Raw genomic sequence first — 72,089 nt, 5'->3', positions numbered from 1 at the left:
CCTGAGTGTCTGTTATTATGTACTTCTATTCATTTCTGATTTGGTTAATCTTGATACTCTCCCTCTGTCTTTTAGTTAGTTTGGCTAAGGCTTTGTCTATCTTGTTTTATCAATGAAGCAGCTCTTTGTATTGTTCTCTTTGTTTTTAATTTATTTAGTTTAGCACAGAGTTTGATTTCCTGTCATCTACTTCTCTTTGTTGTGTTTGTTTCTTCTTGTTCTAAAACCTGCAGGTGTTCTGTTAAGTTGCTAGTATGGGATCTTCACATTCTCTTTATGAAGGCACTTGGTGCTATGAACTTTCCTCATGGCACTGCCTTCATTAGGACTCATAACTTTAGGTATATTGTACCTTCATTTTCACTGAATTCTAGAAAGTCTTTAATTTCTTTCTTTCTTTCTTTTGTTCCTGGCACAGCGGTCGTCGAGTAGGGAGTTGTTCAGCTCCCAAAGAGTTTGTAGGCTTTCTGTTGTTCCTGTTGTTGTTCAGTTCCAGCTTTAACCTATTACAGTCTAATAAGATTCAAGGGATTGTTTCAATCTTTTTATATCTGTTCACGTTTTCTTTGTGACCAAGTACATTGTCAGTTTTGGAGAAGGTTCTGTTAGGTGTTGACAATAAGGTTTATTCTTTTGTGTTTGCGTAAAATGTTCTGTATATATCTGTTGGGTTCATTTGATTCATGACATCTATTAATTTCATTATTTCTCTATTTAGTTTCTGTCTCCAGGATCTGTCCAATGATGTGAGTGGGGTATGGAAATCTACCGCTATTTATGTGTTGAATTCAATATGTGATTTGCTCTTTAATAATGTTTCTCTTAAGAATGTGGGTACCCTTGCATTTGGGGGAATAGATGTTCACAATTGAGATGTCATCTTGGTGAATTTTTCTTTTGATGAGTGTCAAGTGTCCTTCGCTATATCTTTGGATTAGATTCATTTAAAACTCTATTTTACTCGATCCTAGAATAGCTACTCCAGCTTGCTATGACCTGCTTATAGAATCATAAGGAATCCTCAAGTGTCAGTCTTTGCATTCTGTCTCTTTCCTCTGTCTCTTAACATTGTCTTCTGATCTATGCTATGCATGTGTGAGTCGATGGAAATTTTCTCCTTGAAAGGACATCAGAAACAGTTCTTTAGAATTTTTCCTCATTAACACATCTTTATCTTAATTTTTCTGTAATGATGCTTCTTTTTGTTTTGAAATATTTTATAGTGCATATTATGCATATAAATATTCATTATATTAATATTTGAGGGGAAGGTTTCCTTTTGTGCGTCATTAGATAAATAAAGCAGGTAAGCTGGCTAATAAGCTTCCAGAGATTCTCTTTTCTCCTCCTCCCACCTTGTTGAAGGTGTGCTGGTGTTAGTGATGTATTGTACACCTTCTGCCTTCACAAGTATTCTGTGGAATCTGAACTCAGGTCAGCAAGCTCCCTGGAATGCACATTATACTATGAGTCATTTCTCAAGTCCAGAATATTATTTTAAACCTGAATTTGAATAAGGCACTGTGCCAATATATACACAGATTTCTCAATCATTCTTATCTTCCTATCTTCTTATAGGAATAATTGTACCCAAACATTAAAACAAATATGAGTCCTTACCTTCTCTACAAACACAATAATGGCTTCCATCCACCAATGTCAAGGATGTTAACTTGTTTTTGCAAGGCTCATTGAGTAGATCACAGGGGTTGTAGTATCGATGGCAAAACCTTCCAGTATAGAAGACTGGGCTAAGATATATGAATTGCCCAGAGGCAAGAGACTCATGATACAGAGGTTTATTCATGCACAAACTAGAGACACATTCACATATTTCTTAACTGCAAATTTTTTTCTGTAAATCCATAGGGACATTTACAACTGAAACAAAATTTAAAAAAAGAATTGTGCATTATCGTATTTATTCCTTGTATTTTCTTTACAATTCTTATTAAATACTTTTTACATATACATTTATATTATTAAACATACCCACAGCAAGAAGAACCAAGAAACAATCAGGAATTAGATCATTCATAGGTTTTGACTATTTGTATTTGGCATCCTTGAAGAAAAAAATCTTTTCTATCTTGGTGCATCTAGAATTCTGAATGTAAATCAATATCTATCATATATCAATCATTATCAACTTAAAACATGTACCTAGACCAAAAAACATTTTAACCCCTAAACAACGAAGCTTAATTGTAAAACTAATCTATATGGTCTTCAACCCCATCAATAAAATTAATTACCTGAGTATACAGGGAGTGCTCGTTAGCTCTTTGTATTTTAAATGTAATTATTACATTAAAATAATATCAGGATGTTTACATTATAGCAGGATTGATGAATTTCACACAATTGAACCTATTTTATAGCTAATTTCATGAACTGTTTCATTTGTATTTCTACAAGACAGTCTGTATTGACTAAATTCAGAGTATGGAGTATTTTGTTACAGTGTAATCAGGCTACTGAAATGAATCAGAGTTTAGGTATTGCACTGCATGACCAACAAGATTTCCCAATTATTTCTTAAAAGAAAATTTGCTTTATAGATAGTGCTATTTACAATAAAGAAGTTATTGTTAGTGTAACATCTTTAGGAATATATGGTTCTTATAATCACCATGACATTTAGAAAACTGTTCTTGATTTCAAGCATGTTTCTGACTTTAGTTTTTGTGTGCTTATTAGGTATAATATTTGAACTATATTTTTGATCTGTTAATATTTCATGATAAAAACATAAAGAGAACATGAGCTAGAAACACCAAACCACTTGGATTCTGCCTATAAAGCATCTATTCAAGCTCAATATAACACTCCATATCCAGTGTGCATTTTGCTCTTTAAAGATAATTTCAGTAAGTCCCACTTTAAACCAGATTTATTCTCTTCCTAGGGAAAAGGAACTTCCAAGACAGAGGACATGGAAACAGATCTTCCACACATGTGACTATTAGCCATGTGGAGAAAAGGAATACATCATGATGGAATCGCAGAAAAAGAGAAGAGCTGCATAGATATTTTTCAGTTTCCTAAGTGGAAATCTAAAGCCATCTATAAGCTCAGAGGGAAGTTAATGCTGGAATCAATTTCTGTGCAAAGAAGATTTCTATATCTTGGAGACTGTTCTAGTCTGCCAAGTAATAAGTCCTGAGAAAAAAATCATGTACTTGTCTTCCTCTATTTGGTCAGATGGAACTTGTTGATTGATGGAGAAACATATCTCCCATGAGAGCTGCAGCATGTCCCCAAGTAATTACAATGAAAGTAAATTATGATTCATTGTGATCTGACAGGACTTTTCCACTCAATTCTCAAAGCAGACTTTGGGGTTAAAAGAAAAAATATAAAGTACATAGTATAATTTCTCTCATTTACAATTCTGGCAGTGAACACATGAAAATAAATTAGGTATAGCTAAAGTTAAATTGAGATGTTGATATATTCTACCATAGTGAGGAAGAAAAGTCTATTTATGTAAAATCAAGTGAGGTATAAGTAGGAAAATATCAAACTTAGTATTTAAGTTATCAAGGCAAAGAATAAAAAATAAACTACATATTGTTGCTTTAAGTGGATTAAAATGATATACACCAGGAAATTACTTTGATTTAAAAATCATTTTGTGGAAGTTTTTCAATAATAACCATCGTGTATGTTAAAATAGATTAAGATGTTAATTATTAGAAGATATTTTTATTAAAAATATACATATATATCAGAAAAAATTAAAAGTATTTTATGATAACATTGAACACATTGAGAAAGCAGACAATAGCACATTTTTATCATAGGCGTGGTGGTAAGGGAGTTGACAAAATATTAGATAAAGGGTTAAAATTTTTTAATTAAGGGGAATTAGTTCCAGAGGTCAATGTTATACACAGTGACTATAACGAATAACAAAGTAAGGAGGCTTCAGAATTGCTAATAAGGTATTTTTAGGTATTCTACTGAAAAGCAAAAAAATTAACTGCGTGAGGTAATGTATGTTTTAGTTAACTTTATCTATACAGTTCATGACCTCAGTTTATAATCACAAACATATGAAACATTTATTTGTTAATTGGAATAATTAGTTAATTCATTATTTCTTATAATTACTATTTTGTAAGAAATGGAAATTCAAATTAAGTCAGATAGGAAAAAATATACAACTGAGTAATTATGTACTATTGTTTTTATTTTGATATTTTAAATTTGAGAACATAGTTCTGTCTTTGTTACTATAACCTTTTAGTTACTGTATACCATACAGAAATATATAGCTCTTTCAAGAATTATTCTACAGAGACTCAAATTCATGGTGTTCCCTGAGTCCTGAGTAAAATTCAGAATTGAAATTTTTGAAGAGCATTGCCACTGGTAAAAATTATAAGTGCTTTTGAAGTCGGACTGAATTCCTTTTGCATTATGAGATGGTTATACGCTTACACAGAAGAAAAGATGGATGATTATGTCTTAATAGTGATGCTTGTGTGTCAAGTTGAGAAGAAGTGGAGTTGCTGTGTAATTGACAGAATCTTGTAACACCAAACAGACAGGTCTGTTGGAATTCTGCAAGGGATTGTATATATACAATGAAGTGGGAGCTTAAATTGGACAGAACTCTTCCATGTACTATGCTTTTTTGTTACATAAAAATGAGAAATCTGGATAAGTACCATCACTTACTTCTTTCCATTTGCTCACTGTGAAGGCAATGCCACCAGCCACCTCACTGTGAAGGCAATGCCACCAGCCACCTCACTGTGAAGGCAATGCCACCAGCCACCTCACTGTGAAGGCAATGCCACCAGCCACCTCACTGTGAAGGCAATGCCACCAGCCACCTCACTGTGAAGGCAATGCCACCAGCCACCTCACTGTGAAGGCAATGCCACCAGCCACCTCACTGTGAAGGCAATGCCACCAGCCACCTCACTGTGAAGGCAATGCCACCAGCCACCCCACTGTGAAGGCAACGCCACCAGCCACCTCACTGTGAAGGCTATGCCACCAGCCACCTCACTGTGAAGGCAATGCCACCAGCCACCTCACTGTGAAGGCAATGCCACCAGCCATCTCACTGTGAAGGCAATGCCACCAGCCACCTCACTGTGAAGGCAATGCACCCCACTGTGAAGGCAACGCCACCAGCCACCTCACTGTGAAGGCTATGCCACCAGCCACCTCACTGTGAAGGCTATGCCACCAGCCACCTCACTGTGAAGGCAATGCCACCAGCCATCTCACTTTGAGGCAATGCCACCAGCCACCTCACTGTGAAGGCAATGCCACAGCCACCCCACTGTGAAGGCAATGCCACCAGCCACTCACTGTGAAGGCAATGCCACCAGCCATCTCACTGTGAAGGCAATGCCACCAGCCACCTCACTGTGAAGCAATGCCACCAGCCATCTCACTGTGAAGGCAATGCCACCAGCCACCTCACTGAAGGCAATGCCACCAGCCACCCCACTGTGAAGGCAATGCCACCAGCCACCTCACTGTGAAGGGCTAATGCCACCAGCCACCATCACTGTGAAGAAGGCACATGCCAATCCTAAGCCATCTCACTGTGAAGGCTATGCCACCAGCCACCCCACTGTGAAGGCAAGCCTCCAGCCACCCCACTGTGAAGGCAATGCCACCAGCCACCCCACTGTGAAGGCAAGCCTCCAGCCACCCCACTGTGAAGGCAATGCCACCAGCCATCTCACTGTGAAGGCAATGCCACCAGCCACCCCACTGTGAAGGCAATGCCACCAGTCACCTCAAGCTCCTGAACGCTTGACCTTCATGATGACTCTGCTCCGGGGGAGGGGGCGGGGGTACCATATACTTTTTAATTGAGAGCCAAAATAAATTCTCTTTCTATAAGTTATTTTTTGTGATAGTCATAAAAGAAGTATCAATCATAAATAATTGTCAATTAAGTTTAAAGTTAAAAAATAACTACATATATATTGATTTATAAAATATATAAAATATTCTCTCTTTTTATGATTCTACTCCATATTTTATTGGGAGTGCCTATATGTTACAAAAATCTCAAAGGTCACTGTGTGAATGCAATAAATAAAAAGTACCCAATAGGTGGTTAGAATAAAAACTTAGTCTAAAAGAAAACAATTTTTAATTTTATGTATTTGTTTTTAGTGTAAAACAATTATTCTGTGCATGTTCTTAAAAACTCATATTCCCTTTTAATATTAATAGAAAGTAAGTTTTACAGTTTGTATACAAATCTATACCTTTTCATATATGTACAGCTAAATGTATATAATGTGTCAAATACTCACACAACATATTAATCATTCCTGTCTAATTGCGTAAAAGTTTTTTGTCACAAATTTAATTAATGTACAATTTGAAGTGAATTATTTATATACTTGCACAATGCAATTATCTGTAAAATATTTTTATTTCCTCCCATGATGGGATGAGATGAGAACTATACCCAACTTTACAAATACATGGCAAGGGATCATCACAGGCATTTAAATCTAACTATCCCTAGGTCTAGGCCTGGAAGCTTCTAGCCTCTGTATAATCTTTTCTTCTGCAAGCGCAGACTTTGAAGGCTTCAGCTCCATCTCCCATCTGCTAAGCAAGGCCTAGAATATTTCAGTCTGTAAGAGTTACTGCTGAATAAGCTTACAATTTCTAGTTCTTCCTGAACCCTAGCTGACTGGTTAAACTGAACTTTTCTAGCCCAAAACTCTTCTCCACCATGATTAATTTCCAATATTATACATAATTTTATCTTCCTTGATATGTAATCATACAACTGATCCGCAACTTTTTTATAAGAAGGATAATCTCAAACAGATTTTTGATTTTTTAACAAATAATCTTTAACAAATAATGTTTGTTTGTTTGTTTGTTTGTTTGTTTGTTTCATGGTACAAAATATATTTTATATCATAGACAAAAGCTGGCATGGAAGCCACAAAAATCAGAAATACATCAGATCAAAATTTCATAAAGTAAAAATCTTTTTTTTTGTGTGTGTGTTCTCCTTCTTTTCATCTTTTATTTTTAATTTGCTCATTTTACATCCAGATCGTAGCCCCCTCCCTTGTGGTTTCCTGGTCCCACATTCCCTCCCTCATTCTCCCTCCCCCATCCTAGTCCTCAGAAATGGGGAGCCCTCCTTCCCTAACATCTGACCTCAGCCTATCAAGTCTCATCTGGACTGCCTGTATCTTCCTCCTCTGTGGCCTGGTAAGGCCGCCCCACCATAAGTGGGCAAGAGAGTCCATGTCAGAGGTAGTCCATACTCCCCATATTATAGGGCCCATAAGGAGACTGTGCTGCCTATCAACTACATCTGAGCAGAGGGTGTAGGTACTCACCATGCATGGTCCTTGGTTGGTGCATCAGTCTCTCTAGCGCCCCTCTCCCCCACCCTGATTTGTTGGCTCCACTGGTGTCCTTGTGGAACTTCTGGTGCTATCTCAGAAAAATGGGAATAGGGCTTCCTCAAGACCCAGCTATTCCACTCCTTGGAATATACCCAGAAGATGTTCCAGCACACAACAAGAAAATTTGCTCAACCATGTTCATAGCAGCCTTATTCATAATAGCCAGAACATGGAAACAGCCTAAGTGTCCCTCAGTAGAAGAGTGGATAAAGAAACTGTGGTACATATACACTATGGAATACTACTCAGCTATTAAAAACAAGGAATTCCCGAAATTTGTGGATAAATGGATTGAGCTAGAAATGATCATAATGAGTGAGTTAACCCAGAAGCAGAAAGACTCAAATGGTATATACTCACTTATATCTGCATACTAGCCCAAGGGGCATGTCCCACGAAGTAAAAATCTTATAGAATTAGTTGCACCTTGAAGAAATGCCAAATTCCATATACTACATCTTGGAGTGATCTTCAAATTCTGCTATGAAATTTCATAAACTAGGCCTATATATATATATTTCTCTCAACATTCTTAATTTCAAAGCTTTCATAGAACACGTTATTAAGTTCTAAGCTCTTAGCAAATTTCCAGCCCCTAGTTCTAAAATCCTTCAAAATTCTCTCTAAAATCCAACACAATGAAGTCTATCACAGCAACAGTCCATTCTCTGGTTACAATAATTTTATGAGTTAACTTTCTATTACTTTTAGTAAACATGATGCCTGTTCTGGCTAGCTTTTATGTCAACTTGGAACAAGCTTCAGTCATCTATGTGGCAGGAGCCTTAACTGAAGAAATGTCTTCATAATATTGAACAGTAGGAAAGCTTGTAGAACAGTCTTAAAATTTCTGACTGATGTGAGAAAGCCCAGTCCATTGTGAGTGGAGACAGTCCGGATCATGAGGTCTTGGGTTCATTAAGAAAGTAGGCTGAGCAAGCTAGGTGGAGCAAAGTAGTAAGATGCATTCCTCTGTTGTTTCTGTATCATCCTCTGTGTACAGGTTCCCGTCCTATCTGAGTTCCTGTCCTGACTTCCTTCAGTGATGAACTGTAGTGGATGTCAACATGTTTTTGTTTCGATCCAGAGTGTGGGATTGTGAGAGACTTGTGAGAGAATAGGTGATGTTTACCCACTAGAAGATGACCCACCTTGTGTGTGGGGATTTTTGGTCTTGGTATTGTTTGGCTGTTCATTGCTTTACTTTGAGATACTCCTAGAGAGAACCACTCCAGAGAACGTTTCAAGGTTCTGGGTTCTGGCTGCTGCTCTGGGTTTTAGCTACTGTGGGTGCAGTCCTCTGGCTGAATTGCTGGCTTGCAGTTTAACTGGTCTGCTGAAATCTTGCCTATTATGCCAGGGAAATTGCTCCCAGGAACTGAGTCCAAAAAGGTCTACTTCTCCTGTTCCCATTAACCTCTTTTCCCTCCTGTCTAGGGTAAGTGGGTTGGAAGGGAGGTGTAAGCACTAAAGAACCTCAAAGGAAATAGGTTTTAAAAACGTTGAGGCCTATAGGTGTCTTCCAATGTGCTTTGGGCATAATGGGTAACTACTTCTAATGTTGTGGAGGAAGATACAGGTTTTGAAGATATAGAGATGGTGTTTTAGGGTATCAGCAATAAAAAGCAGCTGCTGTTGCAAGTTCTGTCTTGCTTTATACCCAGAGGGAATTTTCTGAGTTTTCTTTGTTTTTTTACTCTACTACATTTTTTAAAGATTGGAAGAGAGACCAATAAGCTATGAAAACTGGAAGGACCATTAAATTCTATTGTTCTGGAAAGAATTGCAGAGTTGGCTGTACAACTAGAGAATTTTCATGTAGAGGATGAAGCACTTGGATATCAAAAGTAGCATTGGTAAAGGGAAGACACCTGGTAACTGAGAGCCAGTTTCACATAATTTCCATCACCCTCCTGCTCCACGTGCCAGGTGTCCAGAGCATCAGCATGTGGAAGGGGCCAGAGAAAAATGGGAAGACAGAAAGACTGGAAACATTATGATGGGGTTGAAGACCAGATAGTTTAGTTTTACAAGTAAGCTTAGTTTGTTTAGGGATTAAGATATTTTTAGGTCTAGATAGATGTTTTAAGTTGATAATTATGAGATAGGAGATATTGATTTATATTCAGTATTTTAGACACACCAAGATAGGAAAGATGTTTTCTTCAAGGCTTCCAAATTCAAATAGCCAAAACACTATGAATATAACACTTATATAATTCCTGATTGTTTCATGGTTCTTCTTGCTGTGAGTAGTTTATTTTATATATGTGTAATAATATAAATGAATATGTAAAACATTTTTAAAAATTGAAAAAATGATTCTAGAGCAATGGAAAAGCAGACAGACCAAAAGGGCTTTAGAGACAAGTGCTCCAAGAGAGGAATGTTAAGTAACTGAGCTACTCAGCACAAACTTATTCTACAAGATTGGATGGGATTGATGTCAGCTGTATTAGAAGCTTCTGTACAGTTACAGTGGCTATCATGGTGGAAAACTGAACCCGTGAGAATAGAACAAGAAAATATAACAAGGGGAATAAATGCTGTTAAAGATCAACTGCTTGGTGAAGGGCATAATGCTGACTAAAGAGAACAAACCTGATCTGAAGATTTAGTAATTGAACAATTTCATGTTGCAGTCTTAAGAGCTTGGGACATAATTGAAGATCCTAGTAAAACAATCACTTCATTTACTAAAATATTTTAAGGCTCTGGAGAAGCCATCACAGAATTCTTATAAAGATTGGGTTCAGCTCTAGATAGAGCGATACCAGTGCCTGAGACCAAACAGGCATCGAAACTGATTATGGCATATAGCAATGCAAATACTGAATGTGAGAGAGGCAATTAGAGCATTAAAAGCACAAGGAGCCCCATTAGATGAATTGGTAAGAGAGACAGTTAATATTAACTCTCTGGAGCATCAAAACAGTATCATAGGACACGCTATAGCTAGAGGTTCCAGATATCACAACACCCAATCCTTTAATTGTGATAAACTTGGCCATTTACAAAGAAACTGTAAAGTTAAAGGTTCCAGACCTCAAAATAGCAGGTGCACTTACTTTGGAGTAGATGATACAAGAAGCTTCTGGCCTTGATGGTAATATGCCAAGACTTCCAGAATATTGTAATCACTGTGGGAAGGGAAAACATAGGTCTAGGAACTGTCAATCCCAGAGACCCATCTTTTTTGGTCAGCCAGGAGGTAACAAATTTGCAGGAAAATGAAGACTAGGTATCAATGATTTAATGCATACTACTGAAGGAAGTGCAGCTTTGGATCTGATCTCATAAAGCTTAGACTTTACCTACAGGTTGACGCTTACAAAATAACTACTGGTGTTTATAGTACTTTACCTTCAGGGTCAGTAGGAATAATCTTGGGAAGAAGTAGATTAACTTATCAAGGCTTTATTGTGCATCCCTGTATTATAGATGGGGATTGTAAGGAAGAAATTAAAATCATGGCATATGTAAAAAAAAAAAAAAAAAAAAAGGAGATGCAAATTAATGGAGGGGATAGAATTGTTCAGCTGTTACTGTTTTCTGCATGCATCTGGCAAACAACAATGGTTAATGTTCAGAGACCTAAATTAATGGTACAAATGATTGATGTTGAGATAGATGGTTTGGTGGATACAGGCCCAGATGGCATGATCTTTACTCAAAAGTCTTGGAATCCATATTGGCCACTTCAGAAGGTTAATACACAATTTATAGGAATTGGTGAATTATCTCAAATAAGACAAAGTATACTGTGGATTAAGAGTATGGGACCATGCAAAGTGAAGATAAAATCATGGAATGGATTTTCTCAGCACATAAACAAAGTAAAAATTGAAGACATATATATAAAAAAAATTCTGAATTAATTATAAAAGGTAGAATAAGAGTGTGTCAAGTTTCAGGAACAGACCCAATGAAAATTATAGTGCCTCTTACTAATGCTGAGTTTATGTCATTATGGATAATCAATGAAGATTGGTAAAGAGCTTGTAGTAACTACTTTGGAGAAATTAATAACAAATACCCAAAGAGAAAATATATATATATTTTATAAAAAGAACTAATTGGATCCTTCCTCCTATTGTAACAAGAACACCAATTTCAAAGGCACCAATGTTCTATACTGTTATAAACAGGATGAAAATGGCAGGTTTTAAGTCAGATAAATTAACTAAGGTGATCAAAAGCCCATATACCTCAGTACAAAAATCTGAATTGTATGTAATCTGTATGGTGCTGTTAGGTTTTCCTGAATCTCTTAATACAATTGCTGACTCTCAATATGCAGAAAAAAATGTTTTTCATATTAGAACTGCTGAATTTACTCATGATAACTCAGAATTGACTTTGTTATTTATGAAATTTTAACATGCCATCAGAAATAAAAACTATCCCTTGTATATTACTCATATTTGGTCTCATACAGGTTTACCAGTTCTATTGGCACAAGAATATGAGGGCATTTACCAATTGCTAATAGGAAATGTGTTAGAAATCTTAAATTTTCATAAACATCATTTCAACAGTAAAGATTTAAAGAAAAAAATATCTATTACTTGTCAACAAACCAAAGACATAATTAAAATGGTCCTACTTGTTCTTTGTATAATCAAACTCCATTGTCTGTTGGAAGTTTCCCTAGGGGTGCCAAAAGGAATGAAATCTTGCAGATGGATGTGTTTCATTTTGCAGAACTTGGAAAACAAAGGAACCTACATTATATCATTGATACATACTCAGATTTTTAATGAGAATCTGATTTAAGTTCTGAAAAGACTAATTGTGTAATTACACACTTATTGAAAATAATGTCAATTATGAGGATACCTGCACAAATAAAGACTGACAATGCTCCGGCATATGTATCCAATAAGATGGAGAACTTTTTTGCATATTATAATACAAGGCACATTACTTGTATACCACACAATCCTACAGGACAAGCAGTTGTAGAAAGAGCTAATCATACCTTAAAAGAGATGCTTATTAAGCAAAAGGGAAGTGTAAAGACCCTCAGGGACAGATAAAAAAATGATTTGTTGACTTTAAATTTTCTTTATATTGGTGAAAAATGAAAAACAGCAGCTGAGAGGCACTGGGTTATAGAAAAAGTGAGGAACTAGGACAACCAATATAGTATAAGGATCTGTTGACAATGGACTGGAAACCTGCAAGAGTTTTGAGATGTGGACGAGATTATGCTTATGTATCTACAGAGAGTGAAAAAATATGGTTACTGACAAAACTTAAAGAGATAAGATCTGACCAGGGAAGACCTCCTACTACCTGAAACATGAATGTGTTCATATAGCAAGGGAATCTTAAGCACTACCTGGTCCTTATGACATGCCATTCTTTCATACAGCATGCATATTACAGTTCAAATAAATGTACAAAGTTGATGCTTTGTACCTGCTCAAAAATAGGACAGATGTTTATCTTTAGATAATTTGTACACCTTGCATATATGTGTGTGTGTGTGTATGTGTGTGTAGAAATGTACCTATACTAATAATTTTTAAAGTTTACTTATTTTCAGAACAAAAAACCACATAATAATGAAGACAAACCAAGTAAACCAGGGGATTCAACCTTGGAACCAGCCTCAGCTACTGTTTCCTCAAGATTTTACATGTATATCAGCTTTAAAAGAGCTAGCCCAAAGGATTGATCCCCAAAAGACTGGACAGAAACAGATACAACTGGTTTTTCCAGTGCTTGTCCAATATTGTATTTTTCTAAGAGTACACAAAAGACATTTTTATCTCCAGACAGCAAAGAGTAATTTTGAGAACATGATGCCCCCATTCCCAATAGGTGGTGTGGGTGTTTTTGGTGAGTTACCAATGTTTGTTATTGTCTAGGGGGATAGGTTATAAATTAGTAAAGGTTACATTTAGACATTTCTTTCTTCCTCCCTTCTGTTCTTCTTTCTCTCTTATCTTTCTATCCTATCTAGTGTTAGGGAAAAGGAGGGAGAAGGGAAGGGTAAAAGGGAGGTTATGTAACTATAGGATAGAACATAGATCATTGTATCTATTAGCCTCAAATATTTTACATTGGTATTTCAGATCAATAGAAATTTAAGATTATTTAGTTCAATGTTTGCTTTATGTATTTTACATATTGTACATTGATAGATTTTGTTCAACATTTGCTTAATGTATTGTACATATGAAATTCATTAAAAATTTCTTGTAAACTGATAGTCTTATGAGTGCTATTCCAAACTGTTCAGGATGGTTGGAGATACAACTTAGTAGTTAGGCACTTATAAATCTTGTTTGTAGTCTTGTTAGATAGTAGTTAATTACGGAATAAGCTTTATTTAGTTTCTTGTATTTGTTTTAAATGTTAAGCAGAGAGGGCATATCTAAAAACAAGCAATGCTTGTCTCTTTAGGTATCCCAAGATAGATAGATAAGTAGATTGCTCAATAAATAAATAAATAGAATAGACAGACAAATATTATTATGCACTATGGTAAGTAGATAGATGGTCTTCAAACACTTCAGAGATCTACAGAACATGACATTTAATAAAAAGGGTTTTTCTGACTGAGAGACACACCTGCTTCTGGCAGCACCTCCAATCTACTTAAGTGAAGATGATGGGCATCAAAAAAACAAGTCTGTGACGAAGGGAAGTATCTTACACAGTAAGTTAACGACTACCTGATGCAGAGAACAACAAGGCCTGCTGCTTGCTGTCTTGCTTTTCATGCATCCCTCAGCTTGCTTTTTTATAATACAAGCTCGTGACTACCTCCCTAGTAGTGGTACTGCCCATGTGATCTTGCCCTGCCACATCAACTCGGATATTCCACAATAACCAAGAAAATTCCCCAACAGTGATGCACAGGGGCAAATAAAATAGAGAAAATAACTCAGTTCTTTTTTTTTTCTTTTCAATTATTCTTCATTTGTATATAGTTGCCACAAAAATAAATAACACATGTAGTACCTGTCTTGGTTACTCTTCTATTGCTGTGAAGATACACCATAACCAAGAGAATTCTTTTTTTTTTTTATTAATTTATTCTTGTTACATCTCAATGTTTATCCCATCCCTTGTATCCTCCCATTCCTCCCCCCCCCCATTTTCCCATTATTCCCCTCCCCTATGACTGTTCCTGAGGGGGATTACGTCCCCCTATATATTCTCATAGGGTATCAAGTCTCTTCTTGGCTACTTGCTGTCCTTCCTCTGAGTGCCACCAGGTCTCCCCCTCCAGGGGACATGGTCAAATGTGAGGCACCAGAGTACATGAGAAAGTCGTATCACACTCTCCACTCAACTGTGGAGAATATTCTGACCATTGGCTAGATCTGGGAAGGGGTTTAAAGTTTACCTCCTGTATTGACCTAGAATTCTTTTAAAATAAAATATATAATTGGAGGGTTGATGACAGTTTCAAAGCTTTAGTTCATTATCACCATGTAAGGGGACCATGGCAACTGTGAACATGGCAGTATGAAACATGACACTGGAGAAGTAGCTAAGAGCTATAGCCTGATCCATATTTTCAGAGAAAGACACTGGACTGGTGTGGGATTTTGAATCTTCAAAGCCCATCTAAGTGACAGACTGGCTTCCAAAAGGCTACACACATTAATATTTCTAATATTTCTAAATGGTCCCACTCCATAGTGATGAAGCATTCAAATATGTGAGCCTGTGCAGGCCATCTTTATTCAAACAACCACAGGACACAAAACAAGTGAATAACACAACTCTCATAGTCGTATTAGCTTGGCATAGTCTTTGGTCATGTGAGAGGAAAGCCTCCATGGAGGAACTTCCTAGATCAGTTTGACCTGTGGGAATATCTGTGTGGGATTATATTTATTGTTTATTGATAGAAAAGGGTTCGATCTTCTGAGGCTGGCAGAGGACCCAATGCTATATAAGTAAGCTACCTAATAATAAGCCTGAGAACCATCTAGACACTGATCCAGTAAACTAGGTTCCTCTGTCATTTCTGTTCCAACATTTCTGTTTGCTCTGATGTCCCTCTACGATCGGTTATGAACTGAAATTATAAGCCAGATAAACTGTCCCCACTGCAAGTTGATTTAAGAGCATTTTTTACACTATGACAAAAAAGTAAACTAGAACAATAACTAAGCAAAAATATTATAAGTCAGGATGTTTAATGGTTATTAACATTTCTTAGCAAAACATCAGTGGACTGAATCTAATAGTTCATTAAAAAGATTGTTATCTCAGTGCTATAATTAAGTGGGAGTATGATGGCCCTTCAAGCTATTATAGAATTTGATTAGTACAGCTATCAATTTTGTATTGTATATTTTTAAATTATGAAAGAAATTATTTTGAATAATTTTACAGTAACTAAATGAAAGATATGTAACTTGATTTAAATATTATGCAATTGATACATGTTTTGTAACACTACCTGTTTCTTATTATATGTAGTCTATATACCAATTAATAAAAGTTAGTCAATAAAAGTAATATTCATAAATAATACATCTCTAATGCCTATGTTTTAGTTTTTTTTGAAGATATATGTTCATGTGTAGACATGTGTTTGTCTGCAAAACAGAGAATTGAGAATTTATAAGGTAACCCCAGCTACATACTACTTATGTTCCCCAGGTTTTACTGAAAAGGATTATTTGTAACAGTCAGTGTGAGTCTGTTTTAAAAAATAATTTCTCTCATATTCAGACAAATATACAATTGAATCACTTTGTAGCTTACCATTTAGGTAATTATATGTATACCTGAAAAATACTCACATAAATTGCATTAAAATTATACTTGGAAACAGATATATAATCTTTCAAATACAATTTAAAATACACAAAATTGTACATACTATTATTTTCTTTCAAGTTCCATTTGAGTAGGAGGCAATAGTTTACAGAAAAAGTGAGATAAGGAGTTTTGCTTAATGCATGTAAAATACTGTGCCTTAAATTTCTGTACATTTTATAAAAATGATTTAAAAATTTGCACTATATCTGGTGTTAAATTATAAAAGAAAATTATGGATATTTCTAAAAATGCAAACAACTTTATACATTTAGAAATGGATTAGAAGCAACCAGGAAATTTTTTTGTGTGTTGCAACATACTAAATGCTGAGTTCATTGCAAACACCTCTGAAGTAATAGGTATCAGAAATATGTATTTAAATTCCTCCAGGCTGTTGTATAAGCATGTAACACAAGTAATCATAAATTTTGCATTATTTTGGTAAACCAACATCAAATTATCAGAAAGTAAGTCACACATGAAAAAAAAATCACATCTTTTAACATATAAATTTTCATTAGTTTTTTGAGAATTTCTCACAGCATGTTCATATTTATCCCTATGTTTTCCACAGGCATAGCCTTTCCTTATCTACCCTACTTATATCCTACCTTATTCTCACTCCTCCTTTTATAAAAACCCATCTAGCCCTTCCATTATAATACTCATATATTCTTGGATGTAGAAACTGGAGCAAGGTCAATCAATTTACCAGGAGCCCCACTCTGATATAAAACACACTCTTCCTTTCCTAACAGGTTTTAGTTAGGAAAAAGTCTTTGGCTATGGGTAGGATTTCATGCTCAACTTCCCTCTGTGTTGGGATTTTGTCTAGCTTTATCTTTCACAGGTTGTAGGCATGCAATCACAACCGCTATGGTTCATGTGAGCGGCTGTCAGTGTATCCAGAAGGCATTTCCTTGCAATCATCTACTGCCTATTGTTTTTCTTATACTTTATCCACCCCTCTTCTGTTATAACCCTGAGCCTTGGTAAGAATGATATTGTTGTATATATTTTCTTTGAGTTGAGCTCTACTGTTCTTATTTCTTGTACCTTCAACAGGTATACCTTTCTGTGCTAATCACTTATTACTAATGGAAGCTTCTATGATGAGTGTTGAGAGATGAATTAATCTAAACACTGAACCAACTGGGAATGAACTATTTTCTTGAAGATGATGACAAAATTATCAAGCTTAGCCAGATAGTAGCTTAGCTATTGTTGTGATGAGCATACAATATTCAGCATCCTCTCACTGCTCCTGATGTATATCATGGGGAAAAAAATGGAGAAAGCTTTTCCTAGTTTTTCTGACAAGGGGCTCAGAAAATTATAGATTCTTTTGGGACAAGACACAGTATATATTTAATATCTTACCTCAAAGACTACATTCCATCTCTCATTGTCTGCTGTAATGAATTTTGAAGGTTCCTGGATTGTCTGGGAAGTTGGATGAGTCTCATATTTTCTCCCCAATGGTGATGATGTGTTAACCAAATTGGATCATATGCTTAATGCCTAGGCATTGTTGGAAGTAAACTATAACAATACTTTATTAAATGTGGTTCACTGGAATATGCTCAACATTCTAGAAAAGATGCACTGCCCCATTCAAAACAAACAAACAAACAAAACAAAACAAAACCCAGAGGATCTTATATCTCACATTACTAAAACGCAAGGAAGAAAAAAAGGTATCTAAGTGCTTAATAACAGAAAAATGACCACTTGCCAGTTAGGAATAAGCACCAGAAGCCAAGGTTTGATACAGGTGCCAATAGATGTGTGTTGTTTATAACAAGGAGGAGCAGCAGGCCTTAGCTACTCTAAAATACTTTCCCTGGAAGAGACATACACTGTCTACATCTCCTCCTAAGGCTCCAGTGATAAACCATGGTATGAATCAACTCAAGTCTTTCTGGGAGTTTTTTTGTACTTAACTCACTTAGCAATGGGTGGAAGGTTACAGTGAGGAAAACAAGCTTGCTTTAAGGCACTCTGGAAGTGCTGCACATTGCAGGGATAATAGTTTATCTATGGTTGTGTAGTTGGTACCCCTTTCCCTCATGATTTCCTACGTATGTGCTCTAGCCTCTATTACAAGATCACAAGAAATTAGGGTGTGATTACTTAAAAGTGGTTGGAAGAGATGGCTAGATAGTCAAGAGAGAGACCCATGACCCTTTCCATGTTCGCCTTCTGTGAGTGAAGGTAAAGAGACAAGAGGCACAGCTGTTGAAATATATTTTAGAAGCCCTGGGAAAAACTCATGAACATGCTACCAGTTTATCTTGGAGGATAGTTTTCTACAACATGGGTATTTGTGGAACTTATGATTAGGAAAAGACTTTGTGAAGTTACCGGTACTCCAAGAGGAGGTTATATGTTTGTGGAGTTAATGAGAGGCTGGAGTTTATAATGACTAGTAATATAATAGGTGAGAAAATATACTTTATCCTTTCTTACCTTTCTACTCCAGCTACAGACTAAGATGACAGGGATCGTCCTATTCATCTGTCACATACAACTTTTCCCGTGCCAGGTATTCCACAGAGTCATAACGTAGTGTCCTTCAGAACAAATAAGAAACCAGTAAATCCAAAGTCCTAAGTGCTTCCTGATGCTTGCTGTTCAGCTTAGAGCTGAAGTTCTTATTTCTCCAGATTTGGGGAATTTTGGTAGTTTGTAGCTCTGAGAACTGCCCTCCACTCGAAGGCACTCCTTTACTTAAGATTATTGGCTAAATATTTTTGAGATAGTTTGATTTATGGTATGTGGAGACACATGAAGGGTGTGGTGGCTTAAATAAGGATGACTCCCATTGACCCATATTTGAATGTTTAGGGCATAACATTAGAAGGATTTGGCCAAGTTGGAATAGGTGTAGCCTTCTTGTCATGGGGGTGGGCTTTGTGGTTCGAAATGCCCAAGCCAGGGTCAGTAGCAATCTCTCTTCCTGCTACTTGCATGCTTTCCAACAAGACAAAAATGGACTAAACCTCTGAAATCTAAGTGAGCCCTTATCAAATATTTTCCATTATAAGAGCTGCCATTGTCAGGAACAGAATAAATACTGTGGGTGGGCTAGGGGAAAATGTTTCAAGTGAGGGGAGGATGGAGGGAGAGAGACAGGGAGAGACAATTGGAATTGGGGGACAATTTGGGAGCAAGGTACAAACCTCTTGCAATGGAAACTCCCAGGAATATATTATGGTGACCCTAGTTAAGACCTAGTAATGGAGAATACAGAGCCTGAATTGGCCATCTCCTATAACCAGGCAAGACTTTCAGTGTAGGGTTTGGGACACCAACTCAGCCAAAAAAGCTTCGACCTACAATTTGTCATACCTGAGTGATGTTCTGACTGCAGTAGAGATGTCACAGAAATTGTAGAGGTTGCTAACCGGTGACTGATCCAACTAGAGACCCATGCCACAAAGGGAAACCCATTCGTGATACTACCTGAAGCCCAGAAACCAGAGAGGCTTAGGACCTTAGGCCCAGAGACCTAAGATAGAGCGAAACAAAACAGAAAATGTTAACCTAATTGTCATCAGAGAGGCTTAATCCAGCAAATGATGGAAACAGCCAAACATGCGGAAGAGGTTAAGGAATCCTGCTAAAGGGGAGGAAGGGAGCCAGATTGTTCAAGAAAACCATGAAAAGAATCTGCAGAATCAGTAAACCTGGACTCATAGGGGCTCGCTGGGACTAAACTGAAAATCATGGAGCCTGCATGTTTCTAATGTAGGCACTCTGTATATATTTTAAAGTTGTGTGGCATGGTGTTTTTGTTGAACTAGTAGCAAAGGGAGGAGGGGCTGTTTCTGACACATTTTCCTTCTGTTGAAACCTTGTCCTCCTACTGGGTTACCTCATCCTGCCTTAATATGAGGGCAAGATACCTCATTTTGCAACTTAATATGACATGTTTGGTTGATTTCTCTGGGATGCCTGTCTTTTCCTGAAGAAAATGAAAGAGGAGTGTATGCAGAGGGAGAGGGTGTGTGTGTGTGTGTGTGTGTGTGTGTGTGTGTGTGTGTGTGTGTGTGTGTGTGTGTGTGTAGAAATGGGGGAGTAGAGGGAAAGCAGGAAAACTATGGTTGGGATGTAATATATGAGAGAATAAAATAATTTAACAAAAAGAGTTGCCATGGTCATTGCTTCACAGGAACGGGATATTGAGTAAGACAAAGGGTAAAATATCAGACTCTGTGTGAGACTAGTTGGCTCCTCACTGGCTCTATGGAATGGAACAAAGATTGGTAAATCTACATGTACTTATATTACTATTCACCTTATCCTTCTGTCCAATTCTGCACCTTTTATTCTTCCACAAGTTGTTACAAAGCAAGCCTCAACAGATGCAAAAAAATTCAAATAATCACCTGCATCTTAATAGACCACCGTGGTCTAAAGCTGAACTTCAACAATAATACAATGAACAGAAAGCCTACAAACGCAAGGAAATTGAGCAATGTTCAACTCAATGACAGCTGGGTCAGGGATGAAAGAAAGAACTAAATGACAACTTTCTAGAATTCAATGAAAATGAAGGTATAACATAGCCAAACCTTTGGGATACAAGGAAAGCAATGCTAAAAGGAAAGTCCATAGCACTAAGTGCCTTCATAAAGAAATTGGAGACAAAAATCAAGTGATAAATAGAAATGAAATACATTTATCGGGAGTCTTCTATAATATCCTTGCAGTACACCAAACTCCATGTCAGACTTAGTATTCGAGGGACTTCAACCTATAATACATTCACCATGAGTAAGTGACAGATGATATTATTCTGCTCCAAGTAATATACACATTCAATGGCTCAAAATATGTGTTGTACTGAGATTTATAACTTGAAATGGTGAAAGATGAAAAATAAGCAATTACATTAGTAAAGCACAGGTTATCACATTTAAAATAATGAAAATAAGTTGCATATGTTTATGAGTTAGAAATATAATCATTTAAGCTATCTTACAATATATAAAGCTAAGTAGTCTTCTTCCAACTAAGTGGGCATTGCTGTATGTGTACAGAAAAATACACCTTGTAATGTCATGCAAAAATGGTATGAAGCATGTTGGGAAACATTGCATCAGATGTTCTGGATTCAATTTTTGTATATTATTGGAATAAATGAAGAGGTTCCTATAAAGTCCTTATAAATAAGAACTTCAAATTAAAATACTTTTCTCACACTGTCTAATATTTATAAAATATATAAAAAATATATTGGCTCGATTATGAGAATTATTATCTTTGGAGTATTTAAAAGTGGGTTAATGGAATATTGGGGTTTTACATTTTTAATGTCTACAACAATAACTGTATTTTATGTAATAATTTTATCATAGATCTATTTTCAAAAATCCTTGGCTAGTATTGAACCAAGTTCTCTTCTGTAGCAATGGTTAGTATCCCAATTTTCTTCACTATTCGCTGCCTGATAACATCTCTTATCAGTAAATATCTGTCTAGCATTGTGTTTGACCATAAAGAATGTAAATTGCCAAATCCTCAGATTTCTTCACTATCCATCAGGAGACTGCTTTGTCCTTTTAGCATGATTCACTGGAAACGTGATGAGCACACATTTCATTTCTCAAGGCATCTCTACACAGCATCTTTAGGATTGGGAAAAAGCACTAGAAGTCATCATCCAGCAAATGACTTTCTGCCTTAGCTTGGCATCATTAGCCAACAGCTGATGTGCAGTTACTCACCTTCTTTTCTGCTGCTCGTCTTTGCATGGCAGCAGTGACACTGCTGCACACCAGGGAGCCTCTTCTCTGCCAATTGTCTCTGTAGCAGTCTTAGCACAGATCTCAGCACTTCCTATGGATGCTTTCATGTTATTTCCCTCTCAAGCCAGCTGACCAGCAATAGTACAGGGCAGTTTTGCTTCTCAGTGTCATACTTCCAAACAGTAATTCTTCTCCGTTCTTCACCATCATACTTGAAAGATTTTTTCAGAAAGTTGTTCTCTAGTTTTATTTTTATTTCACTCAAATCATCTTACCCATTTTACATATTATTCATTGTATTTACTTAGTATTTTTGCTGCTCAGTATAAAATTACACAATATACTAATTTACATAATTGCAATGATTTGTAGTCTTAAAATTATAAAACACCATATAATCAGTTCTATTAAAATTATTTCTAATCGTATAAACAATAAGAAATGATTATTAAAGAAAACACCTCTTTTCAACATTGTTAAAACTCTTGTTTTTATGTAAGGAATGAGGCTTCTCTCAAAAGATTTTGGAGAACGGCATTTTCCTCACATTTTTGCTTTGAGAAGTAAGCTGCATCAAGTAAATGCCAAGCCAAGGTCTCAGTCACAGTATAAAGCTGCTGTGATAGGAACTATAGGCCACATCTTGACAAACAAGATATTGAAGGCTGGAAAATTGACCAAATCAAGTTGCCAAAAGATCATTTTGCTTCCTGAGCTTTATTGTAAGTAAGTAAAAACCAAATGACTTTTTTTAGTGCTTCTGTTGGCATGCCAGACATGTCTACAGCTACAAGCAGCACAAAGCAGTCATGATGCTCCAGAAAACAAAAGAGACTCCAAGTTTCAGCAGTGCAATTTAGAGCTTAGCTTTTTTTTTTTTTTCTCTCCTTAAAGAAAATGAGATTCTGTACAACAAAATTTACACATATATCATGCCTCGTGTTAAAACGAAGCTATTTAAGAGTTGGTTTAAATGGCTCCTAGGTAGTTGAATCTGGAGACTAGAGACAGTAATACTGAGGTGCAAGCTTTTTATCTAGTTCTCTCTTGCCACCTTTAGTTGCCCAGTCCTTAATACAGATCGGTCACCATTAGATCCCTTCCCCCGGAAATTTCATGCTATTTTCTTACCTTCAAATTATATCTTACTGCATCCTATTTCCTTAGTAATTCGTCCCATATATGACTGATAAGCTATTTTTAATAATGAGTAAAATATAATGTTTATCTTCTAATTATTTCTCATTTTAATAAGATCCATTGATGTCCCCATGCTGCCAAATTTGCTATTAAGACCACACAATATGCTAATATCATTGAGGATAATGGCAGTTCCTGCACCAAGCATTATGTTAATTTTAATTGAAATAGACAAATGCTCTAGTTTTTACGACATTTCCAATTTACCCTTTCTCCAATTTATTGCCCCTATAAAGCTTTCATAAAGATAGGGAACAAACAGAAAACTTTTACAGGTTTCTTTTATGTTAGATTGTTTTCCTACTTTATGCATAAATCAATACATTTTAGAGCCTGATTTAATATTTCATAACATTTATGTGTGTCCTCTTAAACTCTCAAAAACAAAATAACTTCATTTTTCCATAACAGTCTTTCAGATTTCAGATTATAAGTTCATAATACACATGTGAAAAGCAATGTGGTTGCTCTTACACACTGCAATAATATTCTCCTGCTCATGTCACTAACTACATCTTATGTTGACTCCCCATGACAGAGCTGAATGTGATTTAATGTCAGAGATATATTTTAATCTCCTACTAGATTTCAACTTTGGATGTATGTTTAGTACTATATTATATTATGAAATTCCTGTAAAATAAAAAAAAATAAATAAACTGTACATTTTAGGGTAGAACCAAAGTTTTGGCATTTTATTGTATAAGTGATTCTAAATGATAGCCAAGCATACTTGTTTTCTTCTAAATATCTTGTTAAGGAAAGCTGAACTCAGTACAACTGAGGTGGCTTAAGCTGTGTTGCTTTTGGGTCAGAGCTATGATGTTAACTGAGACTTTCTGGGAAATACCCTTTCTCATTAGTGAGGCAAGCTTCATCTCACCTATAAAACTTGGATAGCTCATTTCAATTGCCGCTGTGGATTTTTGGCACACTCAGTGTATAGGACATGGTAAAACCAATAGTAACTCAGAGACTCTTGTCCTACTCTAAGAGCTCAACTTATCACTTTTTGAGTGTTCATATTATTTTGTTATTAATTAAACAGCTTTTAAAAATATTTTGTTGTAATTAAAGTAGAAATTTATATTCATGAATTTTATGTTCATTGGTATAATGTATGTGAATAAATTTCTGAAAAATATAAAACTATGATGGGATTTGTATATGCCACATAAATACTTATTTATTTATGTGTTTAAAGAAAGATCATTTGAATAGTTCAACGAATATAACAAAATTATTTCAGCAAAACAATAGATTAAACTCTAAAAATCAGTGTAGTTGTTTTTTTATTTGTTTTGTTCTTGTATTTTGGCACATTAAATGTGGGACTGGCTTCCATGCAACTTACATAAATAAAATTCGTAGAACAAAATGAAAAGTAATTGTAAATACTTTCACATAAGTATATTTCAGATTATATTTGCGTTATTTCAAAATAGCCCAGAAAATGATAATGACAATTTTAATCTATCTGATGTAAAAATTTCAATAACAAGTAAGGGTCGCCGAAGAAATAATCTAATAATGCAAATATCTAAAAATTTCAAAAGAAAAGCTAAGTAACTCACTATTCATTGTGGATCATAGATCTAAATCTAAAATGTCAAACTCAGAAATTAGCAGGATATAAGCCAAAAATATTCAGGAGAATACTTAAACAAAAGAACAGTCATTCAGTTTAAAAATGGACAAGACATGGAACTGATATGTATACAAATGTGACACATAAGTGACAATGTTTGGAATGATATACTGGTTCAACTATTCTTGGGAAATTTAAGACAAAATAAGATAGTGATAGCATAAGGAGAAAAACTAAATTCCAAATCATCCAAGCTGTCAATGGTATTGAGCATCAAGGTAAGTAAAACACTCATTACCTGTAGGGTGTGATGATACATGTATAAAAAACATGTGTTTCTTAATATATATATATTCTATATATATATATATATATATATATATATATATATATATATATTCTATATATGTATATATATAATCTATTTTGTGTTGGTGGTCCATGAATTGCAAACATATGTCCATAAGAAATTGTGAAAAAAGATAGATGTTCCTAGTATCCAAGCTAGACTATTGTGTGTGTTTACATGTGTGTTATGTGTGTGTGTGTGTGTTTTCTGTCCTCATAATCATGGGTTAACCATCATACCACTGGATGATGGTTAACTTATTAAAGGCCATATCCTCAAAAAAAAAAGTGACTTTCCCTCCCACAAGGCAATTAAATGTCCACAGTTCCTCAGATAATACAAGGTTGTGGTTCTCACCCCATTCCAAGCTAGACTATTGTCAAATAATCCCAGCTGCTACTTTGTCATGGAAGAAACAGTCTTATCAGGTCCAGAAAACATATACTTTTTGTTCCAGGACTCCGTGAACTGGGCTCTTAGAATTCATACATGATAGATCCTAAGCATTTTGATGCCCTACTTAAGAGTGAGTGTTCCACAAGCACTTAATCTATGCTCTGTGACTATTTGTGAGTTTCTACAGGAGAAGTTGGAGAACTACAGTATTTATAGGTATACAGATTTGAATATTGAATGTATATCATAAGATACCAGTTTTGGATTCATCCTTGGGCCCTGTGTTGTCTTGTGAATTTTACAGTACCAGGCCTGCATTTCTCCCTTTGTAATGGATCTTAAATCCAATCAGAAAGTGGTTGGTAGCTACCATAATATTTGTTATGCTATTGTGCCCATCATCATTGATTTTCAGTCGTGTCATTGTTGTAATGCACAGGATAAATTATAGATCATGTATTTTTTATACAGTAGCCTACATAGGTGCTTCCAAGGGTTATTAAAATTATTTTAACAAATATCCAAAGAAGGTAGGCCATATTGATAAATGATGGATGATAATATTAAAATATAAAATTGCTTGTTTCACTCCTGCTATAATACATTATGGAATATGCAATGAAAGACTCTATAGGCTGTAAAATAATAAATGTTGTTAGGTTTCTCTTGATGACATGGTTTCATAAAAAGACTTCAGTGATAGAATTTCAATCCTGAATGTAAATCCATCTCCATTATATATTGTCAATATCAACTTATAGCATCTTGAGAAGGAATAAACTTGATTACCTGAGTATGCCAGGAGTATAGGATAGTAGCGTTCCAAAGGAGAAGATAACAGAGACAGTTTGCTACCTTAATAGTAACGCAAAACTTTTTATAATGTTGGAGCATCTTCTTCAGCCTTCTGGTCCAATATATCTGACAGACGCACCAAGATAGAAAAGATGTTTTCTTAAGGCTGTCAAATACAAATAGCCAAAACACTAAGAACGTAACATTTATGTAATTCCTGGTTGTGTCATGATCCTTTTTGCTATAGGTAGTTTATTGTATATATGTGTAATAATATAAATGTATATGTAAAAAATAAAAATGTTTAACAAAAAGAAATTTGATTCTTTTTAGGGTGCTTTAACTGTTCCACATACTCTTATATAATCAGTAAATTCACATAATAGAACTGTATACAGTAAAATTTCATGTTAATTTGAATATTTGTTGATAATATGCCATCATTGCTTATCAATTATGCAAAGGATAGAAATAATGAAAATTATTCATTATGGGGGCATGCCTGAGACATCTTGAAATATATATGTCTTCACTTACAATTCTAAAACTTCTCGAAAAACTTTATCCTAAAGTATATTTAAACAAAATGATAGAAGTGTGGTTTAAACCCAAATACATACATGTTCATTGAAAATATTAAAACATGAGATGAACGTAAACAAGTAAAAATGATATTATTTTATTTTTAAAATTTATACAATATGATATGATTATTTTCTCCTTCAACAAATCCTTCCAGATTTCCCTCACCTCCCTACCCAACCAACTTTATTTCCTTTCTCCTTAAAAAATAACTCACAAAAACCAAAAATAAAACAACAATCAAAAGACAAGAAGACAAATAATAACAAAATAAAATGAAAAAGGAGGAGACATATCTACAGAACAATATAAAAACAATGGAATCCATTTTATGTCGGTAAACTACTCCTGTGTATGAGGCTTGCATTGGAATATGGTTCATATACTACTGACACTAGAATGAGGAAAGCTGATTTTCCCTTTGTCAGCAAGTATCTGCTACAAATCGCTCGTTGGTTAGGAGTGGCCCCCTCCATCCATTTCCCTTCGCATTGCTGGAACCTCATTTGGCTTTACCTTGTGAAGATCTTACACAGTGCTGCCACCGTCACTGTGAGTTCATATGTGCATCAGCCCTGTTGTGGTGAGAGGACATTGTTTCCTTCCAGTCATCTATTGCCTCTGCTCTTACAATCTTTATGCATCCTCTTCCACATAGACTTTTGAGCTTTGAGGGGAATGGACTTTAATGAAGACATCTCATTTAGGCCTGAGTATTCCAAATTCTCTTATTCTCTGCATGCTGATAATTGGTGTACCCATGTCACCTCACATCTACACCAAGAAAAAGTGTTTCTGAATGAGGGTTCTGTTATATGGACATGTTACTTAGATTTGTTTTATTTCTATCTTCGTTTATCAAAATAATAGTAGTTTGTTTCCTCTTTGCTCATGTCCTAAATAGTCTCATTTTCTTGGCTACGTTAGCAGAGTTAGGGGTGGGTTTTATCTCTAGGAGTGGGCCTTAAATCCAATCTAAAGTGTCTGTTTACTTCCGTAGCGTGTCATTACTTCTCCAGTATATCTTGGAGGGAAGCTGCTGTTGCAGATCATCATATTGTTTGTAGCAGTGTGACAGTGAGGACTACATTTCTACTCTGGCAGCATGCAGAGTATCTTTTAGCACCATGAAGAGTAGTGACAGGAGCGAAGAGCTCAGGTAACAGCTGTACTTCTCAGTGCTGTATGTCATAAGTGTTGTCTTCATCAATAGTGCCTTACTATTAGGTTGTATTTAGTAACTAATAGCCTTAACCATGGCATGTTATGATGGGGTCCCTTTGGCCAGCAACTCAACAAAATGTAGCCCAATGCCTGGAATTATTCATACATTGATGTATTTATAGTACAAAATGGAATAATCCATACAGAAGATGGAAATAATGAAAGTATATGAGGTTTTCGAAACAAGTGGAAAGAAATACATATTCTGAGGAAAGTATTTCAAATTTGAGTTCAGTAACTGAGAAGAGATACCCACAAAAAATAAATAATTTCCATTTAAGAATTATTTCTCTAAATGAAGAAAATGGCATGATAGTCATAATTTAAATTAAATTAGTAGTGTAAATTATTTCCTTAAGATTTGGAGAATTAACATGGAAGGCCTAGAATTGTTGTCAACAAAGAACAATGTTTTTATTGTATTTTAAAATGATACAGAAGCAAAGTTCTATTTAAAAAGTGACTATAAACAAAATACAAAATCTGTCGTTCAAAGATCCAGTAGTAAATGTTACTGGCTTACTTACATGATCAATGTCAGCACAGACTGAAGAAACTTAGCACAACTAAGGTTTTTACTAAATTTGTCTCAACATCACCCAGCACAGAAAAATCAGAACTGTTAGGAGTTATTTCATCACTAAGTTGTTTAAAAGTGGCAGGTAATAATTGGAAATTATGGCTGGTCTTAAAAGCTCTCGACAAAGACATTCTAAGTTCTACATTTATTTAGCGAGTAGCATTTCCTTACAAAAAATACTTCCCTATCTATATTTATGCATGTCATATATTAAATACAAATAAATAAGTATATTATCTGTGTATAATTGCATAAGTGTCTAATAAATATTTCTGTGAAACCTTTACATGGTGTGTTTGTGTGTGTGTGTGTGTGTGTGAAGAGAGAGAGGGGGGGTCTGTATATATTCAATACTTTTCATTTTAAAAACTGAACATATTGATATCTTGTGAATATTTTACTCAGACTTTACTATAACAGGTAAAAGAATCTCATGTGACATGTAGAATAAAATTGCTAATGAACTAAGGAGGGGAAAATACTTAGATTGTGGACTTTTAGGTGGGGGCACCATTTACACACACACACACACACACACACACACACACAGGTACATACACACAATTAAAGCAATTGGTTGTTTTATGAGATAATCTTTCTTTTTTAACATTGAGCTATTAAACATAATATAGAAAAAGGAAATCTAGACAGTAAGGGCATACTATCATCATTTTACATTTTCTCCTGTGCCTTTTTCTTATAAATGATTATATATATATTTCTCTATCTAGTAAATACTTTAATTCCAAAATTTCCATTTTGTGTTTGCCACAGTAATAGTTATTGCCCTCATAAGCACCATCAAATCTAGAGTCAACAAAGATGGATGCTTTTCAATTCATTTCTAATGAACCATTTCTGAACGTGTCTGTGCTATTTTTGTTGTTGTTTGTATGACAGATTTTTTTCATTTTGCTTAAAGTTAACAATTTTAGGACCTTTTATAAACACATACCATCCTTTTAAGAAAACACTAAAAATGATTCAAACAAGTTTTTTTTTATGTATGAAACACTAGCAACACCTAAATTTATTTTACTGCAATTTATTTTTAATTTAAAATCAGCCAATAATACTTTTGACTTATGGTTAGTCTATCATACATAAAAGGAAGTGATTTAATATGCCTTTTCTACACTTCTAAATAAAAAATAATACTTTGATATGTTTCCATACATTTCTGAACTTATAATTTAAGGTATTTCATGTATGTTTGTACTAAAGATAAAATTCTGGCTACTATGATGTAAGGAATATTTAATTTCTCCACTGAAAAAGTATCACAAAATATTGTTTTGCCCTTCCAAAATGATCTTACAGTGTTACTATCCAATATCAAAAAAATATGACCATGTTCAAAATAGAAAAATACAATACTTGCTGAAACACATTTACAGAGGAACAATTTGGCAGGCCAGAAGATGACTGTCATTTTAATCACCTACTTTTGTGTGAATAAGTAGGAAAGAGCAGTCCAGACAGTCCAGACAGAAAAGTAGTGAAGAAATTGAACCATTACCCTCCTGGATCAATCAATAAACACTGTATTCATGTATTGCAATATTACTCTGCCTTCTTTCAATTTGCATAATTAATAAGCAAATCAGAATGCTTGCATGTTTAATAAGATATATGTTAAATATCTTGACTTAGTCATGACAGATTGCTTACATGTATAAATTATCACACTATGCTTCATAAAATAATAATTAAAATAACACCCATTTTAAGACAAAATGTTTTTATTCAAAATGCCAAGTATTTTTTAAATATCTTTTATTCCCCAGTGTAGTTTTTTCACTCAGATAAAGTCAGTTGACTACATGTTACTTAAAGAACAGCCCTAGAAAGGATCCTGAAGGCACACCATGATAGAACTGCTTTACAGTTTTCTCTATACAGTAAGCAATGTCCTCTCTGATAGAGCCCAGTTCCATTCCAGTAGGCAGGCAATGGGCTCCCATGAAAGGAAGCCATAGGAGCTGTCTTCCTGGAGTTCATTCACCTCAGTCAGCATTGCAGCCCTCTCCTAAATGTTCCTAAGTCATGAGGAATACAACAAACAAACAAACAAACCCCACCTCCCTTAAAAAACAAACAAATAATCATTTCTAGCTCAATCCATTTATCCACAAATTTCGGGAATTCCTTGTTTTTAATAGCTGAGTAGTATTCCATAGTGTATATGTACCACAGTTTCTTTATCCACTCTTCTACTGAGGGACACTTAGGCTGTTTCCATGTTCTGGCTATTATGAATAAGGCTGCTATGAACATGGTTGAGCAAATTTTCTTGTTGTGTGCTGGAGCATCTTCTGGGTATATTCCAAGGAGTGGAATAGCTGGGTCTTGAGGAAGCCCTATTCCCATTTTTCTGAGATAGCACCAGATAGATTTCCAAAGTGGCTGTACTAGTTTGCATTCCCACCAGCAATGAAGGAGTGTTCCTCTCTCCCCACATCCTCGCCAGCATGTGGTGTCGCTTGAATTTTTGATCTTAGCCATTCTGAGTTAACCCAGAAGCAGAAAGAATCAAATGGTATATACTCACTTATATCTGCATACTAGCCCAAGGGGCATGTCCCACGAAAGCCTTCACTTACCAGGAAACTGGGACAGAGGGGAAGGCATCCTATTGAGACTCTAAATGAGAGACGCATGGGAGAACAGCAAAATAAAAGGATCCAGAGGGTCCTAGAAATCTACAAGTAGAACAATATGATAGGCAGATTTGGGCCCAGGGGTCCCGCTCAAACTAAGGCACCAGCCAAGGACAATACAGGAGGTAAACTTTAAACCCCTTCCCAGATCTAGCCAATGGTCAGAATATTCTCCACAGTTGAGTGGAGAGTGTGATACGACTTTCTCACGTACTCTGGTGCCTCACATTTGACCATGTCCCCTGGAGGGGGAGACCTGGTGGCACTCAGAGGAAGGACAGCAAGTAGCCAAGAAGAGACTTGATACCCTATGAGAATATATAGGGGGACGTAATCCCCCTCAGGAACAGTCATAGGGGAGGGGAATAATGGGAAAATGGGGGGGGGAGGAGGAATGGGAGGATACAAGGGATGGGATAAACATTGAGATGTAACAAGAATAAATTAAAAAAAAAAAAAAACAAACAAATAAACAAAAACCAGCAACAAACAGAAAAACAAAATCCTGCCAGTAGAAATTTGAAACAGCAAGATAACCAACTAACTAACCAACCGACCAACAACCTAATTAATTAATATTGAATACCATGCAAGAATGCCCCATCTTTCAAAAGCAAAGCAAAAAACAAACAAAACCCACAAAATAACGTAGTTTATATATATATAAAATACATATATATTATATACATATAATATTTATATTTGTATAAATAAAAAATCTTTCACAGGCAACCATGCTAAGTTCCTACACATTTACAGTTTGTTTTGTTGCTGCATTGGTTGGACATTCTGTGTGAGGTCTTGGCTTTGAAACAGTAAGTAGAAACCAAAAAGGAAGACCAGTTCACTTGGGAATTTTACTAAAGAAGAGAGAAAAAGGGCAGGAGGCTCAGGCTCAGCAATTGGCCCTGTGGCCTCTGCCTCATCACCTTAATGGGAAGTGGAGGATGACCACAGAAATGAAGCACAGGGAACCAAACCCAGGCTGATTTTGAGAAGCTTCAGATAAGAACAGCAAGTCCAAGTATTTCTTCCAGACCAGTCTGAGTCCCCACAGAGGACATTTAGTAGAAGACATGACAGGGACCTAAATACAGTGCTAGTCTTATCCCATCCCCCACATGATTTCTCCTACAGGCTTGTCTTGGGGACTTGAAGTCTCTGTGTCCACTAAAGGTTCCATGGCAGGGTTCTGACCAACAACCCCACCCCCACCTTGGGATCTGCTGGAGCCCAGCAACACTAGTCATCTTGAGATCATCTGTGTGGTCAGTAGGAACCCTGGAGTAGAGTCTTTTTCCTCCTGTGGGGATCTGCTCCAGGGACCTGGAGCCTGGAATGAATTGTCATGACTAGCCCTGCATCAAGCAGCATCTTGCTCAAAGCTGGGGACAGAAGCTCTCCCTCCCTCTATCGGCTAAGAGAATAGTTGCTATTGGCTGGGATCTGTTAAAGGTTCTGCATTTGAAACTCTTCAGTTGCTTAAGGTCAGATATCAACATGAGTATGCATGATTATTTTCTATGTTTCTTGGAAGGATAGCCTATCTGACAGTCTCAGAGCCAGACACCATCTAATGAGATCCTGATGTTGTAAAGAAACCCTTTTCTTGAAGAACACTGGGATCTTGATGATCTCTTCGTCATTATAAAAGGCACTTTCTCTGCAGCTCATCTGTGGAGCATAATCCCTCAGGATGGACTATTGCTCACCTGCCATAATAACATGGTAGAGGATCCTCCGTGGATGCCTGTACACTCATGTTCCTGAGTGAAAGTTAGGGACATTGAGTTTGCAATGGTTCAATTTGATTTTTAAAAGGAAAAATAAGATCATAATAGTGTTGATCAAATTAAGTGTATTTGTAATGTCTGTTCAAAGGGAAATCTGAATACAGTGATAGATAAATGCAGCTAATAAAAGCAAAGACTGAAATCAACCTGATAAGGTCAGTGAAGGCCAAAAGCTATGCCTGAAGCAGTGTGGAGTGACATCACAGAGGGGGCAAGAATGCAGCAACAGTCTTTAGAAGAATGTCATGGTGCCTGATTAAATGTTTCTCTTTCTTCTTCCTTTCAATCTGGCTTAGGCAAATCCAGAAGGTACATTTAATTATTCCAAACAGACATTTTAAATTAACTTTCACTTATCACTAACATAAAAATGATCCACATCATCATAGGAGACATAGCATATAAGACAAGACCATATACCTTCTTTTTTCTACAGTGATTATTGCAATTACATGTGAATCAGTGAAGGCTAAGGCTTATGTATAAAGCTATAATTAGTCCTGAATTATTTTGAGATGAAGAAACTATGTTTGAGAAACTTTTAAAGGACACATAAGAGGCTCTAACCTTTCCACCAAGGAAAAATAATTATTTAATCATCTATATCATCTTTATTAATACAAAAGTGTTCGGCAGCTCTTTCATTTCTGAGCCTGAGACTTATCATTCCATGCCTTCATAGGTGCTGAATTTCTCTTGTGAAGGATGTTGTTGTTTTACTGAGTTTGTTTTTTTTATAATAAATGTGTCACACCTCTCTTGCAGCATCTATTTTTTTTCTTGTGCATGGTTACCCATTTAACTGCAATCTAGCAAGAAGAGTTTATATCTGGTCATGAATAGTTAGGGTACAAATCCCATCTGTACCTGGATTTCTGCATCACTTTCAATATTTAACAAATGTTCTGCTATTTCAAAAAAAATATATTTTGTCTTTTTAGCCTTGTTTATCCCTCTTTGGACCTATTACACCAAGCTTAACCTTGCCTACATCTCAACCGTATGTTATTCTATAATATTTTTTATATTAGTGATTGAACATGATGTTTTAAGAGCCTTGCCTTCATTCTCTGAAACTTTGCTTCCACATGATCTAATTTATACCTGAACCATCTAAAATTTCATTTAAAAAATGAACCTTTGAGTTCTGCATTTTCATATCAGTTTGGTCATTTGAAATTTCTCTATCCTGTGGTTTAATTTCTCATTAATAGCCTGTGCAGTGTTCTTTTTCATTCAATATCTTAACGGGATATGTTAGACATTTTCATCCACATCAATAACTTTAAAGTTCTCTAGTATGGATTTATAAATATCAGAATGGTTCCTTATTTATTCATGTGTTTGTATTTGTATAATGATATTTGTGTATTTCTTATCATAGATTTTTTTTTTCACTATTGTGACTGTATTGGGAAATGCTTTTCATGATCGTGACCCTGGCATGTCAGTTTATTCTATATTAATTTCATTCTACTGGCTGTACAGTACTTTAGCTGAAGATTCTTAAACTGTAGTTGGTTATAGGTGATTCTACATACTGTGAGGGGCCCAAAGGAGAGGCTCTGTCTTTGTTATTTGAGAGGTTTTCTGTTCACCTCTCTTTCTGTAGCACATTTCTAATAGCGCCAACAATTTTAATGTTGAGAACATGTTCTCAGTGCTTGTTCCTTTAGACTCTTTAATACTCTGCTTTGTGAAAGAGTATGACATGCTAAACAAAAATCTAATAAAATTCAGCCTCTCTTCATTATAAATGACCTGAAGAAACTAGTTATGGTAGGATTATGGGCCTAAGGAAACTAGGTACAGTAAGATTATGGGCCAAAGAATAAATAAACAAAAATTGCATATCACAAACCAATAGCCAGCATGTAACTGAATAGGAAAACGAATTGAAAAATATTCTGTAAAATGAAGAGTGAGAGAGGGTAACCTAAGTCATTAGTATTATTTATTATGGGGCTATCTTCCTTAGGGTTTCTATTGCTGTGATAAAACACCATGACCAAAAACAGCTTGGGGATGAAAGGTTTATTTCTACTTACAATTCTCAGGTCACACTCCAGTGCAGAATAAGTCAATTCAGGAACCTGGAGGCATGAACAGAAACAGAAGCCATGAATAAATGCTGTGTATGCGCTTGATGTCTCATGGCTTGCTCAGCTGATTTCTTATATACCCTAGCACCACCTGCTCATAGTTGGCACCACCTACAATAGGCTGACCTTCTACTGCAACAGAAATTCAGTAAATATACTACATGCTTTTGGGTTTTTTGTTTGCTTGTTTTTGTTTTTTTAAAAGTAATAACTTTTTTATTTTATTAATTTATTCATATTACATCTCAATGGTTATCCCATCCCTTGCATCCTCCCATTCTTCCCTCCCTCCCATTTTCCCCTTACTTCCCTCCCCTAAAAATGTGACCGAGGAAGTCCCCCTCAGTCACTACATGCTTTTGTTTGGGGACTGCAAATATTGTAGAGACACTTTCTTAAGTGAGAGAGTTCATTTCCGCAAGTAACTCAAACTTTTGTCAAGTTGACAACAAATTAGCCAGGACAAAAGCATGCTATCTTAACCAGAGCAATCAGGCAAGAGAAATAAGAGATAAAATAGATATATTTAGAAAAAGAGTTACATTATTCCTTGTATGAAGCACAGTTCTCTAAATGAAGAAAAGAGATAGAATGAGTGTATGTATAAACAGGGTTTATTAAGTTGACCTACAAAATACAGTCTAGATTGTACAATAAGTACTCTTCTTCCAACTTCTTTTTATCTGGGTTGTCAGATGAAGGTGCCATCCACATTCAGTGTGGGTCCTACTACTTTAAATAATGTGATCAAAAAAATTCCTCACAAAATTCCCAGCAGCTTGCCATTTGGTTGACAACAGACTTAGTCATAATACAACCAAGACTTGTCATCACATCTTACTTGACAAATAGTGTAAATCAATATTGAAAAGTCCAGAGACTCTATCTCAAAGCATTTAGATCTTACGAGCACTTTCAGCAAAGAATGGGGATATAAGATCAACTTCCAAAGTAAGCAGTGCCTCTCTATTCCAGTAATGAGCATGGATTGAAGGAGACCAGGAAAGCAATGTCATTAACAATAGCTTCAGAACATACCACACAATATACTTAAACAATAAGTACAAGACCTTTTCAGAGTAATCCAATGATAGACACATTGGAGATAAAAGCTAAAGAAGAATCTATGATAATAAGAAATCTCAGATTGGTAGATTAGCAGAAAACTGTTAAAATGAAAATACCATAAAAGTGATTCAGTGATTTGAGGAAATCTCTAAGAAATTATAAACAATGTTATTAATGGGACCAGAAAACTATAAATATTTATATGGTAGAAAAAGTGTATAAGTAGCCAAAACAAACATAAGCATAAATTGCCCGGCTTGGGTATTACAATATTAAAATTCAAAATATGCTACTGAGCAAAAGGAAAAAGAAAAAATTTAACAGTAAATTAGCATAAAATAATATAAACACATAGAAAAATGGAATACAGTAGATGAATTAGAAATCAATCCCCTTACTTTTTATTACCTCATTCTTGACAGATGCCAAAAACATATGCTGGAGACATAATAGCCTCTAACAAAAAGTAGTGCTGGGAAAACTAGATTCTTACATCTAGAAGAATGAAACTAAATTTCTACATTGCATACTGTCCAAAAACAAGTTCTCAATGGATCAAAGGCCTTTGAAACTCTGAAATTGTTGGCAGAAACCTGAAACTATTCCAGATATTGAAATGCATGAGGAAATTCAGAAAAAGAATCCAACAGCCTAGTATATAGGAACACACTTGACAAATTAAATCACATGAAAGAAAAAAGCTTCTGTAGAGGAAGAGCTAGTCCAAATAATAGGGTATATCTTTTTAGCAGCTGCTCTGTCACTTGCATAATATATGAAGAATCTAAACTATGAGATATCAGGATGGCTCACAAAGTGCTTTAGACACATTTCAGAGGACCTGATCCAGTACTCACATAAGAATCTCCTATACATAGCTGTCATCCCAGCATGGGAGAAGTACACAGTGAAAGATCCTTAGGGCTTGATGGGTGGATAGTCTGGTTCAATTATTAAGCTTCCAATTGATAAGAGACCTTGCTTTAAGAAAATGGTAAAGGAAGATACCCCATAAAGATGTTTGAAAACAATTAAGTAAGATATCCCATCAAGATCCTTGATTACCACACACCTATACACATGAACACATATAAAGGCATACACTAGACACACAAGAATTAAACACTATAAGACTAAGCTAACCAATGAAATGAAAACCCCCCCTTTTTTTAAATTAGGCATTAAACTCATTATGTAGAAAACACCCAATGTGCAAAACAATAGTACACTGAGGTTTCATCTCATTCCAGTCAGCATGGTATGATCAAGTAGAACAATATGATAGGCAGATTTGGGCCCAGGGGTCCCGCTCAAACTAAGGCACCAGCCAAGGACAATACAGGTGGTAAACTTTAAACCCCTACCCAGATCTAGCCAATGGTCAGAACATTCTCCACAGTTGAGTGGAGAGTGTGATATGACTTTCTCACGTACTCTGGTGCCTCACATTTGACCATGTCCCCTGGAAGGGGAGACCTGGTGGCACTCAGAGGAAGGATAGCAGGTTGCCAAGAAGAGACTTGATACCCTATGAGCATATACAAGGGGAAGGAAATTCCCCTCAGAACAGTCATAGGGGAGGGGAATAATGGGAAAATGGGAGGGAGGGAAGAATGGGAGGATACAAGGGATGGGATAAACATTGAGATGTAACAAGAATAAATTAATAATATATATATAAAGAATACAGAAAAGGACAAATGCTGTCAAGGATGTGGGTAGAGGAAGAAATCTGCATATAACATTATTAAGAATGTGAATTGATATAGGTGTGATGGATATAACAATGGAATTTCCCCAGAAAACTACAAATAGAGCTATCCTAACATACAGTTCTCTCTCCTTTGCATATTTCCCACAAAGGACTGAAAATCACTGTACACTCACAGCACCAGCATTGCCATGCACTATTCATGATGACCAAGATTTCAGATAAGCTTAGGTGTCTGTTTACTGGTGAATGAATGAATAAATGGATTGTTTTTATATAATGGAGTTAGATTTAGGCATAAAGAAGAGTACATGTATATCATTTGTCAGAAAATTGACAGAAATAGGGATCATCATCATGTTAATGGAAATAATCTAGACTCAGAAAGAGATGTATCACATTTTCTCTCATATGTGAAATTAGAGTAGGAAAGTAATAGTCTGGAAGTAGAGAAAAGACAAATAAAAGAGGAATTGAACAAAGTAGCACTGGTAGTGTGTGAGTAAGAGGGCAGTGACAATAGGGACAGGATCAGGTATTGAACATGCAACTAAGAAGCATCACAATGACATCCATTCATGTATAATTAATATGCTATAATTGAGATTTTAAAAAAAGGAACATGCTAGGGTCTGCCATCCTTGAGTGGTGGTCAGTAGCAAAATAGTTGACTTTTTTTAAAAGACCAGATTTTGCTTTATGTTTACCTGAACCCTCGGGTTTGGAATCCTACTTGACTTATTCTGAGAATCAGATTCACTACTTTTTAGTCCCATAGTTTCCGCACATGTTACTGAGAATATCTAAGCTTTTATTCATCATGTACTGAATACACATAATTAAAATGTCACTGAGTGATTTATCCTAGCATAAACACTCATTTGTTACACATAGTCCCATTATTTCCTGTGTGGATATAATGAAATCTTTCCAAGAGATGATTGGCTAAAGTGTCCAAATCTTGAATGTAGAGATAATTTGATCATGTAATTTGTAGATATAATCTGACCTGGCAATTTCACCTTTGGGAAGTGATTCTGAAGTATGCATGCGTGTGTGTGTGTGTGTGTGTGTGTGTGTGTGTGTGTGTAGAATCAGATGACACTTTTCCCAAGTATTACATTATCATGACAAAAGTTTAAAATTACCCATGTCAGTAATCTCAGCAAACTATGTTGCATGTATCAAAAGAAGGGTGAAATGTCTATTAAATCACATATAATCTTACTGGACTATACATTTTTTTAAAGGAGCCTTTTTCTAGTATAAGTGTTGTGCCTATCTGTCTATGTACCACTTGCATGGCTGGAGCTTAAGAGGGTTACAAGAGGGCAGTGGATCCTCAGGAACTGATGTCAAGGAAGGCTGTGAGCTACCATGTGGTTGCTGAGGAATAAATCATAGTGATCTGCCAGAGGAGCCAGAGAACTTAACCATGGAGTCATCTCTTCAGTCCCCACATACAGTTTTCCACTCATGAGTTGTGAACCTTTTCAGTGATCAATTAAAAGAGTTAACCCATATTCTTATAAGAATGTTCAGCATTCTGCTGCATGTATTTTATAATTCTCAGCACCTACTACAAACTCTTATAAAGCATACATTGAGAAAAAGAAAATAAATCAAACTTCATGCCATCAGGGAGTTAGCCTTCATGTTATTTGAATGTCTACATCTCAGAGTCTATAAGATATTCAGGCCAAAAATCAACATGAATGTCAATTGCACAGGCAGAGAAGAAGCCAGATGCTGTTGGCTAAACGTGCTCCAGAGTGCGGCATCTGGGGCCAATAACTGCCATACCGAGCCCCATCTGCAGCTAAAGCTGTTGCCTCTGCTTTGGGGGAAGAAAAATCAGAAATAAAGAAGGCAGTTAAATTCTAAATCGTGCCAGGAATAGCAGAAGGCAGGTTGCAGTCAGCATGCAAATTATGTCCTGAGTCCAATTTGCGTTTTAAAGCCTTGAAACTGGGTAAACACTAAAGTATGTTAACTCCAGTAGTTAACTCCAGTAGAGCACCTGTAGGTGGTTCAGTATATTAGGACTCACAGATCAACTAAATAATTTGGGAATTCCAAAACATATTCATTTTCTTCATTTTTCTTTTCAGTTTAAACTCATATAACACAAATAAAATTTAATTATGAACAGTTTGGATATTTTAACTGAAAATTTAATAATCTGCTTTGAAGTTGTAATAGTATTTCTTTATAGTAAGTCATCAGAAAGTAAGATGTAATACTTAGCATATTCTTAGTTAAACTTCTAAAATATTTGCTTGTCAAAAGTTTGTGCAAAAGTTGTATCTACTCCTGAAAGTTTATTAAATACATATTTTTTAAATTGGAAAGAAAAATGTAAAGAAATGTTATTTATAGGACTCATTTGCTATGTGTGTGGGGGGGACGAATAAAATGAAATAGTGTATGATTAAAAATGAAATGAACTGGTCAATGAAAGGGATTCTATATGCCATTTTCATCTGTCAATACATATGTAATATTAAGAAATATTTAGAGATTATGAATATTAAAAGCAGTGATTTTAGAGTACAGTATGTACCAAAAACAGATAAATATCTCACATATGGAACGTGTTTCAGTTATAACCATATTAACTTTAAGTATTTTTTTAAGATTTCATCTCATTTTATTTTCATTTTATGTATACGGATGTTTTGTTTTCAAATATTTCTGTAGACCACCTGCATTTCTGGAGTCTGTAGAGGCCAGAAGAGGGTGGCGCCTTCCGTGAAACAGGACATCAGGTGTTTGTAAGCTGTTTTATAGATGCTGTGAATGGAACATGAATTTTCAAAAAGAGTCATCAATACTCCTAACTGCAGAACATTGTCTTCAACCCTAACGCTATTTTTATCAGTCGCGTTCCCAATGTGAGGATATTAGAAGCTTTTAAGTGTGAGGTCCATGTTCCTGCGTCAGCTCCTACCAATCGCAGGGACTACCCAGTCACTAACAGTACACGCCACCTCCCATCCTTCACATTTCTCCTTCTCTTTCCCGTGTACCATAAAATTCCACTTTGACAACAGTTCCATTAAAGGATTAAAAAGGCTTTCTGCAAAATGTGCTTTTTCATAAAGAAACGAGAAAACTGGCAAATATCATTTTGGACTTTCCTTAAACTTGTAGTTCATATTCAAGTTAATGTTTTCTGTGAATGACGAAAACCCTCAAGTGGTGCCTTTGACAAGCTTAGTGCTCCATGCCTACGCTGTGTATAGTGAGCTGTCAGTCAGACTGTGTCTTTACTGGCAATTGGCCAGTATGGGCAATGCAGATGAGCTCAAAACATTGCTGCTATCCTTAATACTTTGTAATTATTCCCGGGAAGCCCAGAAGCTGCAGGCAATCCACATAGCTATGGCAGAAGACACGTATGCGATACAACTACTCCAGATAGCACTACAGTAGGCTAAAGTAAATAGAATGATTCTGCTTCATGTGAAACTATTTCCACACAAGACAGCTTGGGGCAACGTCCACCCTGGTGATCCAGCAGAAGGCCTGTGGTTTGCACACACGGTCCACAAAAATTAAGGTCTGTGAATGGTATATAAACACATAATACAGCGCCTTCTTCCTCCTGTGCTGTCCTCTATAACACAATATTAGGCTCATAAAAAAGGCTCCTACAAGTGTCTTTTCATTTCATCTTTACAGTTAGTAGAAATGGGGGAATTTACGTAAAAACAGCAGCAGCAGAGGAGTCCTGGCAGTGCTGAGGGTGGTGCTGTCAGCAGGCATGCTGGCACCACTAGTGGCCGGAAGGAAGCTGATGTGTTCTAGGATGTCAGTACTGGGGAAACAGTGATGATGAGAGACTGAGGGCCCTGGTTGCTAGAGTGTAACATAGAGATGTGACGCCTTAAATGAAACCCCAGGTTTGCAGCACAGTGGCAACCGGAGTCTCTGCCTGCTGCCACTGCTGGCTGATGCATCATGCTGAGGATTGCAGCAGCCAAGTCTGATGGTAGATAAATCCCAGAACAAGAGGCCTCCAACAGGGTGACCCAGAGTCATAAGTCTCTGGTTTCTAAAGCCAGGAACAATGGGATATAGTTCTGAGGGCTTTGAGCTATAATTGTCTGTTTAAGCACCTGACCTCGAGTGTTCAGAAGCTTGGTACTTGCTGCTAGAAGAGTCTTTCCTTGCTTACTCACAAGTTATATTTTGGTAAAAAAAAAAAAAAAAAAAAAAAAGGAAATTTAATCCTATAATGGCATAGAGAAATTAGTTTTAAAATAGCTGGTTAAAAAAATAGTTAGATTATACACAGCTACCTGAGAGGATAATTCCAGATGAAGGTAATTAAAGGCTGATAAATGTACTTCACAATAAAATTATGAAAATAAATGTGCTTGAGATCTTTGAAAGCTCTTATATTTACTGGACCTCATAGGGCATCACAACATGTATGTCTGTGTATACACATCTAGAAAAGATGAGAAGAGTGCTGTAATTTTGATGTGTGCCAAAATACAAGGTTTTGTTCAGGAAAGGAAATTAGAGTTGTAAATGAACTGATAAAGGGGTATAGGTATGCCTTGTATTTGCACTTACACACACACACACACACACACACACACACACACACAAATACACCATTGAAATTGACTAATACATGCTACTAGACTTAGAGGTTTACTTAGTTTAAGAAAATAACTGTCCAATCATTCCTTATGAATAAATGAGCCCATGAGAAAATTCATCAGTTTCACTTGACAATTGTTCCAAGAGAAATGATTAAAAAATAATGGAATTAACAACACAGAAATAACAATTACTATAGATAATCAGTAGCCTTACATATTTTCTATATTTTATATATATAGTATTTCAAATCACAACACAGCCATAATATGCACAATAATACAGACAATGCACAGGAATATGAATAGCCCACTTTTTATAAGGAAAGAATATTTGAGTGATTTTGACGGATAAATTCATTTAATGCAAAAACAAATGAGTTTAAAGGTATATACTAAATACGTAAATAAAGAATGATACTGGCCTTTTGTATAATAGGTAATATTCAAATGTAAGATATGGATAGGGTAGAGATTCAATATTAGGAAGCTACAAAAACTGATAGATAATACTAATGGATGACATAAGGAAAGATTTTTTTTTCCTGGTCATATAAACAGAAATTAAATTTGAGGCCACAGGGGCTTGGGGTATAGGAGATAGCTAGGGTCTGATAACATGTATGGATTTCTTGTGGAATATTGGGGGAGGTAATCCCCCCCAGGAACAGTCATAGGGGAGGGGAATAATGGGAAAATGGGGGGGGGAGGAATGGGAGGATACAAGGAATGGGATAAACGTTGAGATGTAACAAGAATAAATTAATAAAAAAAAATATTCTCAAATTACAGAGTGTTGATAGTTAACTTTTGTGGCAATGTTAAAAACTAATGAACTATATACTTTGAAAATATACTTTGTGTGTTTGTGACAGTTTTTAATGAAATATTATAATAGGTAATTCATAAATTATCAGTCAGAGTTCATATGTATGATTCATGTAACATGAAAACAGATGAGATATTTAGAGAATATCAATAGCTCAGTATTATCTTGTGAGTGTAATGTTCATATTAACATGGTCACTAAAACAACAAAAAGAAGGTCTACAATGTTTGACCATTTGCATTTTCTTAAATTTTAGTGTGTGTGTGTGTGTGTGTGTGTGTGTATGAGTGCAGCACCAACAGAATTAAGAAGAGGGCATCAGATTCCCTGGAGCTGGAATTATAGGTTTTTCTGACCTGTTTGATGCTCTGTGTGGATAGAGTCCTTTGCAACAGCAGTGTGTGCTCTTAACATCTGAACCATCTCCCCAGATCCAGCATTTGCAGTTGTAATTGGCAAAAAGTAATGTATAGTATCATGGTCTAGTCATTTATCTAATAATAATCTCAGGAATAACAAATACCTTTAAAATTTATTGATTACTCAAAGGACAGTCTTTTGACAAATTTATAAATTTAACTCATTAATATTTCACAACTAATGGTATCACCGTTACCTTGAAGTAATGATTATGCCTCATGAATATTAAAGCATAGCACATTTTTAATTAAGCACTTCTGCGTCAAAAACAAGGTTTTATTTTGTTAAGTGTTGTAGTCCTCATTTTTGAGTTCTTAAATAATGTATTTTGAATGTATGTGTACATAAAGATCAGTGTATTACAAACACACACACACACACACACACACACACACACACACACACACACCCCACCACCACCACCACCACCACCACACAAACAACCCACAAGTAGCACAGTTTTCCCTCATGCAAGTTTCTGGTATGTGGATTGTTTTTCCAAGGTTATAACATATTGAAAAAGTTTGTACATAAACAAAGATAAAACATTAAAAAATTAAAAGCCTACATGTGACATGACTACATAATATATGCAATAGTCTATTTTATATTTTGTTATAAAATTACTCACATAACTTCTCTAAGAATGAAAATTTATAAAAAAAAAATTTAAACTCATAGACAGACTGAATGGCACTGTTCACAGTATAAGAATGTAGTCAAACTAATGCATAGTTTTTAAATAGTTGCAAATTTTCTACTGTCACAACTTCATCCTATACTTCTTCTTGTTCACAGTCTTCTCTGCAATAAGTTGTACAACACAGTAAAAGGTGCTCGCTCATGTTTCCCATGTTTTTCCACATGTGCAATTCATACCACAGGAAACTGTGTATTCACTCTGTGTTAGACATAGTGTCTGGACAGTTTCAGATTATTAATCATTAAGTAATAACCTTTTTTAAACAAAATCTTTTGGTGCCTATATCCTTTTCTTAGTTCAAGGCTCAACCGTATTAATATATTTCACATTCATTCATGTAAAGTTGAATTTTGGGGAAAATTAGAAGTAGTATCTGATATCCAGCAAGTTCTGGTGCCGGCAGGATGATACACCCTTGGTTTATACTTTGATATTGGTGTTCTTTTGAGCATTGTAACCAGAGATTTGAAACATTGAAACATCAGTGTCAAAAGAGGTCTCTGTATCTCTCTGCTGGATGGTCTGAATTTTAGACTATGCTATATATAGTCTTATATAAACACAGACAAAACATGAATATCCTCCAAACCAAAGTTAAGTACCAGACACTAATAAGTGTGTGCTGACACACTTAAAAAAAAAAAAAACTCTACCATGTGTCTGGGTATAATTTGTTGTGACAGTCACAGCATTATTACTCACATAGCGAGAAGACATCCCCAGAATTAATCCTGGTTTCCTCGGACTTTTACAAAAAACACATCCAGGTCCATTCACATACTTCTGTCCTAGTATCATCTTGCAGGATCCTTGAAAATCTTAAGTGTGTATAGCAACTCTCTCATTGTGGCGAAGGACAAACTCAGCTTTATTAAACCCAAGACTGTGGCTGACAACAATAACACTGGTGCACACATGCACCAAATGTTATGAATTAAAACCTAAGTGATAAAAAAATATAGATCAGCTATATTCAGGAACATAATCTATCAAAATTACGATGATTAATCTTAATTGTCAACTTGATTAGATTGAGAAACAGGAAATTAGTAAAAGAAAAAAAAAAACCAAAACCTCTGGGAATGTCTATTGTCCTATTTCTCATGATAGAGTCATAATATAATTACATTTTTGAAATGGTGAAAAGTGGGAATTGTAGTGTAGTTTGAGAGAGTATATCAGTGATGGTACATGGTTAGAAGTCTTTCCCAGACCTCTTCTCTTGTTACCTCACTGTTTTATAGCTGCCTTAACTTAAACTGACATTATGTCTTCTCTGTCAGGATGAACTGAATCTACCAAAATAACAAACAACTGAAAAAAAGTTGTCTATCCTATGAGGATTTGGTAAGGTATTTGGACATATATATGTAAAGCTAATGACTACAATATGTAGTTTGTAAGATCACTTAAATAAAATATAGACACTCCTGACTATTTCACTTAAAGTCTATAAAAAGCTACCAGTATGTAGATGGAGAAGCTATTCAGTCTCAATCTCTGATAATATTAACCTTAATTGCTGATGTCAAAAAACAAGCTAGAATGTTTTGTATTCATTAACTTAGTATGATCTAATTGTATTAAAAGCTTCTATCACCACCGGAGGTGAGTTGGACATGGGCCACAACTCACATTAGCTGCCATACTGTGAAGGACTGTGGGACACCTGAGCAGTTTTGGGCTTGAATCTCTTTCTGTCCGATTTCCACAGGCCTGGCCCATCCAGAACACATCAAGTGAAACAGCAGAGGAAGCTCTGGGGACACCAGAGTCGCTTTGAACTTAGACCTCTCTCCACCAGAGTCGCTTTGAACTTAGACCTCTCTCCACCTGCTCTTTACTGCCCTGGCATATCTAGGACACAGAGAATTTGAGAAAGCAAGGTATTCTACAACAAAACCAAGTTTAAATAACACCTATCCACAAATCCAGCCCTACAGAAGATACTAGAAGGAAAATTCCAGCTAAATGAAGCAAACTACACCCAGGAAAACACAGGAAATAATAACCCCACATCCACTAAACTAAAAGTAAGGAAGCACACACACACACACACACGCACACACACACACACACACCACTACCACCAACATAAAAAACACAAAAACAAAACAAAACCCAGGAACTAACTAACAACTATTGGCCATTAACATCTCTCAACATCAATTGCCTCAACTCCCTAATAAAATGGATGTGAAAACATGACCCATCGTTCTGCTGCATAGAAGAACTATACCTTAGCAACAAAGATACACATTACCTCAGAGTAAAAGGCTGGAAAATGGTACTCCAAACAAAGTGACCAAAGAGGCAGGGTGGATTAGCCATTCTAGTATTTAATAAAGTAGACTTCTAACCAGAACTAATCCAAAGAGATGGAGAAAGGACACTTCTACTCATCAAAGGAAAAACACACCAAGATAACATGTGATTTAAGCATTAGTAATGTTTCCTCAAACACAAGGATCACCCACATTTGTAAAAGAAACATTACTAAAGCTTAAATCACATATTGAACCCCAGACATTAATAGTGGGAGATTTTCACCAATAGATCATGAAATCAGATACTAAACAGCAAAATAATGAAACTAGTAGATATCAGGAATCAAATGGACCTAACAAATATTTACAGAACTTTTCACCAAAACACAAAACAATACACTTTCTTCCATCACCTCACCAAACTATAACTGAGAGTCAGAGGAAGAATATTCAAATAAACAATTTCAGAAATGAAAAGGAAGACATAAGGACAGACACTGAGGAAATCCAAAGAATCATTAGGCCTTACTTCAAAGCTGATATGCCACAAAATTTGAAAATATAAATGAAATAAATAATTTTCTTGATACTTAGCAATTACCAAAATGGAATAAATATCTGGGAAACATAGTAAATAATCCTATATCACCTAAGGAAATAGAAGCAGTCCTCAAAAGTCTCATAACAAAACAAAACAAAACAAAAAAGCCCAGAGCCAGATGGATTAAGTTCAGAATTCTACAAGACCTTCAAAGAGCTAATACCAATTTTCTTTAAACTATTACACAAAATAGAAACAGAAGGAACATTACAAACTCATTCTTTGAGGTCACAGCCACCTTGATACATAAACCACACAAAGACCCAACAAAGAGCAGAATTTCAAGCCATTTTCCCTTATGAACATTTGATGCAAAAATACTCAATAAAATGTTTGGAAACTGAATCCAAGAACATACCAAAAATATCATTCACCATGATCAAGTATGTTTCATCCCAGGCACACAGGGGCTCAATATACAGAAACCTATCAATGTAATCTACCATATAAACAAACTAAAAAAAAAAAAAAAAAAACACATGATAATCTCCTTAGATGCTAAAAAATGCCTTTGACAAAATACAACACCCATTCATGTTAAAAATCTTGGAGAGATTGGGAATACAAGGCACATACATAAACATAGTAAGCCTATAGCCAACAACAAACTAAATGGAAAGAAATATCAATCAATTCCACTTAAATCAGGGAGTAAGCAAGCTGTCCGACCTCTCCATTTCTCTTCAATAAAGTGCTTGAAATTCTAGCTAGAGCAATAAGACAAATAAATAAATAAATAAATAAACAAATAAGGAGATCAAAGGCATACAAATTGGAAAAAAAGTCAGTGTATCACTAAGTCAGTGTATATGATATTATACATAAGTGACCCCAAAATTCTACCAAGGTATTCCAATAGCTGATACACTGATTAAGCAAAGTCGCTTCCTACAAAATCAACTCAAATCAGTAGCCCTGCTATATAAAAAAAGACAAGCTGTATAAAAAAGCAATCAAGGAAACAAAATCATTCACAATCATTGCAATAAGGGAAAACTTCCTGAAAAGAATGCCAACAGTTCAAGCTCTAAGATCAACAATGAATAATTGTGACTTCATGAAACTGAAAAGCTTCTATAAGGCAAAAGACACTGCAACAGAACAAAATGATAGCCTACAGACTGAATAAAGATCTTCACGCACCCTACATCTGACAGAGGGCAAATATCCAAAATATATGAAGACCTAGAAAAAATTAAACAGCATTAAATCAATAATCCAATTAAAACTGGGGTACAGACTAAGCAGAATTATCAACAGAAGACTAATGAATGGGAGAGAAACACTTAAAGAAATGCTCACTGTCTCTAGTCATCAGGCAAATGGAAATCAAAATAATTCTGAGATGGCTAAGATCAAAAATTCAGGTGACAAGACATGCTGGTGAGGACACAGAGAAAGGAGAACACTCCTCCATTGCTGAAAGTAGTGCAAATTATACAGCCACTTTGGAAATTAATCAGTCAATTTCTTAGAAAATTGGCAATAGTACTACCTCAAGACACAGCTACACCACCTCTGGATATATAGCTAAAGATGTTCTACCATTCAACAAAGGCATTTGCTCAACTATGTTCATAGAAAGAAGCTTTATTTGTAATAGCCAGAATCTGGAAACAACCTAGATGTCCCTCAACCGAAGAATGGATAAAGAACTGAGGTGCATTTACACAATGGATTACTACTCAGCTATTAAAAACAAGGACATCTTGAAATTTGCAGTCAAATGGATGGAACTAGAAACAATCATACTGAGTGAGCCAACCCAGACCCAGTAAGACAGGCGTGGCATATACTCACTTATTAGCAGATATTAATCACATACTACAGGATAACCACACTACAATAAACAGATATAAAGAAGCTAAATAACAAGGACAACCCTAGGGAGAATGCTTAATTTTCATTTAGCAGGGACAAAGAATAGACCCAAGAGCAGTTGAAGAGAAGGAACAGGAAGGGAGCCTACCATAGAGACACTCTGAAAGATTCACCCAGAGGAGGCTAGGGTGCTGCAGAGACTGATTCACCAAACAAGGACCATGCATGGTGATGACCCAAACCCTCTACTCAGATGTAGTAGATACGCAGCACAGTCTCCTGATGATTTCCATAATATGGAAGTAGGGGTCTACCTCTGAAATGGCTTCTGACACTTACATCCTGATCACTTCTCTCTGGCAGGTCAGCCTTGACAGGCCACAGAGGAAGAAGATACAGGCGGTCCACATGAGACTTGATAGGCTGAGGTCAGATTATATTGGAGGAAGGCTCCACCTTTCTGAAGATAGAGGAGGGGAGTAGGGGGTAAGGAAGGGAGAGTAGGACTGGGAGGTGATGAGAGAGGGGGCTACAATAGGGATGTAAAGTGGAAAAAAATAAAATGAAATAAAGTTTCTATTACTAAAATTATGTATTTCTTATTCATATTAAAGTTCTAATGTCATTAGTTTCATCTATGCTAAAATGTCCCTTTTTCATGAATGTGATAAGAAGTTGAGGGAAAACATAGAGAGAAGGAGAAGTAGAAATCATGTAAAATAGTGTTCATGTATGAAACTTCTCAAAAAATAAAACAAAAAATTGGCAAATACTGTGAACAACATCTCTTTATTAAAGGTTGTAACCATAGAAACATTTACTCCTTGGAATGTAAAAAAAAAAAAAAAAAAAAGATGAATCATTCAAAGAGGAATAGAACATCAATACATTTTTAGCAGTTTTTTCTTACTTAAAAACATTTTTGAGATTATAACATAGTTACATCAATTCTCCCTTCCCTTTTCTCCCTCTGAATCCTTCCATATACCCCTCCGTGCTTACTTTCAAATTCTTTTCAAATGGCTTTTACTCTAATGTGGATAGTACAATGTCTGTGTACTGTAATTATCTTTGTGTGTTGTAAAATCTACAAATACTTGCACTGAAATAATGCAGTCTCATCCCCTTATGTGAGGAATAATTTTAATTTATGATGAGGATGCTGAGGAGTAGCTCTCTGTGACTGATGGCTTCTAGAAGGGGTGCGGGTGGGGAAGGGCACACTATTCTTTAAGTGGCTGGCCCCTGGGATTTTTAACTTATTAAATAATTAACTTTACATCCCAAATTTAGCTTCCCATCTTTCCTCTCCTCCAAGTGCCTCCTTAGCATCCTCTTTCCCTCCCAATCCCTCTCTTTTTCTCCTCAGAGAAGGGGAAACCTCCCATGGGTATAACCCATATTGGCATATCAAGTTGCAGTAAGATCAGACAGCATCTTCTACTAATAAGTCTAGAAAAGGCAGCCAATCTACTGAAGAAGGAGCCAAAGGCAAGCAACAGAGTCAGAGACAACTCCACATCCAGTTGTTAGAGGATCGCACATGAAGAGCAAGCTGAGCATCTGTTACTGTTACACATGTGTAGGGAGCCTTTGTCCTTCCCATGCATGCCTTTTTTGTTGGTGGTTCACTCTGTGATCCCCTCCTAGTTAGTAGATGTTGTAGATTTACTTGTGGGTCCTCTACCTCTCTGGATACTTCATTCCTTCCCCTCCTTTTCCACAAGACTCCTGGAGCTCTCCTTAATTTTGGCTGTGGGTCTCTGTATCTGTTTCCATGAACTACTGTCTTCTCAGAAGACAGTTATGCTAGGCTCCTGTCTGCAAGTATAGCAGAACATCTTTAATCATGTCAGGGATTGGTTTTCTCTCATCATGGGTCTCAAGCTGGGCTAGTCATTAGTTAGCCATCCCTTCAATTCTATTCTAACTTTATCCCTCCACCTTTTATAGGCAGGACAAATTATATTTCAAACTTTTTTTTTGGGGGGGTGAATTGCTTGTTAATATCCCTTGATCAAAAGTCTTGCCTGGTTATAGAAGGTGGCCATTTCAGGGTCCATATCCTCTGTTGCTAGGACTCTTGGCTAGGGTCGCCCTCATAGATTCTTGGGAGTTTTCTTGTTCTAGGTTTCTGGCTTTTCCAGAGATGACCTCCCCGTCCCACCGACACACACTCTGCTTTCTTTCCTTGCTCCATGCTCTAGTGAGTATCTGGGCAACACAAGTCAGACTTTTGTATTTCTCTCTCTCATTCTTTTTTGGCAGGATCACAAGAGAGGGGTAGCAGAACTGGGAGGCCATAAAATGAGTTCGATCAGGGTGCATGCTGTGAAATTCCTAAATAATCAATAAAAATATATAAGAAATTAATTGTTAATTTGGTGAATTCATGTCTTTATCACTTTATGGTAGCACATCTCATTTTATATACAACACTACAAAAGAGTACTGGCATGGCACAGACCAAATGCATGTCTGTTTAAGCAAATGCAACCTTGATGTGTGAAGTTCTTTTCTGGGTTAAATGTGTTTGTTTCTTGTTCATTTGATGTCTCAACATGATACTTTAAAACTTCAAGAGAATGTGACACTGTCATGACAAGCAATGATTATTAATTTATCTTCAAGCGAGTTAATTAAATGGATGTAGGATATAAATAGTGGATGTCTTCCAAGGACATTTCCTGAGACAAATGAACATATACTACTGACAGATATGGTTTAAGTTCAGAACAAGTGGAGCTGGTTCACAATATTTCTTTTTGTGCACATTGATTTTTATTCACAAAAAATGCCTTCACATCCAGACGAAAGCACAGCTGGTAACATCTAGGGGATAAGAACATGTCATACTCATGCCTGTAATTCTGATTTTTCTTCTGACTAGTTTCAGTTCACTGTCAATTTATGGTCTTTATTTAATCTTTATAAAATGTCAATTTGTTCTCAAACTGACTCCTATTTAAATTTTAGAAACTGTTTGGACTGCACTATTTGGTATATAGCTTACAAAAGTATAGTTGCATCAAGAAAATGTATATAATATCATATATTCATCCATTGAGCTAACAGTGTAGAGCTTATGTATTTGTTAAATTCTTTAAAATACAAACTGTATATTAGTAAGCCATTTATTGATGAAGAACATCAAACATAATCTTGATACTTAGTTCCACAACTAATTTACGTCTTAAAAAATAACCTGCCAACTAAATAAGAAACTGAATGCCCTATGATGTTTATAACAATATAGAAAAACAATTTCTGACCACTAAAATTGTGATAATTTGCTTAATATTTTATAACCTAATTGATATAATAATATTTTTTTAAAAATATTTAAGTAACATTTTGCTTTTACAGTTTTAAACTCACAACATCAGAGGAACAAAACTCACAACATGAGAGGAACAATCACTCTTTTAAGAAAACTATTTATAGGAATGAGGCTTTTGTTAAAAATGAGAATTTACAGAATTTAGATACAGTGTCATGAAAAAATTCTGAAATTTGTAATATCTATTGCTTGATAAACTTCTTTTTTCATCATATATATTTCTTACCTGTGGGTATGTATTTACGGAGCATTGATCGTGTTTTTAAAAGTGCAAAGAAAAATGTACCAGCCCAAAAATTCTACAAAATATACATCTTTCATTTTACTACACTTAAAATTTGAGCGTTCAAATATATTTGGTTTCCACACATAATCTTTATTTGGTTTTGCAGGGTTAGTTGGTTTTCAGTGATGCACAAGCAGTTGAAATGCTGAGGGATGAAGACCATACCGTCATCACTGAGCTACATTTTCTTTTTCTACTCATTTCATTGAATCGTAGTATCTGTTTGCCTCTCTTTTTAATGCAGTGGTGATGTGCATTATTTTTCTGATCTGATTTTGTTGCTGTGATAAACTCCATGACCTGCAGCAACATGAGGAGTAAAAAGTTCATTCCATTCTACAACTTCTATGACAGAACTTAACTGAAAGATGAAAAAAAAAAAAAAGAAACTCAAACAAAATATTGGGGGACAAAACTGAAGCAGAAATCATAGAGGAACAATTCTTAGTGGCTCACTGACTTGCTCAGTTACCTTTTGTTAAAACCCATGCCCACCTATCCAGTAATGTTATCACCTACAGTCTACTGAGCCTTCATACGTCAGTTAGTAATCAAGTAAATGCCCTATAGACATTCCTACAAGCAAATTTAATGGAGCCAACACTTTAAGTGGGGTTCCCAACAATATAAGCCACTCTAGTTGTGCTAAGTATATATTCTAATGTAGAATTATTTGCATTTTATGAGTTATTTTACACTAATCTTCCTGTTTTCATAAACATTACTTTGTATTTCTTTTGGTAAAGAGGAATATATATATATTTAAATTTTTATCAACACATGTGCACATTTTTCAAATTGTATCCTCATTGCTTTTTCTTCTTACCAAAAAGTAACATTATTTTTTGCTACAAAACACAGATAAAAAAATACTTCTGGCAGCTTAGAATATGTAGATTAGGAGGAGACAGGGACAATAAAGGTGATAAATGTAGGTAAGGTCTAATATCATTGGTTTCACTGATGAAAGACGGAACACAAAACGTTTAATGGTAATAAGTCAGTGAACTTCAGAGCATGTCCAGTTGCATATGAACAAACGCTTTGAAGTTTAGTCCTAAAGTAAGAAACAATGCACAACTGTGCATATGCATTTTGAAGTGCCTCATTTGAACCTGAACAGTGTCTTGGCTTCTCACATTCCACTATACTCACTTCTGTTGCTACATAATGAATTACCACACACTTGGTTGTCTGAAACCAGATCAATTCCTGTCTAAGTTTCTTGTGTCAGTGTGATATCATGAGTTGTTTAGGATTTGACCTAGAGAAGAAGCAGGTTTGTGTCACATTTTGAGGGGATGTAAGTTCATCTGGGATTCCATATACATTATCAGCACAACACTTCCATTCTTCTTATGATACTTTAGTGAATATGTTCTTGTAGGTGCCAGAGGAAGGTGACATTCTGCAATGAGAAAGAGCTCTCAGATTTTTCCTCCTCCTGGTGTATGGTGTAGAAGGCCATTACCTTCTTCTAATCTAAAAGGGGACACTTAAAAGCAGAGACCAGCATTATCTATAATAATCTCATAACTGATTAAGTCAAAGTGAGTCGGTGGGAGATTAATTGCGTCTGGGGTAGTTCCTTTCCTTGTGAAATAACAGACACTTGAAGTAAAATCTATGAAGTTCCTAGTTTCACACACAGTCATCAGGAGATTTTCATCACATGCATGTACTAGCAGATGGGAATCCTGCTGGTTATCATATAATTCTGTCTACCACCTCTACTTATTTGAAGCAACATACTGAAGCTCTTTGTATTTTATTTAGTCTTTTTTGCAAACATGGTATTAAGTGGTGAGAAGTGCCACATGTTGGTAGCAGCCATTACTTCCAGGAATACATGTTTCATGTTGACACTGTAAATTGATGAAAGACAGAAGTAATACAAATGATATACAGTTAAACACCTATTCATTATTTAGTTTTATATAAAAAAAAGTTAAGCCCCTTACATAGGATAAATATAATATAACTAGGGGAACAGGAACTAGGAAAAGCAAGAGACTCTAGTAACTTGATACATGGCCAAAAAATTGATACCATGGATAAAGGTGAGGAGGTGTTAGCTGGAAATTATTTTTCAGACAAGAATAAAGAAATCATGTTAAACTATGTGATGTTCCATAAGGAACTTTAGTAAGTCTGTGGGTGGCACACGGGATCCAAGGTAACTCAGTTCTAAATCTCTAAGTCTTCTATTATTTGTTCAGGTTATTTTTTTTATTTTTTTATTTTGTGTGTGTGTGTGTGTGTTGGGGGAATGTATATGCACTTATGTGCAATTTCCAGAAGATGACAGAAGAAAGAACCGAATCTTCTTGTGCTACAGTTATAGGACGTATAGACAGGGAGATGAGGAGAAGGGAAGGAGAAAGAGAACAAGAATAGGATTAAAACAATGGAGAGTGGGAGAAAGATTGCAGATTTGCAGATTTCCCGAAACTAAGAAGGGTTACATGTTGTAATACCTCAGGGAAGAGAAACCGTAGGGTCTGATAACTATAATTACAGAGAACCATCAAGTCATCCAGGCTAAGACTTTGGCCTGAGAACTGCTAAGAGCAGTTTACCAGGGCCCTATAAGAACAGGCTTGAATGAGCACTAAGCACTAATTCCATTGCTTCCACTTGCTTTTATCTGCTCATGCCAGGTCTCTTATGCTTGCAGGTAGGGCTGGAATAGGAGGGTACTCAGACCATTTCCTCTCCCTGGGGGCTAGTGGGATGGTGAGTGTTGATGACCCAGTCTCCTCCCATGACACCCAGAGGAAAAATACACTGAGCCGAGAGGCTTGTCAGACCAAGATACCAATTTTTTAATGATGGGTTTTTTTTATATATGGCACAGGGAGTGGGCAGGGTATACGGTATCAGGAGATATGATGTCGCCCAGGATGTAAAGTGGCCTGATACTGTGGGACCAATTGGTTTGTGTTACATGGCTGTTGGCAGGCAAGGTTCACACCAGGATGTGCCTGGATGGACCATGCTGAGTCATTCTTATGTGGAAGTACTTACTAGAGACTGTTGTTGAAACTCTAGCCAGGCTTGGTTCTGTTCTCAAGGACTCAGAGGGCTGACAGATTCAGCCACGGGGTCCAACATGTTCAATCCCACCAAGATCTGGGAGTAAGGCCAATAGCCCTGGATCTATGGAAATCATAAGCTCTGTTGAGTTTCAGCCTCACTTTGATTCAATCCTTGTGTGGTGTCCCTGTCCTGTCGGTTTTGAAATATTTACCCTGTATTATTGCATCTTCACAGCATATAAATTGATATTAGTTTTTAAAATTTATTTATTATTATTGTATATGTAGTGGTGTTTTGTTTGCATATTTATCAGTGTGAAGGTGTTGGATCCCCTGGAAGTGGAGCTTCAGACTGTTGTTGAGTCGTCATGTAGGTACTGGGAATAGAATTCTGGTCCTCTAGAAGAGCCATCAATAAACGCTCTTAACTGATGAGCCATCTCTCTAACCCCTTGGTTTTAGTTTTTATAGAGCTGTGTACCTAAGATTTACCTCAATTCCTGAAGAAACTGAGTTTAGACTTTTGACCAATGTTGAAACCAGGATTATGTGTACTCTTGGAAAATATCTGAACGTATTGTGGATTGTGGAATGCTCATGAGCATTAAAGAGCCATAGTTTGGGTGCTATTCTTTGGGTCTAGAATGTTTCCCTGATATTGTATTGATAGCTGATTTTCCCAACTGGTAACACTGGGATATTGTTGGAGCAATAGGGAGTCATGCCAAAGAGAAGTATATTAGGGAGAGTATGCCTTGCAGTGTGCATTTGATCCCTTAACGTCTTTCTTTCTGCCTTTAGGAAAGTTGGAAACTACTATTTAGAGAAGAGAAGAGAAGAGAAGTATCTTCCATTCTTGAAGTCTCTACCCAAAAGAAAAACACTTCACTTATAAGAAAGAATGTAAATACATGTTTACATTAATAATGCTAGAATTTGCTTCAGTTCCTTCCATAGTGGCAGTCTATACATTCCGGGACGAGAAGTAATTATTTTGCAATATTAAACATTCTAATTAAACTAAACTTAATAAGTTATGATGCATTTCTAATGACACTGTAAGGACTGTTTCATTTACTGTAGAAATTAATATCATCTCAGAGTTAAAGCTTAGCATCAATAACTTGTCACTGAAATACTTTGATGCGCTCTGATATGTCACTATATGCTGAACCTTTTGTTCTTACTTCTGCCTCACTGCCTCACCAGGATCACCGTGCCTGCTGCTACCCTACACACCTCTGCAATTCCCTCCACCCTCCTGCCACTTTAGCTATGATTACAGGTCAATAAAAATATGACATTATACCTGGGCCCTCTTCCTTTTCCCAGGTGTTCTTTCTTGCGTATACCATGTCGCTTTTTACTATAATATTAAAGGACATTATTTATCTATAGCTTATTTCACACATTGGTCTCTTTCATCCTTAGTAATTACTGCCTTAAAATAATCCTTATGAATTATGTATCCATTTCTCTCCCTAATATGCAAGGTAGAAATTGTAAGAGCCTTATTAGTATCTGGAAACATCTGTAGTTAACTTAAAGCATGTTGATATTAAAATCGTCACATTATTGCTCATTGGTAATATCACAGTCTTTAAAATATTTGTTAATTTTTAGCTGTTTAGTTCATTTTACTATCAAGAAACAACACATTTCAGATGTTAAAAAGCATATTAAAAGTAATAGTTCAATAGCTGAAGATTAAACACCTCAATGAAAAGAAAATCAAACTTATTTTGCTTTTGATAAATATTTGGCTCCTTAGATTAAAGTTCTCATCCTACTAAAATATGTTAATTTTTGATAATTTTTGTTATTGTGATTACTACTATTATTTGGTTCTTGTACCAAGCTTAATCTGACTTCCCTATGTGGCTAAGGTTTTCTTTGAACTCTGGAGCTTCCTGGCTCCACCTGCCTAATGCTGGCAATACAGCGATCTAAGGGTTCATTTGTCTTCTTTATGGAATTTAGTTGTAAGCTACTATTGGTAAAAGTCTAGGAAGACCATATTTTCTTATTACTTAATAAAATACCATTTAAATTAAAGTCCATAATGAATTCAACCACTGTAAGAATAAGGGACTCTGTGTGTTGAATAACTGGTTTGTTTAAGAGTTTTTCCATTTTCTACTTTTAATCTAGTCAGGCCCCAGTGAACTGGTATAAGCACAATGATTTCAACACACCAAAAAAATGATACTCAGATTAAACACGAATGCCGTTATTCTTACTCCTACAAACAAATGAAACCCTGTAAATATGATTTCATTCAACCAGAGAAAATTATTTTTCTTGGTACTCTAAATCCAAAGTGAAATAACATGTATTATGGTGACAGAAAGTGAATGAAGTAGTAAAAACCAATTCTGCAAAAGTTATACATGCTGAATTTGTACACAGTTTGAACAAGGCAACTGTTAGAATAAATGACATTTTCAAGAAAAAACCTTGAAAATTAGAGTTTAACTTTGGAAAAAATAAGGGTATTAATACTGAAAAAATATATGTAGATACAGAGTAAAATAAAATTACAGTGGTCTTCAGAGGCACATTTTTTTTTTTTCTTTTTTTTTTTTTTTTTATTAATTTATTCTTGTTACATCTCAATGTTTATCCCATCCCTTGTATCCTCCCATTCCTCCCCCCCCCACATTTTCCCATTATTCCCCTCCCCTATGACTGTTCCTGAGGGGGATTACGTCCCCCTATATATTCTCATAGGGTATCAAGTCTCTTCTTGGCTACTTGCTGTCCTTCCTCTGAGTGCCACCAGGTCTCCCCCTCCAGGGGACATGGTCAAATGTGAGGCACCAGAGTATGTGAGAAAGTCGTATCACACTCTCCACTCAACTGTGGAGAATATTCTGACCATTGGCTAGATCTGGGAAGGGGTTTAAAGTTTACCTCCTGTATTGTCCTTGGCTGGTGCCTTAGTTTGAGCGGGACCCCTGGGCCCAAATGAATCAAATGGTATATACTCACTTATATCTGCATACTAGCCCAAGGGGCATGTCCCACGAAAGCCTTCACTTACCAGGAAACTGGGACAGAGGGGAAGGCATCCTATTGGGACTCTAAATGAGAGACGCATGGGAGAACAGCAAAATAAAAGGATCCAGAGGGTCCTAGAAATCTACAAGCAGAGGCACATTTTTCTGAAGGAAATATACATGTGTATTTAATATATCTATTATGATTATATTTTAGTAATACAAAGAGATACCTATTATTATAGTGCATGATACACTAAATGAGAAAAGTAGAATTAAGTGAAATTTTTACTTACTTTGCGTAATAAATTCTATTTAATTTATAAGAAATTCATAATTATTAAAATGACTTTAGGTATTTGTGTTCTCTGAACTTGTAAGTCCTGCTAAGAATATTTCTTATTATTTCAGTTCGCTTATGGGAACATATATCTTCATGAATCATTGGCATATATATATATATAATCCTTTTTAAACAATCCCTGTAAATTTTACTTAGTTTTGCTTTTGAAACAGGAATAATTCAAATGAAGGGACTTAGGCCAATACAGCAATGCATGATGGCATTCAAGCACATTTGTTATGTGTCTTGAAAACTTCCCCCTATAATAATGCAACTTTGATTTGAGGATTTAGTCTGCTATCATAATTCTTATCCTTAAGACACATAAATATTTAAGAATACAAAGTGTTTTTTAGAGATATCTTAAAATTAACGGTGTTTAAATCACTTCCCACCAAGGAAAAATGATCATATCGGGGGCACCAGAGTTTATGTCAGAGGCAGTCCTTGCTCCCCGCAGAACCATGGGCAGTGAGATGTCCATTGGCTATAATTTACACAATGGAATACTACTCATCTATTAAAAGCAAGGAAATTGAAATTTGCAGGCAAATGGATAGAACAAGAAACGATCATCCTGAGTGAGGAAACCCAGACCCAGTATACGTGCATGGTATATACTCACTTATAAGTGGATATTAGGCCAACATAGATGTCATCTGAGAGACTTCACCCAATGGGGGATAGGGACATATTCTGGGACTCCCTGCTGGACTCCAGGCTGAGTGCTGAGAGTGGTATGGAAGAGTAAGGGTATGGGAGGACCCAAAGGGTTCAAGAGCACCCCAGGGAGACCATCAAGGCCTGAGGATCTCGACCCAGAGTGGCCTGCACAAACTGTTGCACCAACCAAGGACAATGTATGTGATGAACACAGAGGTCACATGGCTGCTTCCATCTATAGACTAACTTTACCTCAATTGTTTGGGATTAAAGGTGTGTGCTAAGGCTGTGTCGGTATTGAGGCCTGAACATACTTTAATCTATAGCATATCTGCATTCCAACCAGATCACATAGAATTAGGCAATCTTTGGATGGGAGCCCTTGCCACCACAGCTGTATTGATGTACTAAAATTCCTCTACAATGTATGTTTTCAGAGCTTACTATTTGATATTGGAGAAGCAAGTGATGTAATCTTCCTTGTCGAAAGCTATGTCCCCAGCTCTCAGCATCCCTTAGTTGCCTCTAGTTCTTTAGGTAGAGATGAGAATTACTGAGGGACACTTATATCTGCATACTAGCCCAAGGGGCATGTCCCACCAAAGCCTTCACTTACCAGGAAACTGGGACAGAGGGAAAGGCATCCTATTGGGACTCTAAATGAGAGACGCATAGGAGAATAGCAAAATAAAAGGATACAGAGGGTCCTAGAAATCTACAAGTAGAACAATATGATAGGCAGATTTGGGCCCAGGGGTCCCGCTCAAACTAAGGCACCAGCCAAGGACAATACAGGAGGTAAACTTTAAACCTCTTCCCAGATCTAGCCAATGGTCAGAATATTCTCCACAGTTGAGTGGAGAGTGTGATACGACTTTCTCACGTACTCTGGTGCCTCACATTTGACCATGTCCCCTGGAGGGGGAGACCTGGTGGCACTCAGAGGAAGGACAGCAGGTAGCCAAGAAGAGACTTGATACCCTATGAGAATATACAGGGGGAGGTAATCCCCCCCAGGAACAGTCATAGGGGAGGGGAATAATGGGAAAATGTGGGGGGGGGAGGAATGGGAGGATACAAGGGATGGGATAAACATTGAGATGTAACAAGAATAAATTAATAAAAAAAAACTTGAAAAAAAAAAAGAAAAAAGAAAAAAAAATAAATCCATGATATACCAAATGTTGGCAGTACTTCCTAAAAAAACAAATTCTACTCAGAAAGCCCTTGCTTATGCCCAGGTCTTGAAACGTTTTAGCTACTTTCCTTTTGAACATGTTCCAAGCTTCAGGTCATATATTATGATATTTGATACACATGAAATTTAATTTTATACGGAGTGAAAGAAAAGGAACATGGAATAAACTTAACCAATAAGGTAAGAGAATGGTATAATAAAAAGTTTATGGCATCAAAGAAAGAAACCCATGAAGACAGTAGAAGGAAGACCTTTCCCCTGCAGATGAGCTTACATACTTAGAAGTCCCATTAATCTGGCTTTAACATAAAAATTTCATTGCTTCTATAACTTAAAGAATAGCTTTTGTGGGCCTAGTAATTTTAAAGTCCTGAAAATAATTGATGTAACCATTGTTCATTGTAATTGGACTGTTTAAACATTTTCTTTCCCTTATAATTTTATGATCTCTGTATGGTGCATTCTATTGTTATAGTTATTTAGGTCTATATTTACATATTCTGTATTTCTTCCATTTTCAAATATTCCCATTTTTAAATGAAATGTCTCTGAACATTACCTTTCTGGACACAATGGCTACAATAATGTCTAAGGCACTCCATATGAAACTTTAAGCAAGTGATTTCTGAGAAGGCAAAGTACAACACCATTGACACCATAAATAATTGCAATAACTACGTGTTACTAACAGCTGAATTCACAGAAGTAGAATTTATATGGAAATTTGTCCACAGCTGCTAAATCACATCATCATGATCTTAACAAAACTTGGTATAAAGAACAGCTTCATATGGTCTTTCAGTTTGTTTTTGTGTTTTATTTCATTTAATTGCAATGTTTTCCATGTCCCTCTCTCCCACCAAACATGTCTATTTACCCCTCCTCACTTTGATTGAAATGCCTCTTTTCTCATATATATACACACACACATAGTGTGTGTATGTGTGTATTCCTAAATAAAACCTTTTGATTCCATATATATTACATGTGTGCATGTTTTTAGGGCTGACCATTTGCATTGGAAAACAAATTGGTGTGCTCTTTCTGGTGAGGGCCACCTCTCACTCCAGCTTATTCACTTGCATATAGGCTTTTGTGAATTTTTGAGGTCTTGTGGTCTTTTCTCTTATCTTGTCTGGGCACGCAGTCTTGTGTGTGTGTGTGTGTGTGTGTGTGTGTGTGTGTGTGTGTGTCTGTACATTAATTAATGATGTGTTATTTGACTTGCATTCAAAGTGTTACATATCCTTTATGGGAGAGACACAATATTGCTGCTGGAATATTTGAATAAAAATTACCACAATTTTCATAAAAACATTGTAAGGAGTATAAAACCAAAAAAATCTATTATTTATTGACTTTGGGCTAATATGTGTAGTTCATATATATGCTTTATTTTAGAAAAAGTCCATCCCATATGCATATCTATTTTTTCTAGTGGTAATTGGATACAACATCAAAAACTTAAATTAGCTCTTGTCCAGAAAAAATTACTCTATGTCTTTCATGTGGAGAAAACCAGTGAAAGATATCTTATTAACTACAGTCATTTTTGTATAGTTTTATTTATATTAGTAATATTATTCATTTAAATAATCATATAATCAGCCATTTATATAACATAAATAATACAAAAGTAACTGAGTTGAATTAAATTTATTATTGTATGAAACACTAGTGGATCATGGGTAAGGATTATATATTAAATGGACTGTGTGTGTTTAGCATTAAAATCATTAAAATCAAACCAGATGGATTTTGGCCCATCTTATGTAAAAGAAAGATTAAATCTCTCTGAGCATCAAGCTTATTAGAAATGACAATTTCTCAAAGAATAAAAGTCAAAATCAATGATTTTGCTTCCAATATATTTTAATAAAATATACTAAGCTCCAAATCCCTTTTATTCCTCTGAAATTACATTAGAGATTGTCTAGGTCAGAAGCTGTATGTACAGTAATGTCTTTTAGATGCTTACTCCTTCATCTGGACATTTCTGAGGCTGAGCAAAAATATACTACTTATCAAATAACATACAGCAAGGATGACTTTTTTTTCTGACAATGCTTGCCGATTTTGTTTGGCAGAACACAACAACAAAATCAGTTTATATTTAAATGACAAATAAAAATAAAATAATTCACAAAAGGAAAAATGTATCTTCTCTAAGAAATAATGGAAGAAATATTTCTCTGCAGGAAAATTACCTGCTTATAAGTATTATTATTATTATTTTGATTTTTCAAGACAGAGTTTCTCTGTGTAGCCTTGGCTGTCCAAGACGTGCTTCGTAGACCAGGCTAGTCTTGAACTCACAGGAATCTACCAGCCTCTGCCTTCCTGAATGGTGGGATTAAAGGCATACACTGTTATGCTCAGCTGTATGTAAACTCTAAGGCTTCATGAAACAAGTGTAAATGTGTCACTTTTTCCCCTTTAAAATATTTTTATTCTCTTTGGGTCAGTGAGATTGATCAGGAGGTAATTGTCTGACTTCCAACTGATGACCTGAGGTCAGTTCCCATGTTTGAAAGTGAAATCCAACTTCCTCACTCCCAAGGGATCCCCTTTGCAGGTGCATATATGCACACACACACACACACACACACACACACACACACACACACATTTTAATACGTGTTTCTTTTACAATTGTAATTCCATTGTATTCCACATGTATTGTGTTAACAGAGTTGTTACCTCATTGATGAATAATAATTTTCTTGGCTTCTGCTTGTTCATCTTTGAGGTGATAACATTGTCAACACAATACATGTGGAAGGCATTGGAATTTCCATTGAAAAGACAGGTTAATACTTCCCCATGCACCTCCATATTCCCCATTCTCTCTTTTCAGCCCCCATCTCCAAACGCAAGAAAGAATGATAAAAGAACAAAAAGAGGTCCTGAGTCCAACTTGTTTTTTCTCGGAGTAAGACCAATAGATGTTTATATTGTTTTAATGATTCTTTGCAACAAGACAGGTTAACTCCTGGGAACACATGCCTCAGCCTCTGCTTGGCAACACCCAGCCTACCTCTAAGATGATGATGAGCTTCATCGAACTTGCTCATATAGATGGCTTCAAATATGGCAACCCAGCCACTGGGCAAATGTCCTCATTGGTCACTGACAGAATTCTGCTCAAACCTTGGCAAGCTTGGATGCAGGCAGAGGCAATGGGTGAACTCTGCCAAGACAGGGTAAGGAAGTTCTCAATAGTTCCTGCATCACAAATATGTCTGTCAGATTTACTGGGCCACAAGGCTGAAGATGATGCTTCAACACTTTAGAGGGTTATAAGTGACTGTCCAGGCAGCAAACTGTCTCTGTCATTTTTTTGTTTTTATTAAATTAGGAAGGTGATAAATCACACTTCCTGTTTACTCGGGTAATTCATTTTACTCCTTCTCAAGTCTCCGATGAGGTTTAAGACCAAATAATTGAGTTTCACAATTAAGCCTAGTTGGTTAGGGGTGAAGATGCTATTAAGTCTATATAGATGTTTTAAGTTGATAGAGATGAAATATGATACATATTGAGTTACATTCACAATTTTAGACACACTGAGATAGAAAAATGTTTTCTTCAAGGTTGCCAAGTACAAACAGCCAATATACTATGAATGTAACATGAATGTAATTCCTGAATGTTCTGTGGTTCTTTTGCTGTATGTAGTTGATTTTATATAGGTGTAAGAATATAAATGTATATGTAAAAAATGAAGTAAATTGATAAAAACAAACAAACAAACAAAAACCAAAACAACAAGGACAACAACAAAGGAAAAGACAGGTTAGGTAAATAGAAACTACACAGAAATCAAAGGATGATGGAATGAGACAGGCCTATCAAAGATTTCTATAAAAATCTTTTGTGTGTTGTTTTGAATCTCCTAAATCTCTGTCACTATGGCTGGCTTTGTTTTCTCCGTATCAAGATATTTTATTTAGTCTGTCATTAGACATGTTCATACAAGCACATAACATACAGCAACTGATCATTTCCCCACTTCCTTTATTTGTTTCCCTTTGCCCATAAACCTTAGACTCTTCTTGTTACAGAATGTCCTTTTCATTTTTTCCAGATAATAAAGATGTACTTATTCTCTCTAGTATTGGGGACATGATTCTTTTTTTATTAGTTTTCTTTGTTTATATATACACGTACATTATTACACATATATACAATAAACTATGTACATCAAGAAGACCCACGAAACAATCAGGAATTATATAAATGTTATATTCATAGTGTTTTGGCTATTTGTATTTGGCAACTTTGAAAATAACATCTTCTCTATCATGGTGCATCTAAAATTCTTTACCTAGATCTATATATTTGCTTTTTTGAGTCTGGCTTATGTCACTTAATATGATGATTTCAAGTTATGTACATTTACCTGTAAATAGCATGACTCTGTTCACTTTATGGACAGGTAAAAGGAAAAGCTTCAATTTTAACATTGTTTTATTCTGATGGGGTCCTATAAAATGTCACAAATGGGTGTATTAAAAATAGAAATGTACCTCTTGCATTGAGATACACTGAGGTGTCAAAGTTAAAGGTATTTGAATATTTGAAATATCTGTCTATGTGAGAGTACCTCCCTTTTTATAGATGGCAATATTTTTACTGTATGTTCACATGGCAGAAGGGATGAACAGTATTTCTCTGTTGCTGTTTTTATTTTTTATTATAGATTTTTCAGATTACATCTCCATTGTTATATGTTCACGTGTATCTTCCAGTTCTCGCCCTTCCTCCCTCCCTCCATGGCTCCATTCTGCCCTCTTTCACCCTATTTCCCACCCCCCAGACCTCTGACAAAAGGAGACCTCCTCCCCCACCATATGTTCACAGCATATCAGGTCTTATCCAGATAGCCTGCTTCCCCTTTCTCTCTATGCTGGCAGGCCTCCCCTCCCCGCAAGGGGAAGTGGTCAAATTGGGGGCACCAGTATTGAAGTAAGAAGCAGTCACCCCCAGACCCTTGATCTCCCCACAACCATGGAGAATCAGCTGTCCATTGAGGGCACTGAACTCATTCAGGAAGGCTGAAGTGATAACATGACTATCTTATTTCCCAATTGTCTTCTTCCCAAGAGAATCACCTTGTGTGGCTTAAACTTGAACATATGCATTTTAGAAGAATGTGTTCAGAGCATACCAAACATTTTATATACTTCTAATATTTTTTTGTATATTACAAAGTCTATGTACCGTTAGGTAGATACCTAGGTAGTTGTGCTTCTGCCACTAATGCATTTCAATAATGTGATGATGAACAGGTGACCATGTGCATGCCTATATCCACAACACCTGGAGGTATATTTTAACAAGTTTGAGAATAGTCTATGGTATGTAGGAAAAAACTATTTTATCAATATAAACATAAAATAGATGAAACTATCATTATTATAAGAATAAGGTGTTAACATTATAGTTTGTCATGCTAGAATATTTTTGCAAGATTGTAATAAATATAGCAGAACTGTTGTAGTGAGAGCTGTCTCTCTCTTGCATGGAGCAGAATCACAATTATTTTCCTAGTAATATCCTGTATAGCAATTCAATTGAGAGCTACATTGTTTTACACTCATTTAAAATATTTGATGGTCTAAAAAGCATAAGAAAGGGAGTTTAAGAGAATATTGTCTCTGTATTGGTGAATATTAAGATTAAATTGATTCCTCAACAGAGATCTGTTGGCATCCCAGAGATAGCTATACTTACAAGTAATCTTGCTTGCCAAAATATAATTGTTCTGAGCCAGCTGCTCATACCTATTTGCAGCAAATAGTTCCCCATCCCAGTCCCTTGATACACTGGGGAGACCACAGCTTAAGGGTATAGTGAAGTAGGTCAAAGCCAAGGCCAGTGTATATAAAGAAAGAAACTCAAACGCCTAGAAAACACAAAACCTCCCAATTTCTGCAACTGAAATATACGACACACTCTGTTTCAGCTTTCATTGTTAAATTTCACAAACGTAAAAAGAACCATAAGGGGACTTTCCACTATGAAATGGGAAATGGCAGAAAATGTGCTGTGAGCCAGTCTTTCCCTTCATATAAAAGACAAAAATGCTAAATTTTATTATTTCAACATACCACAATAATATGCAGTGATTATGCAGAAATGATCTTAGTATATATCCCACCACACTCCCTTAAGGCACTAAGAAAGAACAGAAAAATTTCAGAGGAGCCAAGTTAAAGCTTGGTCATGAATAGAATATAAAGCCATTTTCATGAAATAGGCCAGAATATGTAATAAGAAATATCATATTTTAAATTAGCCTGTAGCCTGAAGATATGTCTCTGGAGTGCCACAATAAATATATCATATATTACTTTATATGCTGTTTATATGGTACATTATTAATGAAACATAAATTATTAAGTGCATATTTTAATAATTAGTGCTGGAATTCATGTACAGCAAGTAGTCTGATACTACAAACAAAATGGATATAATGTTACTGCATTCACACAAATTTTAATGTTTCCCACGTTGGAAAGTGACGCAGGTTTATATGTAGTGTATGCTTTGCTTAGTTTTATGAATTGATCAATATAAGGGCATATAGAAAATAGATTGAAGATCATTAGCAATGTCAGGCTGAATGGGAGGAAGCAGGGGAAGCATTTTACAGTTTTATAAAACTAATGATTTCTCTGCAGGCCTAAGGCTTTAACAGTTTGGAGGTAGTTTATCCTCCTCACTTTCATTAGAAAATGATCCGGAAATAGTCTATCGGAACATGTTAAGAAAAATTTCCTTGAGGCTCACAATATCCTTTATTCACAGCTCTGTGTCTGAGAACAGAGTACGATTTTATAGGCAGGCATAGTTATCCTGGCAAACATGAAAGCATCTAAGTCACAACAGCTTCAGGACTTGCTAAGTTTTGATCACTGAAAAATAATATGAGGAAGGAATAAATATTTGTAGAACCGACCTAAGGTCACAAAGCCAATCAAGGAGAAGAGAAAATTCACATCGGCTGAAGTTCATTCCAAGGATCCCAAATGATCTTTCAGGAGGTAACTTGCTAATTCATTTCCTCGGTACATAATTAGGTGAAGCTCTGTAAATTCAGAGGTAAAGAGTACATGGCCCTGGTCCTCAGGAAACTTGCACAGTGAGGTAGGGGCATGTTATCCCACTGAATTAGAGAGGACAAGGTACAGCAGGTATTGAACCCAAGGGGGAAAAGTGAGTCATATGATGTCCCTTCATACTCACTGATTTATTTCCTTTTTGAGTCAAAACTAATTTTATATATTTTAATTTTTTTTCATTAATTTATTTAATCACTTTAGAGCCTGATCACAGCCTTCCCTTCTCTCCTCTAAGTCCTAATATCACAGTTTCTCACCCTAATCTTACCCTTCCCTTTCTGAGAAGGAGAGGCCCCTCGGGAGGATGAACTCACCCTGGCACTTCAAGTCCCAGCATGTCTGAAAGCATCCTCTCCAGCTGAGGCTAGGCAAGGTAGTCCAGCTAAGGGAAAGGGGCCCAAAGGCAGACAATAGAGACAGAGACAGCCCCACTCAAATGTTAGGAGTCCCACATGACCACAAAGCTGCACATCTGTCACATGCAGGAACTCAATGCAGGAGCTTTGAGGTAGAAACTAAAGCCCGGACTGTGGTAATACTGCATTTGTAATTAAGAAAAATGTTCTGCATACAATATATTTTGATCATGTTTTTGTCCTCTCAATTCTTCTAAGATATTCTCTACTTCTCTCCCTATTAAACTTTACGTTATATATCTCCCTCAAAATAATAAAAATAAAAGATGAAACAAAACACAGAAAGTGATATCAAACCAAGTAAGAAAAAAGACCAGTGAGAGAAAAATGCCAAACAAAACAGTCTACAACAAAACAACAACAACAACAACAACAACAACAACAAAAACCCTTGATTTTGTTTTAAGTTGGCCAACTGTCATCTGTGGTTGATAAACCCAGTGATACTCCACTGAAGAAAACTCATTTATTCTTTGCCAGTGGGTATAATTTGCAATTCAGTTCCTGTTTGGGGTAGGACCCTGTGCCCATTTCCCTATCTGTCCTGAACATCTGAAGTTCTTGTGTCCACTGTCACAGTCTCTGAAAGTTTATATGTGCATCATATGAACTACCTCTTCTGTCTAGAAGACAGGAGTTTCTCGCAATCATCTGTCCTCTTTGGCTGTTACAATCTTTTTCCTTCCTCCTCGGCATAGACCTTGAGCTTTGAGGCAAGGGGATATGAAGACACCCCATTTAGGGCTGAGTGTTCCAAAGCTCCTCCCTGTCTATACATTGTACTATCATAGGTCTCCATGATAATTGCTATCTACAGAAAGAAGCTTCTTTGATGTGGCAATGTGACTTGAGCAAGAACCTGGTCTCCGGGTTCACCAGTATGCCATGGGAAGTCATGTTATTACTATAATCCTTTATCAGATTAATAGTATTATTCTTTTCTCTATGGCCATGACTTTTCTAGTGTCAAATTCTTAGCCCAAATGTTGTAGTACCTTTCTGCTGAAAATACTTCTTGCCCCAAAGAGACTTAAAATTTCCAAGACCTTGAAATTAGGTTATTAATATACTTTGAACTCATTTAAATTTATGTCTCAGTCTCTTACCTAACTGTTTAAATATAAGCTGACAGTCTTTGACACTGTGTTTCCTAGTACCTTTAAAATCTATTCCCCAAAATTCTCACCAACATGTACTGGCTGGTTTTGTGTGTCAACTTGACATAAACTAGAGTCATCAGAGAGGAAGGGGCCTCAGTTGAGTACATGCTTCCACGAGATCCAGCTGTAAGGCATTTTACCAATTAGTGATCAATGGGGATTTACCAGCCCATAGTGGGTGGTGCCATCCTTGGGCTGGTAGTTCTGGGTTCCATAAAAAATCATGCTGAACAAGCCATGAGAAACAAGCTAGTAAGCAATACCAATCCATGGCCTCTGCATCAGCTGATCCTGTCCTGGTGAAGTTGCTGCCCTGACTTCTTTTATTAATGAACAATAATACATGAAATGAAAGACATATAAACCTTTTCTTCCCCAACTTTCTTTTGGATAATGGTGTTTCCTCACAGCAATAGAAAACCTAAGTAAGACAGTCACCCTCTAATGGTGAGCAAATTAAGATGACACCAAGGAACATTTGAAAACAGACAGAGAAAAGCCCACAAAGCTTTAATCTCACACAAAGAAATATGGGCAACCCAGTAAAGCTGGGACTAGGAGAAGAGCACACCAATTGCTTGGCCAACAACACATGCATCCCTGGACACATGCATTCATGTAACATTATATGGACTCAACTGGTTACAGTCAGGAATATATGTATATGTACATGCACATGTATATGTATATCTTTATGAAACTGCCTATACGCACACAATAAGAATTAGTAAAAAGAGAAGCCATGAAATTGAAAGAAAGCAAGAGGTGTATTGTGTGAGAGCTTGCATGGAGGAAATGGAAGGGAGAAATGTTGCAATTAAATTATAATTTCAAAATAAAAAACAACCTAAAAAGAAAAATCTAAATAATCTTACTATGCCTTTCACTTTCTATGTAATGGGCATTTACAACCTTAGCAGATGCACAGCGTTCATCTTAAACTGCATGCTCTTCCATGCCTTTGACCCGGAATCATGTTTGTTTATGTATTCATGTATGTTTTTGTGTTGTAGTAATCATTTGCTTAAATACAAACAGATGGGAAACAATTTTAAACAATAAGTAGGCTTTGGAAGCTAAATATGGATATATATTGGCACTGTTTGTGTGCTGTTTTGAGTGCTATTGTTGGTCATTGGGGGTCAATAAAGTAACTTCTTTCCTGGTAAAACTTTGCTAAAGATTTCTGTACAAGAATTTTCCTCATTCATTCCCACAGTGTTATCGGTGCTGTTCAATAAAGTCAGAGTAATGTCCTTTGTTAAGGAAAGACAACATAGATAGAGAGCAACTATTTACAAATCTTAGACACACAACAGCCAGAAAATACAGGCCCCAAGCCACAAACTAAAAACATACAGACACACAGAAGACTCTTCAAGTGCAGTAAAAATGTCAAATTTGGACTTTCTCTTCATCTTAACTTCTCCAAGGGGTGTTTACTTTTATATTAGTCAATTTAACATAAAAGTAATGGGTCATGCAGGAGTGCTGGTTACTGGCTTGCTTCCCATATCTTGCTCAGTTTGTTTATTTGTGAAACCCAGGACCAACTGTCACGTATCACAGTGTGCAAGGTGCTACCACATAAGTCATTAATCAAGGCATTAATACATGAACCTGCTCACAGGACAATCTGATTTAGATTATTCCTCAGTTGAGGTTTCCTCTTTCCTGATGACTTTATTTTATGTCAATTTGACAAAAATTATCTAGTATAATTTACTCTTTGTCATTTTGAAACATAAGCACATCAGGGTTGTATAACAATCTTTATTTTATTGTTTATTTCATTGCTGGTGGGAATGCAAACTAGTACAGCCACTTTGGAAATCTATCTGGTGCTATCTCAGAAAAATGGGAATAGGGCTTCCTCAAGACCCAGCTATCCCACTCCTTGGAATATACCCAGAAGATGCTCCAGCACACAACAAGAAAATTTGCTCAACCATGTTCATAGCAGCCTTATTCATAATAGCCAGAACATGGAAACAGCCTAAGTGTCCCTCAGTAGAAGAGTGGATAAAGAAACTGTGGTACATATACACTATGGAATACTACTCAGCTATTAAAAACAAGGAATTCCCGAAATTTGTGGATAAATGGATTGAGCTAGAAATGATCATAATGAGTGAGTTAACCCAGAAGCAGAAAGAATCAAATGGTATATACTCACTTATATCTGCATACTAGCCCAAGGGGCATGTCCCACGAAAGCCTTCACTTACCAGGAAACTGGGACAGAGG

This window comes from Acomys russatus, chromosome 11 (assembly GCF_903995435.1).
Source record: "Acomys russatus chromosome 11, mAcoRus1.1, whole genome shotgun sequence".
Taxonomy (NCBI): Eukaryota; Metazoa; Chordata; class Mammalia; order Rodentia; family Muridae; genus Acomys; species Acomys russatus.
This window is presented reverse-complemented; position numbering follows the sequence as displayed.